Raw genomic sequence first — 61,467 nt, 5'->3', positions numbered from 1 at the left:
CGAAAGGAGAGAGAGAGAGAGAGAAATAGAACTCAGAGAAGTTATGAAACTTATGAATTTCTTAAAGAATTCAACGATATATATAGGCGTACAAAGGGAACTATGCAAGTTACTATGCAGTACTATGCTAGCACTGTGCATATTTACTATGCAGTACTATGCTGGCACTATGCACTGTGCATTTGACGGCTAGCTCAAGGTGGTCATATAATTTTACAATATGTTATTTTACAACACATACTAGTTTATAAATTTATTTATATTTTTTACTGTTTAAATGTTTTCATCCAAATTTGTATTGTTCAGTTAATTTGTACGGATGTGCACATTAATATCTATTCTTTGCAAATTGTACAAAAATGGTCAAGAAGTCAATTGAATTATTGGAACCCATCCAAATCAATAATTGGATTGATACTGCATCAATTAACCAAACCAGTTATTACGTGTTTTAAATTCAAGGGCAAAGACTAGACAAACTACAAACAATAACGTCAAAAATAGTTTAATCTCGTCCTCTTCCCCACTCCTAGCGGACGAGCAATCGCCCACCCCGCAGCTGCATATGAACTCTAGGCTCTAGCACCTAATCCCATCCCGCATGGGCGAGATGACTTCGTTTGGCTGTCGGGCAGACAGATGGCTCTGCAAAGTGCAAACCATTCAGAATCTACCAAATATGTGATACCTCATTTTTATATATATTTTTATTAAATATTATTTTTTTTATTTTAAATTTATCAAATTTTAATTAGATTTATTTAATTATAAAATTTATTTTGAAGTATATTTTTAACATTAATTTTATTTGTGTTTAAATTATTCTTTAATTTGATTTAGTTTATTTTTAGATTTAAAATTTATTTTATTAGTTTTTACTAGTTATTTATTTTATTTTAATTAGATATTGTGTTTAAATTATTTTATTCAATTTTTTTTGTTTTTAAAATTATTTTCGTTGAATCAATTTCTTGATCCTAGATGTGAGAATTAAATCTCATTTCTTTTTCCTATTTTTTTTTTCTCTTTTCCTTTTTTCTTTTTCCTATTTTTTTTTTTTTTCTTCTTTCTTCTCTCTTTCTTTTTTCTCCTGGTTTCTCTCTCCCCGTGCGACACACACACACTCTCTCTCCCTCTTCTGTCTTTTTTTTTGTCCCACCTAGGCTACCGCCTTGCACTGCACCGCTCTCACTGTTCGACTCTTCTCTAGCCGGTGAACACCCCCACCAAATCTCAGCCCCATGCGAGTCACCGTTAAGCAGCACACGCCTCTCCAAGCCGTGGCGTTCAAGTGCTCCAGCGCCGCCGTCGTTTCACCTCCGGCTACCACTTCTTTACCAATTCATCACCAACCCCTTTCCGATCTAACCCACCCATTTCCAACTCCGATCCATCGCCAGAGCAATCACCACGAGCTCAACTTCTTTTTGGTCATTTTTCACTTTCACCGCCATTTTTGACCGTTTTCACTTCTTTTTGGCCATTTTAAATCCAAAAAAAGAAATTTTGGATTTAAAATTTCTTTTATTAGTTTTTACTAGTTATTTATTTTATTTTAATTAGATATTGTGTTTGAATTATTTTATTCAATTTTTTTATTTTTAAAATTATTTTCGTTAGATCAATTTCTTGATCCTAGATGTGAGAATTAAGCCTCATTTCTTTTTTCCATCTTTTTTTTTTCTCTTTTCCTTTTTTCTTTTTCTTCTTTCTTTTTTTTTTCTTCTTTCTTCTCTCTTTCTTTTTTCTCCTAGTTTCTCTCTCCCTGCGCGACACACACACTCACACACTCTCTCTCTCTCCCTCTTCTGTCTTTTTTTTTGTCCTACCTAGGCTACCGCCTTTGTAACAGCCCGCTAGAAATTCAATTGTGAAATTTCTATTAACTTAGGAACCTCGTGAAAACCCCATAAGTTTTCACGAATCCATTAATCGTATAGGTTTTTGTCTAACTACATAGTTAGTGTTATTATTTACTATGGTATCAGAAGTGTATTTTTGATTATTGGAGATAGTTAGAAGTGTCAAAATGTATTATGGTTTGTGCCATTAGACTCGGAGGGTTATTTAAAGTCTTATGGCGCAATAACATTTTTTCATATTTTCGGACAAAACGTCTGTTCAAAACTGTAGATATTATTGGATAAAAGAAATATCTTGAGGTAATTTTCATGAATATTATTGGGTAAAAATATTTTGAGTTGATTTTTATAGATATTATTAGATAAAAATATCTTAAGTTGATTTTTTTGTAGATACTATTGGATATAATATTATAAGATAATCTTTTATAGATATTTTGGGTAGGAGAAAACTACACTCAACTCTCAACTCCAGCCTCATCTCTTCCATATCTCATCCATAATTATCTCCAGCCACCTCTCTCCACGAAATTATCTTCATTTACACTTTCCATTGAAAGAATATCAAACACTCTCTCTCGGACAGCTTTTAGGAGGTATTTTGCATGCCAATTTCGAAGCTGTTGTAAGTGTTTTATCATAAAGTCTCCTTCATATAAGTTGTTCCTTTTTGAGTCTAGTTTACATGGATATCTTATTTGCCCCATTTGAAGATCATTTGGTCAGTCAAATATTATATAAACTATAGAAAGGTCATTCTGGAAGGTAAACTGGAGAATATGTTATAGTTTGGAGTTTTTGACCAAGCTAATGGATAGATATTGGTCCGAAATTTTTATGGAGTATTTTTAACATGTATATATGACTATTGGTTGAGGATTTTTGCATGATTAAAGGTTTTGATGAAAGATATTCTTAGATTTAGAAACTTAGAAACTGGAAGAGGAAAAACAGTTTCTGTTTTGAGAAAATTTAATTCTTTGGTGGTCTAAACCTATTCTAATGACTTTGATAATTTTATTGGAGGATCCTAAACATCTTATATACATGTTATATTATTATTTTGAAGATATTTGATATTAGTTTCAAAGATATGAAATTTTATGCAAAGAGATATTCAGATAAGCCGAAGTGTGGATATTCTTGCCTAAATTTATGTTTTGGTTAATTTCTAACCATGTGATCTTGAATTAGAAGCTTGTATATGTTTTAGGACATCTTTTTAAACCATGTAATGGTTTGGTTTGAAGATCATATATTTATAAGTCATAGATCAAGAGATTTATCAAAACTAGTTGAGGAAAAAATTTCTGTTTTTGGACTAAGTGTAAAACCAAAAACTCCAAATGTTATTTTGTGATTTTGGTGACTTTAGTTTGATAATTTAAAGCATGGTTGATGTTAGGATGATATTATGAATATGTTAGAAGTAAGATTTGATTTTTGAAATTCTTGGAGATGTTTTGATTTAAGGTCAAAACTTGTGATTCAAGTGGTTGGATCTTTTTACAAAAAAGTTTGGTATTGATTATTAGCTTTTTCTAAATGGATGTTTTAAGTATGGTTTTGAACTTAGGATTGGAAGATGTTTGTTGCAAAATTTTGGTTTAAGCATTAGTTTTGAAGTTGGAAGGAATTGCAACAAAAATAAAGGGAAATGGCCTATGAATGTTTCGACCATAGTGTGTTCTTCATAGTTGTGTTTTGTTTTAAATTTTTCTGAGTTGATATTTAAGTTTAGGACAAGATTTACATGAGGAATGTAAATTTTGGAAACTTTTGGAATTAGTATGCAAAATCCTTAAGTTATGAGTAAAACGGTCATTTTCCCACATGTAGAGAGTAAAATGAAAATTTTACTCTTTAAGTTAGTATTTTCCATATTTCAAATTATTAGTGATTTAGTTCTAACTTTTAGAATCACTAATTACAGTTTCTCGTTATCGCACTTGAAGTTTTATAAGAAACGCGGAGATCGAGGTAAGTTAGCTTTTAACTTACTAGCAATCTACTGTGTATGTGTGCTAAGTAAAAGAATTACAATGTATGTATGTATGTTATCATATATGTCATGCCATGCCAAGTTATCATGTAATTGTCTATTATACAAAATTTATTCTGTCATCAATTTTTATCTGTTACACAATATATTCTGTCATGTATTACTATACATTACAAATATGTCATGCTAAATATGTTGTTTGTTATATGTTATGCCATGTTACGAAATGTTACTATCTCAAGTTGGTTATGTATTTCAAATTATGTTCAAGTCACGTTATGTTACATCAGGGCTTCAGTCCTTTCATATTCCAGTCACGTTTCATCTTGAGTATATTCAGTTTATGTAGAATACATGGGGCCACAACAACTGTGGAGTATGTATTTAACTGCATAGTGATGTATAGAATACATGGGGCCACAACAACTGTAGAGTATGTATTTACACATAGAATACATGGGGCCACAACAACTGTGGAGTATGTATTTTTAATGTTAAGTCAAGTTTGTGTAGAATACATGGGGCCACAACAACTGTGGAGTATGTATTTACACGTAGAATACATGGGGCCACAACAACTGTGGAGTATGTATTTTTCATGTTAATTCAAGTTTCAGAGCAAGTTCATGCTAAGTCAAGTTTCAGATCAAGTTCATGTCAAATCAAGTTCAGTTCATGATTCAATTTAAGCTATGTCAATTATGCTATGTTGTACGCTAAGTTATGCTTTAATTACTTATAAATTTGATTATGCATTTATGCTTTTACTGTCATACATGCATCATTAGTCTGTATGGAAGTTTTTGTTAACTTGCTGAGATTTGTAATCAAATCTCACTGTGGTAGTCCCAACTACCGTTCCCCCCAAATGGTAGATCTTGTTACAGGACCTGAAGGAGGATCAGGAGCTGACCAACTAGACACAGTCGACTGAACGACGGTGCGTCGTTAATGTTAATATAGTAGTTAAATTACTACTTGTACGATGGAGTTGCATCTCCAGTACTTTTGGATCATAACTATTTTGGAATAGTACTGTGATCTTAGTTATTCAATGGATCTTTATGTATGAAATATGTTTTAAGTATTGGGATATTTTCAGTTTGGTGCATAGTATTGCTAAAGAAAAAAATTATCCGCTGCGAATATTGCATAATGTTAGATGCATGTTAGGATTATTGCATCTTATATGTCATGAACGGGGGCAGGTAACCTTGTGTTGCATGTCTCGACGCTTCAAATGTCCGTCCGATCCCAAACGGAATTTGGGGGCGTCACAGCCTTGCACTGCACCGCTCTCACTATTCGACTCTTCTCTGGCCGGTGAACACCCCCACCAAATCTCAGCCCCATGTGAGCCACCGTTAAGCAGCACACGCCTCTCCAAGCCGCAACGTTCAAGTGTTCCAGCACCACCGTCATTTCACCTCCGGCTACCACTTCTTTACCAATTCATCACCAACCCCTTTCCGATCTAACCCACCTATTTCCAACTCCGATCCATCGCCAGAGCAACCACCACGAGCTCAACTTATTTTTGGCCATTTTTCACTTCCACCACCGTTTTCACCGCCACCCACGGCCAACCACCACTTCCACTAACTTCACTATTACCTATAAGTCATTTCCTACCAATTCCAAGTCTTGATTCGTCCTTATTCGAAAGTGGGTATTTTATAACCCACAACCACAGTGTATTTTACACTGTTACGTTGCTTTTGAACTACCTTTTGCAGCCCCTTGATCATTTGAAAAATATTATATAGCGCTGCAAGTATTTTCCAAACTTCCTTTAAGATTTAAATATATTTTTACTTTTTTAATAATTTATGATTAGTTATTTTATGCTGGACTGAATCCAAGAAGTCAGGGATCGGTTGGATTGGAGGATGAGGTTGTCTATATAATTGTTTGATACTGATTGATGTTGGAAATTGTTGTTGTTGGTTATTTTTGGTATCTTGTCCTAAGCATTGCATAGTGCATGCATGCTCATATTTGAAAATGAAAATTGGGTTTTCATGTGATTACATGCATGTACATGTGTTGGAAATTGAGAACTGGATTTTCAAGCGATAAATGATTTTGAGTATATTTGAACGATTGGATTGATTGGTTTGAGTTAGAGGTACTGTAAGAATGGTGGTAAGCAATAATGCTTGTAGAGTCTCGTCTGTTATTCCCTCCCACCTACAGTGCTCTGATTGTTTGGTTAATGGGTCATTTTCTAGAAAAATGGCGAGATTGGATTTTTGGGCCATTATCTGGGATAATGGTGAGGAAATGTTTTGAAATAAATGTTTTGGAACAAAATGAGATTTTGGCGTGTGTGAAAAAATGTAAATTTTTGGGACATATGCATATGACATCATGTTCACGCATTTGGTTATTGTATGAATATATTTTTATCTTGAGATTTGTTTAGATTATTACTTACCTGCGGTATCGTCTTTGGTACCGTAAATTTGGATGCAGAGAATGATGAGGTTGAGCCTAAGGAGGTGGCTCTGCCAGAGGAGTGATCGGGGATTACTCGTAGATTGTGGTTTATTTTTCTATTTTTTATTTGTATTTTATTTTTATTAGTTATTTGTAATATTTTTAGCACGCTTATTTTTAAAAGCTTGTATTTAAACAAAATCTAGTACTTAGTTGAAAAAATTTTATTACTCGTTACGTTATTTTGTTATACACGTGTTGCTTGTTCACACACTTGACACTTGGTGATAGGATGCGTAATCTGTGTTGTCATCATCTTGACGCCTTGATTTCCACGTGTTCATACATTGAAGTTGGGGGCATCACAAAACAACTAAGATTTTACAAATTCTTCCATCAAATCGATGAATCTTAGAAATCAATCCTTTAAGTCCACGGATAAATCATGAAGACACAAATATATACCATATAAATCCAAAAAACATCATCTAAAAAAAAAAAAAATTGCAATGATAGAAGCGGCAAGACTATGGCCATGTCATAGCCTGTGGCTCGGGTAGAGAATTATGGCCAATCGTGGTCGTGGGCCTAAGCAAAAGATCATGGCCACGAATGGCAGAATCTTTTCACAAATCCATGGTCATTAGTGGCCTCAGAATCACGACCATGATGTGGCCCGTGGGTGCCTCACAACTTTGAACAACAAAAAATAGAGGAGGAGAATAGAAGAGGAAGAAGGAGGAAGAAGAACAATAGGAGGAGTAAGTATGCTGGTTGTTGTAGGGTTGGGTGCGGCAATAGAGAAAAAGAAGAAGAGAGAAGAGATTGAGAGATAGAGGAAGGGGTCGAAGTAGAATGATGGAGGGAGAGATATAAGAGATAAAAGAGAATAAAATCAGAGTTTTGAGTTTTCCATTTTATACTAGGGTATGCAGAATGGATGGGTGAAACCCAATTGCATCCACATTTCCTTTATATAAAAAAGCTCACCTATTCCCTTGGATTTGGGTGAGCAGGATTTGGCGGATTGCTCACCCAAACCATGCCAAGGGATTGGGGACAGATGCAGGCTTGCCCAACAACTCTAATTCAATTTATGAAATCTATAATAGTCTGTGAACGCGGCTCTCAATCATTTGACATACTAACATAAATAAAACATCACTTTAAAAAGATTAATAAAGAAAACAAATTCCTTTCTCCAACCAAATGATTTTTTTGTTTTTCTTTCACCCTCACTCTTAACCTCTCTCGTTTTCTCACAGCCATTGTAGTTGGGGATTGTCGTCAAATTTACACCATCTCCTCACGCATACACACTCACTCAGCCCCTCTTCTCCCATGTTGAAACTTTCTTCCTTGTTGGTCGTTGCCTATGTTTCATTCTCTAATAGGCCAATCTCAAACAAAATTTGAGACTGAGAATTCTACTTGGCTATTAAGAATTTTTAGATAAGAATTTTGAGTTTTAAGATTAAATATTAAAATATTATATTTTAATATTATTATTATTTTAGAATTTGAAAAAGTTAAAAAAAAGTTGAATTGTTTATTATATTTTGTATGAGAATTTAGAAAAGTTATAATAATGAGATAAAAATTTTATATTTGAGATGAAAAATTCCAATGACCAAACAATTTAATGATTTTAAGTTACCACGATTAGGCCATCAATTAAGTTGGCTTTGTGCTCCGATCTTGAGTGATTGCATATCCACAACAAAATCTCACAATTATTGTCTCTCTCTCTCTCTCTTTTGCGTCAAACCTTTAATTTTTTGTTTTTAATTTGGTCTGATTATGGTTTTCGTTTTCTGAAATTCCTTTAGATTTGCTATTTTGCTTAGAGCTATTTGTCATCTTGAAAGTTTATTGAAATGGACCAATCCTTTCTGAATTCTGTTTTCAGCCTTTGATCTTTCATTTTTTGAAGGGTTCTTCCAACGCCAATCAAATTGACTAGATGTTATTGAGAGAGAGAGATCTTTATCAATGTTCAGTCCGCATTTCGGTTTACACTGTCAACAAAGATAACGGGGTTAAATATATAAAAATATTATATAAAAGTAAATTTATAAATTGATATAATTTTATGTCATATTTACAATAAAAATAATTTTATAATCTAACGTATATGCATTTATTTACATATAATCCTTTATATTTAAATATTTTCTATTGACAAATTGTCATTGTCAACAAACCATTTTAAAATAGCCCTTTAAAGGCTAAAGCAAAAGCTTTAGTGTATGGCACTCATGGTGTAAATAAAAGATGGACCTTATGCAAGTTCTTAGGACAAAAGTATAGAAAATTGGAAGGGCTTTTTATCTCCAACACCGACCAAGCTAAATAACCCTTTTTACCCTTTAATAATGCCCTTTTGTCTTAATAATCTTCCAAATGTAGTCAGCAGTTACGTTTATTTATTTCATATATATATATTATATAATATCAACGTGAAGAATACCGCAATTATTAGTCCTAATAACAAAGAAAATATTTATCCAGGAAAATTTAATCAATAAAAACAAAGGTGTCGGAACGGAACACACTCGCTTTTCGTTTCCTTTCCTCGTCCCTTCTGTTCTGTGCCTTTTCCTCCCTTCCTCCTTTAGCTCCACCGACGCCTCATTCCCCAAAGAACACCCCTGATTTTCTCCTTATTTACGATATTAATCCCGTAAATGTGAAGTTCTTTTTTTGATGACAACCAGACCTTCCATCTCCAGATCCTGAAGCTCTTTTGTTCGATTCCCCATTTCTTGTTTTGTCTGAATCGGTCGCGTTGCCGCCGGTTCAACTCGGCAACTCGAATCCGGAAAATGCTGGAGCGGTGCTTGGGAGTCCGCCGAGTCCGCCAGATCCAGCGCGCGGTTCGGCACAGCACCGTCACGTTCCTCTGCCTCTTCCTCACCGTGGTCGTCCTACGTGGGACCATCGGCGCCGGCAAGTTCGGCACCCCTGAGCAGGACTTCAACGAGATCCGAGGCCACCTCTACTCGCGCGGCCGCCGGGTCGAGCCACACCGCGTGCTCGAGGAGGCACAGCCCGACTCCGAGTCCGACCAATCCAACAACTACGCGACGTTCGATATTTCAAAAATCCTCGTGGACGAAGAGCCTGAGGAAAAGCCCGACCCTAACAAGCCATACAGTCTTGGCCCGAAGATTTCTGACTGGGACGAACGGAGAGCCGAGTGGTTGAAAAACAACCCGGATTTCCCGAACTTTATCAGGCCCAATAAGCCCCGGGTCCTCCTGGTCACTGGGTCTTCCCCAAAACCTTGCGAAAACCCGGTCGGCGACCATTACCTATTGAAGTCCATCAAGAACAAAATCGACTACTGCAGGCTACATGGGATCGAGGTTTTCTACAACATGGCCCTTCTTGATGCCGAGATGGCAGGTTTCTGGGCTAAACTTCCACTGATTCGGAAGCTCCTGCTGTCGCACCCCGAAATCGAGTTCCTCTGGTGGATGGACAGTGACGCAATGTTCACCGACATGGCGTTCGAGGTCCCCTGGGAGCGCTACAAAGACCACAACTTCGTTATGCACGGTTGGAACGAGATGGTGTACGACGAGAAAAACTGGATCGGTCTGAACACTGGTAGCTTTCTGTTAAGGAACTGTCAGTGGTCATTGGATCTTCTCGACGCGTGGGCCCCGATGGGTCCCAAGGGAAAAATAAGAGACGAGGCCGGTAAGATACTGACCAGAGAGCTCAAAGGTAGGCCGGTCTTCGAGGCCGACGATCAGTCCGCAATGGTGTATTTGTTAATGAAGGGGAGGAGTACATGGGGAGATAAAGTTTATCTAGAAAACGCGTATTATCTCCACGGTTATTGGGGGATTCTGGTCGATAGGTACGAGGAGATGATCGAGAACTACCACCCGGGACTCGGCGACCACCGGTGGCCGCTGGTGACCCATTTTGTTGGTTGCAAGCCTTGCGGGAAGTTTGGGGATTATCCAGTGGAGAGATGCTTGAGACAAATGGACCGAGCGTACAACTTCGGTGACAATCAGATTCTTCAGATTTATGGGTTCACGCACAAGTCCCTTGCTAGTAGGAGAGTGAAGAGGGTGAGGAACGAGACCAGCAATCCGCTTGAAGTGAAGGACGAGCTCGGCTTGCTTCACCCCGCGTTCAAGGCTGTCAAGGTATCTACGGCTTCTTGAATCTGATTTGCACTGCCACGTTATTCTCTCTCTGTTCCACATTTTGTTAAGTTATTGATACGAGTCAATGTTGTATGTTATTCCGATTATTGATATCTTTTTTCTTTTGTTCTTTCTTTTACTCGTGTCTGTAGCGATCAAGAACATAAAAATTATATTGATTTTTGGAAGAAATCACAGTCTTTCTTACTTGTGTATTAGTCTGTTGGAGTGTGCGTCTGATATATGAATGCGAGGGTTCAACTCTCATGTCTGGTGTGAGTCATCAAATTGGTGTCCAACGTACCCTCACCTAAAATTCTTAGGTCATGGTGACCTAATTAGGACAAATTCCTTAGTGCTGGTTCCTAGTGTATTGTACTGATGCTTCTTCCTTCAAGGGACAGTTTGATAGCCTAAAGACTTGTGGGCATCGAAAAGTTCAAGCTTGCTATGAATTGACACATATGAAAGTCTTGTTGAGTTCTGATATAAAAGGAGGAAAGTGATTGAAAAGTGCCATTATTTATCTCATATATATATATATGTTACAAAAGTGAGAAATTATTGCCCACTATAGTGGCCCACTAGGACACTTGAGTTGGCATTATCACAGGATGATGGATGGTGAGCAGATTTGTGACTTTTGCTCTCTTTCCCTTGTTTTACTTTGAAAATGTTGAATTTGTTTTCTGATTGCAGCTAGTTATTAGTTTTACCATTTTCATTGATTCAAGTTCCACTTTTGCAAATAGTTTCTAGATAGTAAAAGGCAATTGCAAAATCTTAAGAGATGTTATTTTGAAATTCATAACCACTGCATTTGATCTGATGGGAAATGACAGTCTTCGAGTCTTTGTATGCCTAGACACAAAGATGCATACTAAATTTAGCTGCACATTCTAGTTCATTGAATGGAATTGCAACATGAATAAATAAGTAGAGTTCAGCACTGCTACTTACAATTCTCATTAGATCACATCCATGCTCATTTGACAAAATTGAAACATTAAGACATTTGTAGAGCCCAGTGTTGATTTGCGCCTTTATGGTAGAGTCTGTGACTGATATAGTTTCTTTGCAACTGATGTTATAACATACGAACAACGAATTAAAGAATTAAAAGCTCACAAAGTCATTTTTGTTCAATTTTTTCCTTTTCTGAATTATGTTGATGACTGATGGTTGGGATTTGGCAGTAAAGCCAGATCATAATTAGCTTTCTGTATCTTTAGCTAGCTTTGAAGAATCTGGGAAAAGTTGAGCTCCAGTTTATAACTTTTTTTTTTTTTTTCGCATCTCCCGATTGGATTTAAACAGTTAGCAAGCAGAGTAATCTCGATGGCCGCTTTATTCTCGTCATCTCATCTCTTGATGCATGCTTATTTGGTTATTTGCATGCAGATAAATAGTAAATATAAACAAAAATTTTATGTGCAGTCATTTTTGCGCACTCTTTTGCACAGTCTATTGATGTGATTGGTTGTGTATTAAAAAAAATTGATACAGCTAATTACATAAGTGGAATGTGTAAAAAGAGTATGTAAAAGTGATTATATGAAGCATTACTCTTAATCAGGGATTGTTTCTTTACATCATTCGGTACAATATTACTGTTAAGCTTCTACAGGCAGTAGACATCATCATCAGAGAAACATGAGAATAATGTCGAGAAACCCGGAAAGAAGCATGGAAAAATTTGCACGTCTCTTTATTGGCACACTAAACATCATCGTGGGTGTGAAAGATTGTCACATTATTTGTATATGCAAACTGAGATGAGGAAAGGGATGTTGTGTAGATAGAACAATGAAGATGAATTATGGGTGAGTGGAAGCGTAATGTAAGTTGAGTGAGAGATTTTGAGTTGGGCTAGTGGCAATTGATAAGAAGGAAATTTGGAGAATGGTCTGATCAATGTTGATATGAGTGGTTTCTTGGTTTGGCGGATACAACTACCACTATGTTAGTGTCTGCGGATGAGATTTGAGCAACTTCCTTTCAAGTCTCAAAGGCAAGATTCTTTTATTATAAAGATACGAAAGGAATGGTTTTTTTTTTTTTTTTTTAATATATATATAAAGCTGTTAATGAGTTGATATTTGATGGCTTTTATTCTCAAAATATTTTTAAAAACTCAAAATTGATCAAAGTAAAAATATTCAGATAGATAACAAAATTAACAAAATAGAGAGGGATAATAAATAACAAGAAGGTCATAATATATACAGAGTAATATCATCCCTCATTTAATATTTGAATGAAAGCATCGCAGTTTCGAGACTCTCTGTGATAATTACTATTTATCCTTGATTTATAGTCATGCTCAGAGAATTAAAAAAAAAAAATTAGCCACAAAATATTATATGAAAATATATTCACAAATTGATATGATTTAATATGATACATTAAATTATAAAATTATTTTTATAATAAAATAATTCTAATGAATTTCATGAAATTACGTAAATTTATAATTTTATTTTTATGTAATTTTTTTATATAAAGTCTCGTAAAAAAAAAATAATGTTACTATGTCCCTAATTCATATCACTTAGTTTGCCTCATTGAGATTGTGGTGTTAAGTGACTTATTACAAAAAATTAAAAAAAAAATATTTAAAATAAAAAGACGTTAAAAAATATAAAAAAATGAAAACTAAAATCTTAATTTCTCTCCTTTTTTTTATTATATTTTTAATTTTCTTAATATTTCGTGTGCCAATCATCATGTCAAAGAATAAAATAAAGGGCATAAATTAAGTACATAATAATATTATAAAAAAAGACTATTTCATAATAGTATCAATGTTTTTTTTTCGTACATTCTTTTTATATCTTTAAATATATATTTTTGAAAAAAATCTTATAATATCATTTAAAAATACTTTTTCAACCACTAAATAAAATACGTGGGATAAGCATTATCCTTCGTAATAATGGGCGGGATAAGGTAGATCTCAGCATAAGCACTATACAATTACAGTATACAGAAATGTGCACAAAACCCTCAAAAACCCAAACCCACGTGTCAGCCAATGGTGGTGAATAAATTCTGACTCCCACTTCAAGCAACAATCCACCACCCGTTTGGGTCCACACTCTACTTTATCATTGCTCTCCAGAAATTCACAGGCCGCAACGTAATCGACGATACCAGAACTTATATGTGAGCGACATACACCCAAAATGCTATTCTAACAACAAGAAGGGCGCGTGGGTGATTAAGCACACGTCTTTTCACTCTAAGCATACTCAGCTTGACAGATCGCACCGCTACCTTTGAAAATCAAGATTCAAAACAAAACCCAGACACACTATAAATAAAACCCGAAAGCTGTTGTCCATTTGCTCTCTCGCTTTGGCGGCTCTCGAGAATTTCGAAGATTTTGCTCCTTACAGAAACCCTAATTCTCTCGCACAGCTCACACAAACATACATAAAATACATCTTTTTTCGCATTTGTAGAAATTTTGGACCTGAACTTGGTGAGGACGACAATGGAGGGTCCGATGGGGCAGAAGCTTAAGCAACAAGAGTTCGCTTTGGTCTCGGTCTCTGAGCTTTCTCCGTCGTCTTCAACGTCTCCGTCTAAGCCGGTGGTTGCTCGGTTCTGTGCCGATTCTGGAATCTCCAAGCTTCGATTTCACAAGGAACCTGAATCGATTGCTACCACGAATGTTGATCTTCGAACTGCTCGGGTTAGCTTTCGTGCTTTTTGATTGTTTTTTGTTTCATTGTCGTTCGGTTGTTGAGAAAGTGGAGGAAAAGAAATGAAAGAACAACAAAATAAACTAAACATGTAGAGCATTATTACTGTTGTCGTTCTATTTTTGGAGACTGATTTTATTTTTTTGTTCCCTTTTTGTATAAAGTAGAGACGGAGTGAATAAATTAACTTATCTGCGCCTAATAAATCCAAGTGCCGTATTAGTCAATATGGTTTTCTTCTGTTCCCTTAGATTCAAAATTCAACATTTTTTTTTTTCTTTTACTACACTTCCTCGGTGATCAGAAGGAGACCGTATCGGGGAATATGTTCATTGGATGTGAAATGCGCGAAAATTTCGACTCATAGACTAATTTATGATTGGCGGTTTATGTTGTTGATGTTTTCAGCTATTCAAATTGGGTCCTGTTCAATCAGTTTGCATATCTGAAGGTTCTGAAGCCAGCGAGGAGGTAAGGCGCGCACACATGCATATAAAGTTATCGGGCGTGTGAGTTTTTTTTGGGGTTTGTGGGGGTGGGGGCGTGTGTCTCCTTATTCATTTCTATTTTTGAGATCATTCTACTATAAATGCTGTGCACTAGGAATCCCTGGATGAAGAAAAGTATTTTAACTCTATTTGGTATTTCACTCCGCAATTACAATATAATGAGAGGAGGAGCGAAATGAGAGGACCTTTGAGGACCAAGAAAGATCAGTAGAGGAGCTTAAACTTTTATTTTTTAGAACACTTTGTAACTGGGCTATTGCTGTGGATTTTAATGGCATGGCCATGCATGATTTTCTTGTATCTAATGTGCCTACCTAGTTAGGGCGTTAGAGTTGTAATACTGGCTTTGCCATTGATCAATACAATTTGTTTATTTATAAAAAAAAAAATTACAATATAATCAGTACATTTCTGCTGCATGTTACTTTTGAAAATATTTCAAGTTGACGATTATGGTCATGATTAATATTAATGTAAGATTGTAGAAGCAGTGTGAAATGCCTGTTTATTTTAACAGTATTACTTTTGAAGCAGACATCATACTCAAGGGGAATCACTGTCCAATTCAGAAATGAGAAAGAGAGCAGAACCTTCCATTCTGCCTTTGAGCAATGGAAAAAGGAAGTTTCTCAAGGTACTACATTGGAAATTTTTTTTCTCTCTCCCCCAACCACCCCTCTTGATTTTGGTTTGATATACATGAATAAATAGATGAATGGTTAAGTCAATAAATTCAATAATAAATTTGTGCAGTCAGATTGGATATAATAATGTTATTTAGGCTGATCTTTTGGTTGAGCATCTGATGAGCTATGACCTTGGTGGTCATGAGTTGTAAAAGTGTTACCATCTGAAACCTCACAGGTTATATATAATGATTTCAGAACAAATGAAAATCAATGCCTATCTTCTAATTGTTTGTTTGATTGTTGTGTCTTTTACTGTTTCAGGAAAACAATTACCAAATGGAACAGTTTTGGACACTAGAAGCAAATTTGATGATAAAATAGAGCCATCTTCTGCTAAAATGTATTTCCATTATTATGGACAGCTGTTGCATCAGCAAAATATGTTACAGGATTATGTGAGAACAGGTTATATCACCAATCTATGATCTGGTCTATCTTTGATCTAACGTTACATTCATGCTTGAATTTCTAGTTGATAAAGTTCTTTTCTTTTGATAAGTATATGATAAAGTTCTTATGCCTTAAGCTCACATTATACATTGAGATAATTGATCTTATGTTCTATTCACGCTTGAATTTCTATTCGATGAAGTTTTTATGCTTTAAACTCACATTATACAATGAGATAATCTGCCAGTACTTCATATTTGATGTTTCAATTTGGTATCAATAATCATTGTCTCAGGAACCTATTATGCTGCTGTTATGGAGAACCGAACAGATTTTATCGGTCGTGTAGTGGTTGATGTTGGTGCTGGTAGTGGTATCTTATCATTATTTGCTGCTCAGGTACGCCTAGCTTTTTAGTTTATTTTACCATGTATAATAATGCCTGCATCCTTTTGTCTTGTGTGGTTACATGTTTATGCTGAGTTTCTTTTCTTTTGGTCGATCTCATATGATGGGCCCCGGTTCACATCATCATATTTCTTTATTATCCCTACAAGGCTGGTGCAAAGCATGTTTATGCTGTGGAAGCATCTGAAATGGCCGAATATGCACAAAAACTTATTGCTGGGAACCCATCACTGGGTCAACGGATCACAGTTAAGATTTTTTCTTGTCACCTCTAATTTTCTGCTAGCGTCTTTATGGGCCAGTTATCTCATTGAATTCAGGGCACAATGCCGTTCTAAAATGTAGGTAGTCAAAGGTAAAGTTGAGGAAGTTGAATTGCCCGAGAAAGCAGATATTCTGATATCAGAGCCAATGGGTAAGCTTGTAAAAGCACTTGCTTTACTAAGATTTAGCATAAAATATTCAGATTCTATTTCTTAAAGTGTGTCTGATTTAGAATTTTCATTTGTACGCTTAAAGGAACGTTGTTGGTTAATGAAAGAATGCTGGAGTCCTATGTGATTGCAAGAGATCGGTTCCTTGTCCCAAATGGGAAAATGTTTCCTACAGCTGGAAGGTAAATGTGACCCTTGAAATGCCTTCTCCCCCCTGTTGTCTGGACATCTTGCTGCAAGTGCGATTCTGGCTGCCAAAGTTGTCTTAGTTATTCTCAAATTAGTAAATGACTTATTCAGAAATAAAATAGTGGATATATAGCATCTCCATGAGTGTTTTATCTACTTAATACTATATGAATGGTTAGCGATTTGATTTATCTATATTTATGTAATGATGAAATTATCCACTGAAAGCTATTATAGATGGAGTCGTAACAGCATTCCATGGCTCCTCTTTGTGGCTTTCTCAATTTAATTCTAGACTTTGACATGTGATTTCTTTTACTCATTGCAGCATTATGTGGCACACTCAAAACCCAGTCTCATATTCTCGTCCTTTATATTTTTATATGTTTGTTATTAACATTTTTGAATGCTAGGTTATTCATAATTATGTTGGTTTATACTTATCAAAGAAATAATTTTGTTGGTTTATGTGAACGTAGGATCCTTAGGCTTGCATTTCTTGTCTTGCTAGTGTTTCATGAATTGAAATATTTATAATTTGTTTCATATATCGTGTATCTGGGGTTTACTCCCTAAGGGTGGGTCTGAAGGACCCTGCCTCAGTGAGGGTCCATGATATAAAAAAAAAAAAAATTCTTACATTTGTTACTTTTTGGTCCTCACAATTTTGAGTTGATTATCCTTGTAGGATACATATGGCACCTTTCAGCGATGAATATTTATTTATTGAAATTGCAAATAAGGTGCGTATTTGTAGTGAATTATCCTAACGTACCTTTTATTATTATCTCGAGATCCCGTGTCTAAATATTCAGAATTGGTAGCCTGAAAATATGTAAGTGATTTAGGCTTTTCTACTAGGGTCTCTTTCAGGAATATGAGGACTCACCAACGTAGTATTACTGCTCCATTCTGCTCCCAATTACTTGGGGCACCCCCCCAACCCCCCCACCCAAAAAGAAAGAAAATAAGAATTCCAAGTAGGGGTAGACACATTTGGTCAGGATAAAGTAGTGAGCATTCTGGCTTCTTACCGCAGAGAGACATTCAATTGCAACATCTATTGTATGCATGCTATTGCTGCTGTGGTCAAGTTTTCGTTTTCATCAACTATTAGTTTATATTGCCTTATGTTGTTTCTGGATCTTGCTATCATTCTTCATATGGGCAATCTAATTTACTGATGTTATTCTTTTTCTGGTACAGGCCCTCTTTTGGCAGCAACAGAATTATTATGGTGTTGATTTGACACCCCTACATGGATCTGCATTCCAGGGATACTTTTCTCAGGTCCAAAATCTTGTTTTCTCAATATATATAATTTCTATTTCTTGTCTTTCGTGCCTTTAATAAGTGCTGCTAATCTTTGAGCATTTTTTGACTGAGCAAAAAAAAAACTCTTTTTAATGGCACCGGGTGTCTGGAACAAAGTCCTGACTAAGCCTAAGGGTCATTTTTTATAAGCAGGATAACTTCTATTCATGACCCAAAAAGGTACTAGCCAAGTACACAAGGAGTATACATCACTGTTCATCTTTAGATGAGGAACTGCATTCTGATTGGTTGCGGGATTATATGATATATATTCCATCATATGCCTGTGATAGTTTGGGCACAACTAAAAAGTTTTTTTTTTTTTTTGGGGACCTTTTGGAGCTTAAAGCATGGTTGTTCTCACTGACTATTTCGGATATCTACTTTAGATTAAATTTTAGTAATTAATTGTATGCCTCATCTCTACTGCCCGAACTGGTTGACAGCTGGCTTCTTTGTTCAGTCTGTGGGATCTTACAAAATTTTGGGGCTCCAAATTTAGTTTCAGTGTCTACTCTAGAAAACTTGATAGGCTCAGTGGGATTCAAAATTTCAAAGTTTAGATGACTGTCTGACGTCATGTTTGGGTGTTTACATACATGCTTCTTATTTCACTGTTTGCTGTGATGATTATATTCATTTATGATGTAATTACCATTTACTACTATTTGATGGCTTCTGTTTTACACTTCACGCAGCCCGTGGTAGATGCTTTTGATCCCAGATTATTGGTGGCCCCTCCAATATTTCACGGTATAGACTTTATGAAAATTAAGGTACGAATTACTTGTTGGAGAAGTTTTTTGCTTTTAGTAGCTATATATGTGTCTCATTTAGCATGTGGGAACCCTTTTGGACCCTCATTGAGTTCTATATTTCAAAGAAAGAATGCATTGAAAGCATTTAGAAATATTTCTGAATAGAAAGAAGATCTTATATTATCCTGCTCGAAATTTATTACTTGCAGCTGTATCTTCTTGCTGTTTGATTGAATTTATCAGTTCAAAATGGTTGATTTTTTATGCTTATTGGTAAATCAGCATACATGACATCGAAACTTTCTTTTAATTTTATTCTATAGGAAGAGGAGTTATACGAAATTGATATTCCGTTGAGATTTACCTCCTCTGTGGGTGCTAGAGTGCATGGGTTGGCTTGCTGGTTTGATGTATTGTTTAATGGGAGGTAATCTGTTGATTTTTGTTAGTTTTTCTGTTTTTTCATTTGTCAGGCCTGCATACTTCCAAATTTCTTTACCATGTAAACATGTGAGTTCTATACGTTTAATCTCTCCCTCTCTGTTTTTAAACTGTTTTGATCCACAGTACCGTACAAAGGTGGCTTAGCACTGCCCCTGGCGCACCAACAACGCACTGGTACCAATTACGTTGTGTTCTCTCTCAGCCAATTTATGTCATGGCAGGACAAGAAATTACTGGAAGACTCCATATGATTGCCCACAATGCTCAGAGTTATACGATATATCTGACATTGTCAGGTTGGTTTCCATCTTTTCTCTTGTTTTTGTCTCTCAAATTTGTATCTTGCAAATTTGTTTATTTGGTTTTCTAAATTCTAACAAGCTATAATTCACTCCAACAGCTAAAATGTGGGGACCTGGTGCTGAACAAGGAGGAATACTTCAGACATCATCATGCAAACTTGATCTCAAGGAGCCCTACTACAGAATGTCTCAACCACAAGCATATCCGATGGTCCAGGATCAACAATCACATCAACTAATAAGCACACAGGTATTGACAATCCTATCATCACATTACTGTCCTGATATGCAATATTAGTTAGGAACCTTCAACTGGAAACTTCGGACCTGGGGAAGTGGTTGTCAGTAATTGAGAAATGTTGCTCCTAGTTTTTTTATTTGTTGGCACCGGGTGTCCAAGAGCAAAGTGCAGAATAATCCCGTGGTGCACAGGCTCTCGGCAAGAAGTCTTTCCAAGTGCACCTCGTGTAATTTAAGGGGAAGTTTCCCCCAGTCTGATGACCCCTAGAAATTATTTGCACTCAAGAGGACTCGAACCTTAGACCTGGGAGAGCATACCACCAAGAACAAGGTCTTTACCTCTTAGGCCAATTTGGCTTCCAAACCTATCTCAACTCGTCTCATCTAATCATTACAACTTTCTCAAATTTCAACACAAAATATAATAAATAATTTAAAATTTTCAAATTTCAAAATAATAATAATATTAAAAAATAATATTCTAACAATATTTTATTCAACTTTTAACTTTCATCTCAACTCAACTCAACATCCAAATGTAGCCTAAGCCAATCTATAGGGGTTAATCTTTGCTCCTAGTGATTTTATTCCTCTTCTCGACTTTATTTTACCATCTTATTCAACCTATATATTCACTCCAAGGTTTGTATACTAGTTTGAGAATCTACTTGTCAAATCAAAAAATACTAGACTAAGGCTCCGTATGGGTGGTGGAGTGTTTTCAAGTGTTTTGAGAACATTCCACTACTATTCATTATTTTATCATTACTTTTTACTACTATTCACTAGTATTCAATATTTTATCATTACTTTTTCACTATTTTTCACAGAATATCTGAGATCACCTTACTACCCAAACACAACCTAAGAATCTATTAAGGAAACTAAGCAATTGAATTTGAAAGGTAACTTGGACAATTACTGGTTCCTGTTATTCCACTAATTTTGCAAGGGAAATACCGTGGGTGAGGTGGACACAGCAAGCAATGCCACCTCTTTCTTGGGCTAGGTATAATAGTGCGAAGATCTTTTTTCTTATTGGTAAGTTAGACTCGCATCAAGTGGGTTTTGAGCCCACACCATCACTTTCCATCTTGTTATTTCTACAAAGAGGAGGTGCAGTTTAAGCTAGAGCCCATCATAGTCGGTGACTTCATTCTGAACCCCGCTCTATTTATAGAGTTCTCTCCATGGTTTCCCTGCATCTGCTTAGTCTCATGGGGCTAGGTATCATCATGCAAAATTATTTTATACTGGTAATTTAGACTTGCACCAAGTCAGTTTTAAACCCACACCATTGGGTTTTGAACCCACAGTCACTTTCCATCCTATTCAGTCCATGAGAGAGCTCATCGGCATGACTGGTAACAATCCATTCTGAACTCAGATCTCTCTAGATAGTTTTTTGCGGTGGTTTCCCTGCTTCCACCCCACTGCAGTTGATGAAGACATCCAAAGTTCTTTTGTACTATATTGTTTTTGCATCAAGGACAACCATTGAGATAGGAGAAACTAATAAAAACTCGTGAACTCGTCTTTGGCATTTGAATTTTGGCAGATTTCATATGCCTAGTTTGTTTTCACAAATGAAATGAGATCAATTGAGATAAAAGTTGAAAGTTGAATAAAATATTATTAGAATATGTTTTTTTAATATTAATTTTGTTTTAAGAGTTGATAAAGTCGAATTGTTTATTTTATTTTGTGTGGGAATTTGGAAAAATTGTAATGATTAGATGAGATGAGATGAAATTTTTTGTGAAAGTGAACGAGGCTAAGTTACTAATTTAACACCTCAAGCACATAGAGCAAAACCTATATGCATGGGACTTTCCATTGCACTTTTTTTTGGGCATAACTGTGCAGTATTAGTACTGATTTTGTAGTTGTCAGTCTTGGAAAAAGAGTGACTTGGTTTATTCTTGGCAGGATATACCTATTCAAACGCACGATTTAGATGACCCTGAGTTAATGCAGCAACCATCGCCAAATTCAGGAACTCATCTAAATATGATGGAAAATGTTTAAATCCAGAGGTTTCCTGGAAACGTTGCTAACATGGGCATTGTTTGTAACATAAACCTGATTTCCCTAGCATTGCAAGGGATAGGCATCGGCCAACAAGTCTCTCTCTCTTCTCTCTATATGATGCCTGTAAATTATGGTGACATGTTTTCCCCATTCATTATTTGAGTGGTTGTGCAGAAGATCCTGTACAATTCATCATGATTTAATAGCCATCCAGGGGTACAAGGTCGTAAATTTGTGTTTTTGATTGGGCCTGTTAAGGTATTTTACTATCTGTTCCCCAAATATTAGGAAATTTGAGACAAATTTGTAGAACCAGTGCCCCATGGAAGTGGTTTCGACTAGTTTGGGTTGCTCTACAATCCACTTCCCTGGTGACTTTGGTTAATCTTCAGGTGGTTTAATAATGGACATTGCTACCATGTGACCAAAATCGAGACATGGCGTAAGGTCTCGTGGGCGAGACACTATATTGGTGAATTAACTGTTCCTTGGTGTTTATCTAGCTGCTGATATTGTGTTCCTTATGTGCGTTAGTACGCACGATACTGAGCGATCTGACTGGAAATGTTGTCACGCTTACCGTGAATGTCTTCATCTAGGTGTTGTTATGGATGCAAAAAACGTGCTCTTTCTTGTCAGATAGCATTATTCCAGAAGGTTAACCCCCTTTTAATTCCATAATAGCCGAAGGAAAAAGCTAGGAAAAAAGAAGGTAATTGTGCATCCTAAACTTTTGTTTGCAATCCGTAATCAATTATATCATTAAGGTGGTTGAATTTTTGATTAAGTTCAAATAGTTTGTAAATTATTTCTGTTCATAGATAAAGTTAATTTAATTTAACACCCTTTATAAAGGTTGGAAACTGATCAACTTATCGTTATTTATAGCTCTTTTTACAACTCTATGAAATGGAAAGTAGTTTCCTAAAATTGGATTTTTTTTTTTTTTTTAAAATAAAGTGGTACAACGTATTGTTTGATTGTAAAATAGATTTTAAAGGATTATATCATCCATAATGGATTCTTCGTCTCTTTCTGAAGTTTGTGAAGGGCCTAGATCTGCTCAACGAAATTTTGGGGATTCAAGTGTGGCCCTTTGAAGGGTCTTATTTGTTGTACAATGGCTCAAAAGAGTATATTTATTTAGGATTTTGATTCTTCTTACGCATTGCATAGGTCGACTAATCCAAATGATAGATATGGAATTTGAATAATTGAACCTTTTTTATTTGTCTAATGGGTGATATAATGTCATTATCATGTCTTGAAATGCATGAATCCTTATGAATAAGTGTTAAAGTGCTTCAGAAGCTCCATACGCAATCAAAATTTTGAATACTGGCTGAACGAATTAAATAAATAAATCTATAGGCGAGACTGAATTATTAGCCAGCTCTAATTTTTGAATTGGCCAGATCAAATACAGTGTTTCTGCAACTCTTCAAAATATCAGCTCGTCACTGCTACAGCTGAAAGTGGTTGAACGCCAACAACATTATAACAGCGGCTACAAAGGGTGGGGTGCTCTGGAAAAGAACCAACTTGAGGTGAAAAATTCCAGCATCTTTCACATTTTGAGCCCTCGGCACGAGAAACGCCAATCCAAACCTTGCTCTGCCCTTGAATGAGACACTCTCCTTTGAATGGTATGTGAGAAATAAGCTCATCCTCTAAGGAGGGAAGAACCTCTGCCTGCATATTGCAGGTAAGAACAAAATATTATATTCTCAAGTGCTTCAAGCAACTAAATACAATACAACACATTCCTACTTCTCGGTGGTGTTAGGTCTTTTTAATGATGGAGTTCATGAGTTTCAAGTACTAATTTTAAGCCCAAGAAGCACAGTCAATCAATTAAAGGTGTATCGTGCTACAACAAAGATAAACTACAGACATCCGAGCTGTCCTTTACTCAGGTGTTAGTTCAGCCAGAGGATTCAAATCTCAGCAGGGAGATAATATCCAGGGAGATGATATTTAGTAGTCTGAGGCAGCCCCATGGGGTAAATTTTCAAAGTACTTGTTCTCCATACAGGAGTGCTGAACTACCATGTTAGACACAATTACCAGTATGTATGCCCTTTGCATAAGCGCTTTTATTTGGTGGGATAAAAGAGGTGCTTGTTGCATCAATTCAGTCTGTTCCCCACTAAATAGAGTTGATGGGGTATAACCGGTATATGCAGAAGCAACACCAAAACTCAACATACCTGAGATGTTATGAATATGCGCTGCAATGTGTCTGCATCGTCTTTTGCTGAACACATCTCACACAATCTCGATGCCAGGCTAGCATCAGAAGCCTGGAGATAAACTTTTGCATCTAAACTGGAACCAATCAATTTCTCGGTACGAGCAACTTCCAGGACTCTATTCACCTCAGTTCTCAGCTGGTCAAATTTCTAATATTAGATTGCTGAAAGATATCATAGCATTACCACTTCACTAGTTTTTACGAAATAAACCCCCAGCATTGCTTTTCTGAAAAGGAAATATTACTGTTGGAAAGTGTTTACCCAGCATGGCTAATGTGATATCAGAGACCACATAAATTCAAGCTCCATATAATTGTCAGATTGCATTAAAAGTGTCTTGGGCATGTAAAAGAAAACATTTTACGAACTGTTCTTTTTTCAAAACAATTATCAGGCGGTTATTTATGAGCTAAAAAACTTCCTAGATGTCTTTCAAAATCTGCAAGAAAAGCTGTTCAGTTGTTTCCTGGCAACAATGCAAGAAAAGCTGGTTTAAAGTCACTTTAAGATTTTATTTTAAAGTGATATAACCTACATTCAGAATACAAAAACCCTCAATTATGTCAGTTTATCATTATTAATTGAAAACAGTAATTACCTCGAGAACTTTTGCCCAGAAGTCAATTTCTTTGGTAGGAAAAGCAAGCCATGTTTCATTCGGGGTTGGCCATCTTGATTCAAAAACAAATTCAGCAACAGAACCATCTTCCATGTTATACTGAAAGGGAAGGTTTTGCCATACATCCTCCGCCAAATGGGGCAATATGGGAGCAAGTACTCTCACAATGGAAAGCAGATGTGCTGCAAGAACTGTTTGACAACTTCTTCTAGTAAAACTTGCAGTGCCCCTAAATTTACCAACTTAGGATGAGAGAGGGAGAAGGAGAGAGATTTTCACATGCCAACATCAAAAATTTATATTTTGAAAATTAAGTATTGCATATCAAGTGTTGAATGCATGAGCAGGACTCTTGTACAAGGATAGAAAAAGAAGAAATTTGATGTGCAAACTCAGACAATTGAGGCGCAAGTATCAAATGTATAAAGCATCAATCCCCTAAGATTGCTGTATTTTACTTGGTTATAGTTTAGTCAGACAATTCAACAGGATTAGGTTTAATAAATCTACAAAATTTGCACTAGTGCAAAGAAACTTGTTCAGATCATGTGTATCTGCATGTTCATAGGGAGCACAGCACCAAAAGCGAGTCTGCTTGGAACTTCTTGAAAGGACATTTCCAGTTTCTAGAGGTTCAATAATTGTTAGAAGAAAAAGAATCTAACAGAGCTCTCTCCTACCAAGTAAAGCAAAGACTTTGGGACAATTTATCTCGATGCTGGAGTAAAACAGTGAAGTTTTTGCACGTGATAAAGGAGAAATTGTGCCAATACAACATGTGGTGTCGGACCAAATAATAAGCAAGATTCATTGCAAGATGATCAATCGTCTCACTCCATAAGGCAATATGAAAAAAGCAGTGTTATTCTCCAGAATTTTGAGTTTTTCATATAAGAATTTTGAGTTTTAATATTAAATATTAAAATATTATATTTTAATATTATTATTATTTTGAGATTTGAAAAAGTAGGGAAAAAGTTGAATTGTTTATTATATTTTGTATGGGGATTTGGGAAAGTTGTAATGATGAGATGAGAATTTTGTGTTTGAGATGAGAATTTTGGATGGCCAAACAGTAGTGTCTGAAACTATTTTGGGGAATAATACATCAGGTCAAACTATAGTGCAATGGCTCCAAGATGAGAGCTTTCTGAAATCTGTGATATACATATTTTATTTTAATTTATTCTTTTAAGAAAGAGGCTTTGACATCCATATCGGGTAAATAAGAATGGCATTGTATTAGTTTTCAATTCCACACATGTTGACTTTCTAGATTCAGTATCAGCAGAAAAAATGCCATATCATGCCTGACTTTATATTTTTTTGATCTGTAAATCATGCGTCATCTTACATTATGAAGAATAGCAAAGACTTACCCAACATAAAGCCGATCTTTTGCCACATCAAAATAGAAATTTGATAGGTCAACAATGACAAACCGTTGCATGATCTGAAAATTAAAAAACAAACACATTTTATGTGGAATTCCAGATAATAAGTAAATCATACAGTATATAGAGGAGTTTTATACTAAAATAAGGGAAGTAGACATGAAAGATCGAACTTAAGTATCAACTATCAGTGAAAACTAAAAATCCTCTAATGGACTTTTCTGATGTCTTACAAATTGAACCTGCCTATTATGGTTTCTAAAATCAAGCAGGATAAAATTTGCAGTCTGCCTCTCTATTAAGAGGAGTTGATCCCTGCCATACTTGCTGCATTCTTTTCTTCAACAAGTTATGTTATATACTCTATAAATGTACCATCAAAATGCTGCTTTTGCACTTGGTTGGTCACTTATCTTAAATGAAAATGCAGTTTTGTAAGGGTTAATTTCAGCTATCTACTCTACACTATAAGGCTATTTTATTTTTAACATCCTAATTCAAGATTACTTTGTAACATCTACCCCACTGTTCAAATTAGTATACATCCAAGGGCAGGTCGGGCATACTAATCTTAAACTGGAAACTCCCTTTCAAGTAAATCAGGATGTTAATTACTTTTTTTACAAGTACATTTGGATGTTGATTGCAAAAATTTAAAGCTTAAGGGACAAATTGCGATTTAGACTGGAAAGCTACAACCCAAAAATTTTCGGCAAAACTAGAAGAAATATAAATAAAAAGTGAAAACTTTGTAACCCCCTGTGCTTTGGCCAGGTTCAGATCTGCCACTTGTATATTTTCTTTAGGAATTACACCCCATGCTATGACAAATTTTGGATTCGAACCCTTCCATTAGAAATTTTGTCCACTCTACTTAACGAAAAACACATGGCAACCTGTGGAACTGCCACATGATTTTTTTTTTCTTAATAAAAAAAAATGAAATTAAAATGAGGAAAAAGAGAGAGAGAGAGAGAGAGAGAGAGAGACGGGGCTGGGATGGTTCCCATTCAAACCAGCAAGTAGCAGCCGCCGCCACCAGGTGACCATGGCCTTGGCCACCATGGGGTGGCCAAATTCAGCTCAAGCCACCAAGTTAACAAGCGTCTATACAGTCAAATCAATTTTTGATGGAATGGAAAGACACACAGGGCAACTGGATTCAGTCACCCCTGGTGGCCCAGGGTGGCTAGACCTCAACCACCCCGTGGGGTCCAGAGACATGGCCACCACCACTTGGTGGTCCATCAAGGAGGAAAGACCTCCCCTCCCAGCCATGGTCTTTTTTCTTCTCTGTTCCACGTAGCAGCTCGTGAGCCTACCACATGTTTTCCGTTAACTAGGGTGGACAGAATTTCTATTGGAGGGGCCAGATCCAAAATTTGTCATAGCATAGGGTATTATTCCTAAAAACACAATGAGTGAATCTCAACCTGACCAAAACATTTTTTTGATCAGTCTCAAGCTGATCAAAATTTTCATAAAAAAATGCCTTCCCTGCTTTCAAATGGCAAATGAATTTATTTTCTTCTTTTCCTTCGCTTAAATTAGGATCATTGTGGAGCATTGTAAAACCATATGTATACATCGAAATTTTGTACTCCTGAGCTGTGACTTGGATAATTGAACAACTTTAAGAAATAACTCCATATGTGAATGCTACCCACCTCAAAAAGCATGAAATCCAAAATCCAAGCAGTAATTTTTTTTTGAGAAAACAATCCAAGCAGTAACTTAAATCAAATAAATCAACAACATAGGAGAATATGTACCTGGAATATTTTAAAGAACTGATATTTTTCATAGCTCTCCTTAATGTTCATTTGAAAATTTTCAAGCTGAAATAGCGCGTGCCGATCAATGATAGGAAGATTGTGGTATGAAACAGCATAATCAGCCTGGCAATAACATGGCTTGAGATTAAAAAATGATCGACATTTACGCTACCAATTAAAGAGCAAGACAAATTACTAATAAAAAATCAAGACAAATTAACTTGAGCATATAATACATCACAAATTAACTTGATAGAAAGAACATCAGGGCCAAAGTTTTTTTTTTCCCTCAGAGAGCATATCATAAATAGTGAAAGGCTTTAGAAATGTGGTAACAAAATTTTTTTTAGTGAAAGGATGAACTCGAAAGCTCTGATTGTCCAGGTTGGTCATACTCTCCAGTCATGCAGATTCGCCAAAAGGTATCTCAATGTTCCACGCAGCTTCCTATAAATATCAGACATTTGACGGAGGACTTGAGGGCCGATCATAGCATCACCTGTATAATCAATACTAGAAACCCAAAGTCGCAAGACATCAGCTCCATAACTAGGTGCTTCCTGCCAATAGAAAGAAAACCATGAAACATCTAAATGCCCTCGCACGTTGGCTCAAGAAATCAAGGAAAGGGATCATGTTGGACTAATGCATTTGATTTGAATCTATAAATCTCTCACCTTTGGGTTTTTTCCTCCTTCAATCACAGTATGTGGATCCACAACATTACCCAAAGATTTGCTCATCTTTAAACCTTTCTCATCCAGTACAAACCCATGCGTTATGACACTGGTGTATGGAGCCCTTCCTGTAGATTGGTGACAGCATCATATTGTCTCTTAGCTTAAAAGACAACAAGCGGAAGGGTCATTTGAACTCACAATATAATCTAATTGTACTTCCATAGCAATAAATAATCATTCAGTGTTTGTCATTGTGCAACAAAATCACATCAATTAACCTTGTGGTTCTTTGAAAGTATGATACAAGCATTTGGCATTAAGCCAAAAATTGCACTGTTTTGGGCATAAGAACCAAACTTATAAAAGTGAAAAAGTTAAGAATCTTACAAATTTTATTCTCTTAGAAGAAGCATAGAATTTTAAATCAGAAATAAGTTTCTTAGAATCATATCAGGAAATGCTTTCTGGATAGGATAGCAATTGATCAGGAATTCATTACTAAGGTTAAGACAACAATGCACATAAAATTTTAATTTTTGAGATTAAGAATTCTAAGTTCTTATACAATGCAGGCAGAATGAAAGGATGTTCTGTTTTAAACAAAAATCACATAACATTTTGAAAACCATTCAGTTGCTCATTACCTTTTGTGGCAACACTTGTTAACAGGGAACTTTGGAACCACCCACGATGCTGATCAGTACCTTCAAGGTACAAGTCTGCAGGAAAACGAAGCCCATCTTTTTTACCCAAGGCTGCAGCCCAAGAAGAGCCTGAAAGATTAACAAAACAGCAAAGAAAAACCAGAGCCCTTGTAAAGCAACATTTGAGAAAAAAATCATGGAGCATTTTCAAACAGAATAAAGATTTTGTTTGCTAGACTGCACGCTTTCTATATTGTACATCATTGGTGTAGTTTTCCATGGTGAGGTCCATGAGGATCTTCCCTAAGGAGACTGTAGGGTTTATACTAAGCCAGTTTTTCAACCAACAATGAGATCTTTCATAACACTAGGTTTAATCCTGTAGGGACCATATATTACGATATTTCCTGCTCACAAGATTCCATATAATTTAAAAGTAATAAGTTCTAATCAAAATTTTTAAGTGGAAGGTGCTTACTGCATACTCGTTATTGATGTAAATGAAGAAAAGTGACTCCAATACTATGAAACTTATCAAAAACATATTGTCAAATTAAGAAACGGTAAATTCTCCATAATTGAACATTACACTTTCCAAATAAACGCAAATCCAGCAGAAACCAACCTCAAAATAGGCAAATGAACTTTGCCTATTTGTTACAATAAACTAGCCTCTGGCTTAGCAAGAAGCATTTAAAAACTACCCAATATGGATCAATTAACTTTACCTATCCAGTACAACCTCAGATCTTACTAACAAGGACCAGAGAGATATTAATGTATTATGTGAGATACTATTGAATTTAAAATCATCTTATATAGATAAGTAAGGCCAAATATACTTTTTCATTGAGATCAAAAATAAAAAGGAAACAAACAAAAGGTTTCAGATATTTTTTACACTTTCATATTATGATACCTGAGTCAAACCAGACATCCATAGTGTCAGTCCCCTTTTCATAATCTGACGCTTTTTCCCGATATTTTTCAGGAAGAAGATCCTCTACCTTCATGTACCACCATGCATCACTACCTTTTTGGGCTATTATAGCTGCCATAAAAATGATAAACACAGCAGTAAATTCGTTAGTGGGACATGAACCTTAAATAGGTCTAACATATTGAGGTCAGCTAAATTCGTACATTGATGCAGAAATATTATTAATTGATTCTTTGACTCTAAAGAGAATAACACTTAAGAATGCAAAGATTATTTAATAAAGAATAAAGAAAGCAATCAATGTTCTAAGAGCTCTTACTCTTGATGTGGTTAATAGTCTCTTCATTCATAAGAGGTTCCTTTGACTGAATATGATAAAAGACTGGAATGGGCACTCCCCATGTCCTCTGTCGTGATATACACCAGTCAGACCGGCTAGAAGTCATTGCAGAAATTCTGTTTTCTGACTGAACAATTGTCATGCATGCACACAAGACACCATTGGTAAGATAAATCATACCATTTGCGAATGCAAAAGATGCAAGTATATCCAAACACATACAACTGCAATTTAAAGCCCCAACTTAAAACCTTATTCCAGCACTGCCTAAGTCAATAAAGGAGTTAAAATTGTTAAAACTCCACAGAAATCATTCAATTAATCCTTAAAGAAACAGGAAAAAAAAACATGCAACATTCAAGGTCACAGTTGCTCCAAATGCCATGGAATAAACCAATATTCATTTGACAGCAGAGAAACAGTTCTCTGTCTAAGTCATGTACTATATGACAAAGAAATTAACATTTTTGAGCGTCAAATTAATTAATAAAAACTTAAAAAAGTTACTATCATGCAATGAAAAGACAAACATGAATTGGAATAACATCATCTTGTAGAAGATCAGGATACAGATGGCAAAACATGAATTAGATAAGAACAAGGCTTGATCTAGCATTGGAAACAATATACCGTATGATCCCTATAATCAGAGTAATAGAAAAAGACAGACAGTCAAGCTTAGAATGGCTCTTACTATAACACCATTACCTGAGGGGGAATCCATTTTACATCACCAATTGCACTCATAGCAGCCTGGCGAAATCCTTCAACTGATGCAAACCACTGCTCTGTTGCCCTAAATATTGTAGGCTTCTTTGTTCGCCAGTCATAAGGATACTTGTGCTCTGCAGAAGGTAATTAATGTGCTATTTAATTAATACAATGATAGTTCCACTGTCAGGTGAAAACAGTGATGAGTTTCCCTCGATGTTTGGCAACATACCATATGATTCTTCCATAATAATTGACAAACGTTCATCCAAGTATTTCGCAACGGCAACATTACCATCACCAAGTACATCAAGCCCACTAAACCGTCCAGCTTCTTCAGTAAACTTTCCATCATCATCTACGGGAGAAAGTACAGGCAGTCCATACTTCAGGCCAGTCACATAATCCTCCTGACCATGTCCAGGAGCAGTATGGACCAGTCCAGTTCCTGCTTCCGTTGTAATATAATCTCCTCCAACAACTACCGGACATTCTCTGTTATCTATTGGATGGATATACCTGAAGCCAAAATTGAAACCATATCTCAGGAGATATATTGTACTTTATATTTACCCAGACAATGTAGTTTAGTAACACAAAATACAAAACAAGTTAATGTGTGCAATAGGCTATTTTGTTTTGATAAATGAACAAATGTACTAAGAAAATATTGGGATCTTTCAATTTTATAGTTCCCAATTTCATTCAAACCTGCAGTTCTCGAGATCTGAACCTAATAGTGTTTTCTTAATGACAAGTTTCATTCCCCATTTTGCTTCTAATGGCAGCACAAGATCTGATGCAACAATAAGAAAAGGCTTCTTTGATTCCTTAAGAAGACTCCCAAGCCTTTGTTTTTTGTTTCCAGCAGAAACAGAAACATCTTCTGAATGTGACTGTAGTTCAACTATGGCATATTGAAGCTTGGCATTCACTGCAACCGCTGATCATAGGATAACAGGGAAAAAGTCAGTGCATATCCTGTTGCAGAGGTCCATACAATGAAATGTTGCAAGAGAAGGATAAATGTCAAGGTGGCATAAGTTAACCAGATGAGGGTAGCATCTAAACATATGATTATAGAGTTGATATAACTTCTGCATTAGACAGGAGAAAGATGGAGAAGGCATCCACAGATAAACATTCAGCAGCATTATATAGACAGAGAAGAACAAACATGATAAAAAAACATGACAAGTGTCTCACTCGTATACATCCTGTGTAATTGGGTTGTACCTTTTGCACTTTTTAATAAAAATTTCACACTACGAAAGAAAATAAACATTTTATACTATGGCATGCGTATTTCTCATGCTGCTAACCTTCTGATATGACCAACAGGGAATAAGTTTAAGTCGTTGGATTTGGACGCAAATATTAGATATTACAACCAGAAGACACTCAAAACTTTTTTTTCATTGAATGTCATGGTGGTAGCTTCAAATATATCATATACTAATTCTCACCAGCATTACTAAAATTTCAACTAACAATAGGCCAAATGCAAGATGATGGCAAACTCACCAGCATTGGCCGGAATAGTCCAGGGAGTTGTAGTCCATATTGCCAAGCACAAATTGGGGAAAAACTCTTTTAATAAGCCACTTGAAGTTAGAGGTGCATCCACTATTCTGAAAATGGCATATATGCTTCTAGAAACATGCCCTTCAGGATACTGCATATAAATTACTAGTGGATTAATACTTAAAAAAAAAATTATTTGTAAATTAACATATAGGAATCATTTAAGTCTTGCAATATAGAGCACGGGGCCCACTATTATAAGCTTCAAGTCATAGATCAGGCAAATGGTAACAACATGGACCAATGAAAAAAATGTGATTTGAAGTTACTGAATGGTTGTAGAGAATGTCAACCGAACAAAACCAAAACTTAATGTAAACTTTATAATATTCCATTTTTTACAAACCTGATAGTGATATATGTTCCCAATGAGGTTTTTCAAAAGTAAAAAAGACATTAAAATACCTCCAACTCCGCCTCTGCAAGAGCAGTTCGCGATGAGGGGCTCCAGTGAACTGGTTTCCTGCCTCTGTAGATATACCCATGAATGGCCATCTGGCCAAACACTTCAATCTAACAGATGAAACAGCATAGAAGGAAGAATTCTTAGTGACTAAGCACAAATATGGTCAACATAATTAAAAAAAGTGCAACTAACATGAAACAGACAGGCTTCTTCTTTTTTTTTTTTTTTTTTTTGGGGGGGGGGGGGGGGGGGGGGGGGGGTGCTTGTAACCACTGTCATCCATCTCCTTAATAGTGCTAACGCATGGATGCACCACCTGCACTTAGCTTTAATCTTACACTAATTTGTGGACTTATAGATGTATGTCTAGCCATTTAGATATCCTCCAAGTTAATGTCAGCAACAATCACCACATAAAAAGTAACACAACTATACTGACTGTGAAGGCAGCTTTATTACTATTATTATTATTATTTTTTTATAAGTCTGAAGACAGCTTTCTATTCTGAATAAAGATGAGTAACTTAGTTAAGGAATAGATGCATGGTTTGTGCCAAGTGCCAATTATGTATATTACTGATAAATCTCTATAAGACTTTAAAAAAAAAAAAAAATTCTCTATAAGCAGCCATGGTCATATCATAGATGGTTTACTGTAATAATAATTTGTAAACTCCACTGTGGAAACAGGACTTTGAAAGATTTGTATCCTTTGCTCTTCCAGTTGGCAAGGGCCAAGGATGTCTCAGTAGCAGAAGTTATGGAGATATCGGAGGGACGACTTCTTTGGAATATTAATTTTAGTAGGATGGCACAGGACTGGGAAATAAACAGCTTCGCAGATTTTTATAGCCTCATATACTCCATTAGACCTAACAGGCAACAAGAGGATGCTCTGTGATGGATCCCAGCAAGCAAAGGTATCTTTTCTGTGCGATCATTCTATAAGGCCCTCACTCAAGAGTCTAATACTCAGTTTCCTTGGAGAAAGATATGGAGTCACAAGGCACCTCCCAAAGTGTCTTTCTTTGTTTAGACTACCTCTTTAGGTAAGATACTTACTACCGACAATTTGAGGAAAATGAGGATTATTATTGCAGACTGGTGTTACATGTACAAAGGAGCAGGAGAGTTGGTAGATCACCTCCTATTGCATTGTGATATAGCAAGGATTCTCTAGAATGAGGTATTCGCTCGACTAGATATGGCCTAGGTTATGCCAAAAACTGTAGAGGCAGTTTTGGCTAGATGGGTAAACTTGAGAGGTCGGCAACCTATTAAAGCTATTTGGAAGATGATCCCTCTTTGCATTATGTGGTACTTGTGACAGGAGCGCAATGAACAAGCGTTCAAAGATCAGGAGAGATCGTTGGAGGAGCTCAAAGTTTTATTTTTTAGAACTCTCTGTAGTTAGGCTATTGCTGTGGACTTTAATGGCATAGCCCTTCATGATTTTCTCGTCTCTAATGTGCCTACCTAGTTTGGACATCAGAGTTGTAATACTAGCTTTTGCCATCCGTTTTGATCAATAGAGTTTGTTTATTTATCAAAAAATAATAATAATAATTTGTACATGAAGAGACAGAACATAAGGAAAAAGCCCCTCTCCTTTGTAGTCATAAAGGGCTTCTCCAGAAAGTATGGAAAGAGGCATTCAATGGGTGCCTAAAGTTAATTCAGTTGAAAGCAACATAAAATCAAAATGAGAAAAGCGAACCGGCTACCTGGCCAGCTTCATATTCTGGATCAAGAGTTAGATAGGGATTATTCCAGTCTGCCCATACTCCAAACCGCTGCAAACATCAATAATAGAATTGAAGTTCAAGTATATCCCTAGTAGAGGGTCCCCATCTAATTGAACTAAATATTGCCAACAATCAATTAAAATAGTTCTTAAAGATCGGTGACATCCTCTAGCAAAGCAATCACTTTCACATGACAATGTGAACCAAAATACAAGCAAGGAAGTGAGGGACAATGAAGTTGGTATGACCTTAAACGATGCCATCTGTTTTTGAACGGTTTGTTTGGCAAATTTGGCGGCCTTTGCTCTCAACTTTAATGGTGTGAGATCTTTTCGGGCATCTTGATCCAGTGACTGTAGAACTGAAAGACTTGAAAGTGACAGTAAAATTCTCAGGTTGTTTCACACTTTAAACTGAAAAAACGTTAGTGTTAGGTTTTTCTTTACCCCAAATGAAAGCTCACCCATGTTTGGTGTTCTGTTCCTAGACATACACAAGCTAAAGCCACTTTTCGGAGCAACCACAGTCAAAGTTTACAGCTCAATAGAATTTCAAGGGTCAAAGTTTTTATACAGTTTGTTTGCAACCTTTAAGTTGCACAATCGACTACAAACCAATAAAATAATATCTTAAGGTATTAATAATAACATTCTCAACTGAAACTGAAATTTTAATGGGAAAAGAAAAAGATAACTGATGAGATTCAAAGGCATGGGTTCTGACATAGTGACATGTTGCAGCCTTATCTCAAACTAACAAACCAACCATACCAAATTGAGGAAGTCCCAAGCTGATGACATCATGCCGAAACTAACAAAATCAGCAATCGTAAACTTGCCTTTCAACTCAATAGGTAGCCCATGACAATCCCAGCCAGGCACATAATGAGCTTTGTAGTTTTGAAGGAGCTGCTCAAAGAAGAAGAATAAAATGAGAAGAATGAACTTAAGTTTATTTTCTTAACACATATAGCTTCGCAGTTTTATAAAAACAAAACTAAATCCACGAGCTTAATGTGCCAAATAATGGTCATTTTGTCCTGTTTCTAAGGAGCATTCAATGCTGCTGTAACACTGGTATGAACAAAAAATATAAAAACAAACAAGAACTCTCATCGTAGAGGAAAAAAAAAAAAAATTCTAACTTAAAAATCGTAATATTTGGTTTCTAATAATGAATGAGCATATGTAGGCCTAGATTGATATCTTATAGGACAAAAGCAATGAACAAAGTTCATAATTTCCTATTTTCTCAAGCTGTTACAAGGATGCTGATGATGGCGAAGGAAACCCATGTATATACAATTAATGTGTTTCATAAGATTTAGAGAGAGCAAAAATAACATCATGAAGTATCGTGCAACAACAAAGCCAAAATGACTAAACTACACTCCTGCATAACTACATATATTAAACTCTTGAATCATCAAGGGGAGAGAGAGAGAGAGAGAGAGAGAGAGAGAGAGAGAGAGAGAGAGAGAAGAGGGGAGAGAACATTGGGAAACTTGAGTTTCCCATCCCATTTTCCCTTCTTAAACCTTTTTTTGTGAGACGGACGGAGGCGGAAGAGTTTGTTTCTTTCTATACCATTTCAACTTACACCTAGTAGGACCAGAAACCAAAAAAAAAAAAAAAACAGTGCAAGTGCATTACAGCAGAAAATGCATGTTTCGAGTTTCAATGTGCTTGTTGAGAATTAATATCATCAAATTGAATGTCAAATAGATTTACCAGAAACATTTTGGATGTTCAAATCAAGGAGATGTACCTTGTAACGGTTGATTATATCTTTCAAAATCTTATTTAGAGCATGCCCCATGTGAAGATCGCCATTTGCATATGGAGGACCATCATGCAGAATAAATTTTTCCTGTTCAGAGTAATTAAAATTCAGCTAATACATCCAATGAACTACACGAACCCTAGGAAGACTGCAAAACTCACCCCATTATTTCTATCCATAATTCTCTTGTACACCTGCCTGTCAACCCATATTTTCTGAATTTCAGGCTCCCTGACCAACGAATTTGCTCTCATGCCAAATGTTGTCTTCGGAAGATCAACTGTGTGTTTGTATTTTCCATCTTCCTGTTTTGCCCCTAAATACTCAAGCACACCAAAAATCTAGAAAATGAAGTTGCTTGTTTGTCCTTCAGAAGAAGATTAATAGTATTATACCAAGAAACTCCTTATAGAAGAAAGTAATCATATCAATACATTATCACCTTCAGATGCTTTCTTTGCTGCCATAACCGGTCCTCGAGATCTCCTCTTCGAGGAAGAACAGAATTCACCACTGGAACAAGTATGATGGCGTGTAACATTTAAGAGAGACAAGACTTTGACCGAAGTGCTTCCTCTGAAATTAGATAAGCCAACAGAAGTGGTTTTCCTAAGAGATGTGCAAGTGCTTCGTGATAAAACCTGAACATATACAACAGAGGTAATCAGCTGCAACTTAATTCACGCTATATTAGATGGATTTAACTGTAATAGACCAAAAATTCAGTCATTGGTTAATTAAATTACATAAGCTTGTTAATAAATTTTTGATAAGTAAGCTTATTAATAAATAGTTCCTGTTTTTTATTACGTTTGTAGTTTATTTTATTCAAGCATAGGTGTTCCAAAGCAATACGCAAAAAAGGTTCCAGATAAGAAATTAAGACCTATTTGCCATCATTTTAAATGAATTGCATGCATTGTAAAGAACAGAATTAAGTTTTCTTATATATATAGGACTGACATCGAGAGTTGTACTGAACAGGACATAACGTCCTTTCAATGAAACAACCGATTTAAGATCAACAATTTGATAGCAAACCAAAAAGAAAATAAGAGGTAAAATTCTGAAGCTCTAACAAAAGTGAATTCCATTCAAGTCTTTCTATAACATTTTGTCGAGCGATTAGAGCGCAACAAGCAACGTCCAATTACGCCATTCCAATAGCGTGAAAAACGATTTGAATGCCTTTGAAAGGTGATGCAAATTCACCTAACATTCTATAAATACCAAATCTTAGCTCAAGTCGCGGCATTGCCAAGTTCATCCGCCATTTCACAACAAGCGCACCACTTTCACAAATTACTGACGTTCTCGATGTGTGAAAATGCAAGCATAGCCGCATTTTGAGTTCAAAAGCTCTTAACTCCTCGTCTCCTCCGTTTGCTGGCCGAGAAACCGTACAGACAAATAAAACATAACGCATAGCTATCTCAACAGCAACCACTCGAATTTTAACCTTTTTACTAGCCATCCAAATGTCACTCCTAGTTCCCCCCGAAACAATACTAGCAAACCCAAAGTAAAGCAACTCGACGCCTGACGCGAACTACGAACTGTGCAAAAGGCTCAGAGAAAGCTAATAATAAGAGGCGAGAGACGGTGCGCGAATATATATTACCATATACGGAGAGGTTTGCATCAAAGACATGGTGGCTTCCCCGTGTTTCAGTGCAGAGGAGTTTGTGGCGAAGGATTTGAAGAGGGACATGTTGGCTTCGTTCATTTGTGAGCGAGCTTCTCCACTCGCAGACACACTTAACAGATAAAAGATAACATGGTTACGAACCAAAAACGAAAACCGAATGGGAATACTTCCATTTCACTCTCCATTTAAATCATACTATAACTTCGTTTTCAGTATTTCGTTTATAAATTAGTCAATGGTAACGAATAATTCAATTAAAAAATAAATTAATATCGAATACTTAATAGATCATTTTAAAATATGCATGCCATAATTATATTATTAAAAATTCAATTGCAACTTAATAATTAATTATGATATAAAAAATTAATTAATATACAACTCTTTTACAACTACATATTAAATAATCAATATCAAATACCAAAACTCTTAAATATCAAATATTTAAGAATATAGGTAAATAATAGTAAAATATTTGAATTAAGATGTTTTATTGAATTTTTAAGAATGAGAGAGAAAAAAAATTAATAAGAATATTATAAAGTTAAAAATTATTTGAATATAATATTTTTAATATAATTTTTATTTTAAAATTTAAAAAGAGTTGTATTACTTTTGTGTTTTATTTAGAAGTTAAAAAAATTATAACGATTAAATAAAATAGTTAAAGATTTGACATTATATTATTTTTTATGTTTTGTTTAGAAGTTTGAAAAAATTTTAATAATTTTAAAAAAAAGGTTAAAATTTTGAAATTGAAAAATATTTTATATTTAAGTCATGTTTAGAAAAAAAAAATTTGAAAATACCTGATATACCTTGTAACATATACAAGGCCTAAGCGAATGTTTTCATGGCTTCATACGCCTAAAGTGATTGAAGAATATCTTTATTCCATTCAAAGAAGTAACAATAAATAGCGATTCAAATTTTACATGAATACATCATCATAACTAAGGCTATGTTTGAATTTAAGATGAGATCGTGAGAACATACGTAACTAAACTAAGAAACAATCCAAAGACCTAAGTGGGTTTCTTGTCTCTAATGTTACACTTCATAACACGTGCCAAAATAAGCTAAAAGAACTGCATACCGAAACGTTAGCATGAAGGGTAATGGCTTGGTTTATTATGAGCGCTCGCCCCATTCGAAAAATCAACAATTGAGGAAAAGAACACCTAGACATCCTCTGAATTTTTCAAATCAAACCTAGGACAGATGTGCCTAAAGATGAAGCCTGCAATCGTTGGAAGGATGCTAAAGAGTACAATTTGGAGTTGCTCGGAGCTGCTTGTCCTGAAAGTGATCTGCCCACTTCGTTTTTCATTCAAACCAACATGAATAGCCATTTTAGAACTCCGTCCGATTGAGAATTCAGACCGTAGATTGGCCATGAGAGACATGTCACCCATCACTTGCACCAGAGAAAGACCAAATGTGGAGTGGTCAACACACGTTGTTTTACCTCGAGATCTGACGACTCCAATACTTCCTGCCAAAACCAAGCGCTTTCCAACAGCGATTTGATCCTCAATTTTGAGTCTAGCCGCCACATTTTCAACCGTCGCCCCAGCAATTGTTTTGTATCTTTCACGCATAACAACATCATAACCAAGATCATGGTCCCAGTAGTGAGTGCCTGGAATTGATCTCACATGAAGCTGAGATGCGGGCTCCAAACAATGATATCTAAATGTGGGATAATCTACATCAAAGGAAGGTGAGAGGGTCACGTCAGGTAAAGGGGGAGCTGGCACATCCACTGGACTTTCATCCTCCTGTTTGTCATCTTCCTCCACATAAGCGTAATTTTTGCCACCATCTTTGCGTTTCTTCTTTATCTCCCTCGACCTTTTCAACTGCTTCTTTTGAAAGAGTTTTACCAGATAATCATACTCCTCCAAGTAAGCTTTTCTTTGCTTCTTGCTGAGCTCAGCAACCTGAGATTTCCTCAGAGGCATGAATGGTGGAAGCTGGTCATACTCATTTTCTTCCTCGGAGGCCAATAAATTCACCAACTTGATATCTGAGTACATTTCGTCCCCTCCTAGATCACCAGAGAGTTTTGGATGAGCATATGGCTGCAAAAGGGAAGCCAACAAGTATGTTGGAGATGGGATTGATATAGGATTTGCTTCAGATAAGATCTTTATCGAGTAGAACATCAATAATAAATTTGGTCTCCAAATAAGTCCATTAGGAAGCACACTTTGTCCAGACCTGTTCTCTTGACATGGTGGATGGTTCTCAACTAGGCATACGGGATGTATGCGACCTGGATTCATTGGACCCAGATCACCAACTGCCTGATTGATGGATTGCTGAATAGCCTTGGATTGTTCAAAAACAAATTTATCATAGTCTAGGGGCAACCCAGATTGTCCATCTGAGGAAGCAGAAGCAGCGTGAGTTAGAGTGACAACAGCATTTAGCCATATTGATGAACCAAGAGAGAGAGTAATTGACTTCAACAAAGGAAAATCAATAAGATCTCCAATCTGGCTGGTGTCCAAACGATCAACATAGAGGACAATGTCTGGAGGGAATTTCCTCAAAAATTTCTTGATCGATGCTAATATTTTTAAATTAATAGATTGTTCCCTTGAAGAAGACCTAAGACCTGGTGTGTCAAGCAATCTTATCCTGACACCATCTATTGTTCCGACTATCTCTTTCACAGTTGTTGTGGCAGGTTCAAATGCACCAACTATAGCCTTTTCCTCATCAAAAATGGAATTAATGGTTGCACTTTTCCCCACACCACATTTGCCCATAACCATAATATTTAACGAGAAGTCTAAATCATCTTTACCCTCTGCTTCAAGTTGCATAGCCAGCCTCTTTGCTGCTGATTCGAGACTAGATATTTGACTAGAGTGCCTCCCTGTATCCAGGGCCAACCTGTATAGAACTCTTGAAACTCGGGAATCTTCAAGAGAAATGCCAAGCCTCTGTACTAGCCTCAAGAATTTCACTCTTATCAGTTGTATTTTCTCTTTCTTCTTCATTTCTTCTTCACTGAGGTTGTCCTCAAAATCATCTCTGGATCTAAGGTCTGAATAAAAAAAATTGGGGCGATTCAATCTTGAGGAAGGTCTCATAGAATGGAATGAGGAACCTAAACCAGTGGGACGCTCCTCTGAGTTAGCAACAGTTACTACTTTCAGAAAAGCCTCTAATTCTGCATAATCAAATAATTGCTTGCATTCACCATCCCAATCTCCACCTACTTCCTTGTCTGAGTCAATGCCAATCTGTCCACCAACTCTCTGTGAATGATCCCGAGAACCCTCTGCATCAAAAAGTAAGGAGGAATTTTGCCTCTTCTCATATTCATGCATCAAACTCTTGACTATTTCAAAGCTTCCCAAAATCAAACCTTGAGGATCTTCGACAGACAGTGAACCTTCATTCCCTTCTGCTGCTCCTTGTATTGTGCATGCATCAAAATTTGCTTCATCTTTGTTAGATCGTTTTACATTATTGGCCACACTGGAACTCATTGGCATGGATGAATGAGAATCACCGAACTCATTTCCCTTGGGTGCATCGCTAAGTTCAACTTGGGTACAAGTTATGAAATCACTGAAAGTCGACCCCAGGAGACTAGGTTTTATGGTCTTAGCAAAACCATTTGTTGCAGCACTCTGCTTCTCGAGCCAAGTGAGACTACCATTCCCATCAAATAAATCCAAATCAATACATTCTTCAGTATCTGAACTAACAACATCAGTTTCATTAACCGTAATAAAAGTTTCGTCCCTCGCTTCAGTGGCCTCATCAGCATCTGCCAATGGTTCTCTTTGGGTTGACGATTTCATGGTTACAGCACCATTCTCACTATATTCCACGGTCTCTCGTTGCCCTTCATTCATTCCCAATTCAATCCCTTCCTTGTCTACTCCTTTTTCTTCGCCAGAATGCACAACATCCCCATTGAACTTCTGACTTTCCTCCATTTCACATTCCCCAATTGCTATCAAAGACTCAACAACATTAGACATCTCGGCAACATCAGGACCCATGTCTTGAATCACCTCGGCCCATACAGAATCCTCACCAGACTCCTTCAATGCCCTCTCTTCTCTCACACCCAAAATTCCAAATTGGGCTCCAACTAATTCATCTGACACCTCAGCTTCCACAACCTTGATGCTTATTGCAGGCTCATATTGTTTAACAATTAAAGAATCCCTCCACTCCACTAACTCATCCTCGTCAACACCTAATGCCTTGACTGTAGGAGCACCACCAATCTTCCCCAACACATCAATACCCGGAACCCTCACTGTACCTGAAAACTCACTATGTTCATCATCTGCACTCACCATTTCCTCCTCCTCATCATCGTCCACAGACAACCGGGCTTTGGGCATGACCCGGTTCAAGTTCAGATTATCCACCAAAATTGGTTCAACAACAGGGCCATATTCACGCACAACATCACCGTTCTCGTCCTCATTCTCAATAGAATTCCCCAAGCTTTTCCTATCTGGGTCTGCCACAAAAGGTCTGGAAAGTTCGAAACTTTCACTGTCTATGGCTTCCTCATCTGGGTCCGCCACCCATGGCCTCTCCGACGCCATCTCGAACTCCTCCCCAATCAGAAAGGCTTCATCCGACTCACACCCGTTGTAATCACCATCACCACTACTAGTGGTACTGGAAGTTTTGTCACCAATAGATTCAGAATCAGAATCAATTGTAGGAGGAGCTCGGATAGGGAGAGAACCTGTCGACGCGGACGATGAACTGGAAAGCTCGCGCTTACGTGGGTTAGCTTTTGTTGTGAAAAGAGGGACGTAAGCCTTTGCATACATGGCTTTTGAGTTCGAGTACGCTACTCCTCGAAACCAAGAAAAAACACAGAAGACAAAGCAAAAATGTTCCAAGACCCTTGTTTTTTCAACTTCCCCATTTTAGTAACTTGTGGTTTTGTTGAAGAGAGAGAGAAAAAATCCAAAGCAACAATGTTAACAGTTGTTCATATTGCTCAATGCTTTGTCTTTATAAAAGGAATTTCCCTTTTTCTGAGTTATTACAAGTTTGTGTGTCGGTGTAGGGTTACAAGACAGGTTGGACTGTTCAGCTGGGGTTTGAGTTTGGTGAAAGAGGGCAAGGAGAGAGCCACGCATGAGCGTCGTGGACCATCGTGGTTCAGGCTATAAGCCAAAACTAACTTTGTAACTCATCACCACAAACTAAGTACTATATTTATTTTATTTAATTCTTTCTAAATTAATTAAATTTTTTTAATCATTATTCATATATTACGTATTTAATAAAAATAAATCAATAATATTATATATAATATAAAGATGGCGAGTAAAATTTTTAAACCTATAATTCGTTCCTACCAAAAACCTTCTTGTTGTACTCAGCTGATTTTGAAAATAGTTTAGCTGATTTTGAAAATAGTTTTACTACATACAAGCGTAGTTGCGCACTAATTTGTGTATCAATACTGATTTATTCATACTTAAAATTTAAATTAATACTGTTTTTAATAAAATCTACTTTTTGACCAATCACATCATATTAGTACACAGATTAATGAACAATTATGCTTACAACTATATTTTTTCTTTTGAAAAAGGTCAAAAAAAAATAATTGTGGGACTGCAGAGTGCAGATTTATCTCCTTTTCTTGGCTGAGAAAAAATTCCTTTATAGTTCTTTCAAGCGATCAATAATCGGTGTAGTCTGCAAAGATAAGGGTATGCAGTCTTTTTATTTAATAATAATTGTTATTCCCAAACAATTAATCGGTGTAGCAGTTCGCTGGTAAATGAATTAGGAAAAATTTATTTGTCATCCTCACACTTCACACATCATATTTATTTTAATTTTTTTTTTTTATAATAAATATATAGTGTGTGGATGATAAATCAAATAATTTAATTAGTTTAATAAGAATAAAAAAAATAAAAAATAATATTTTAATATATAAAATATGTGATGTAAGATGATGTATAATATTTCTCAATGAATTAACTGATTAAATTTGAACCTAATATGGATAGGGACTCACTAATCGTAAAATCTCTCGATAAATAAATCTTTGAACCAGAAGCGTTACAGGAATTTGATGGTACATAATCCATTGATCACAAGTCCAAAACTCATGGGTGGAATTACTAACCAGAAAAGTGGGCACATCGAGAATCGTTCAACTTGAATTGGGTGGGGTGCGCCGGGCCCGTGCAGTAGTGCAACGCATGGGCGACGCTCGAAGGCCCCAGCAGCAAGCTGCTGTAGCGGGCCTTCCCCCTAAAAAAATTAATTTAATATCGTGTGGTCCATTGGACCACGTATCAGATATTAAACTGATAAGAACAGATACTACACTTGATCTTAGCCAAAAGGCCGAGAAAGGTATGAATTGTTTAGCTGCGCCTCTCTCAATTTATAGCTGCATGTTCGGCCTCGGCTCTCCTTATTCGCCCAGTGTGGGACTCCAAGTTTCTAAGCTTCCATGGTTAGAATAAACGCGTGCCAGGTGGCCCGCTTCTTTATGAGTAATTTTCGTTTAGCATGGTTCGGCTGCCTTGTATTGGCTTTGCGCTTCTAAACATTAATAATTACCCTATTGAAAATGGTTATGTCATTATTTTTAGGAAAAGAGTAAAGACCAGAAAAATTCAATTCTGCAAAATAGGAAATAACTTAGTGCATGTTTGATATTGTAATGAAAAATATAACTTATAACTTTAAGATTTATAATTTTTAACTTTTAACTTAAATAACAAGCTTTATTATTAAAAATTCATTTTATTGTTTGGTAACCATATCTCTAAAATATTTTTAAAATTAGTTATATTAATTTTTTTAAAATATATGGAATTTTTCAATAAAAACTTCAATTTGGTGCCTTTTTAAAAAGTAAATTTTTAATTTTTTTAAGTGATTAAAGTATTTTTTATAAATTTATTAAATATATTTTTTTTCTTTAAAAGAGCTTTTAAATAAGTAAAAGTACTTTTTATTTTTTCAAATTCAATTTCAAACAAGTTCTTAATTAATTTTTTAAAAGTAGTCGGGATATCATGAAGGTGTATCCACTGAGGCATTGTGTAGAACAGGAAGGTTGCTAACCTTTGTTTTTTTTTTTTTTTTTTAAAGAAATATGATGCCGTCAAGAAGGCTTCCGAATCTGGAAAAATGATTTATCCAAAGCTTTGCATCACTCCAACAATTTAATAGATTTTAAAGGACACGTGGCAGACTACTTACTGGCAAGATTGCAGACTACCCGTTATCCAACCCTACCAGGCAATGGTTAGAGCATTCACATTGGTCTATGCATATGCATATGCAAAGTCATATTTGCATAATATGAGCCTAAATTCATCTACATTAGATTATGCATCTTCAAATATTTACATAGCTATGAACAGTACCTTTACATGTTTAAAGATCTACTATTCACTCTCCAAAACATATTTTATTCATTCTTTTTCTCTCCTCCCACTCTCTTTCTACATATTTTACCTTTAAATATTTTACTACATATTTTACTCATTCACTCCCCAAAAAATATTTTACTTAAATATTTTACATATTTGAATATCAAATCCTATTAAAAAAAAAGCAAAAAAAATAAAATAAAATGATAATATTTTATTATTATTTTGTCTCAAATTTGCATAAGCCAATGTGGAAATTTTGCTTGTGTGGCAAATTGGATCTTCAAAAGATGTGATTTTACATATGCATATGCCTAAACCAATGTGAATGCTCTTATTCTTTCGAATCTTTTTCACTCTTAAATCTATTAAAATAAAATCGAAAATAATTATCATCAAAAGAATTATTTTGATTTTCATAACCAAAAAATAAAAACATAATAATTTTTACAAAAATCTTCTTACTAAACATATTTTTAATGGATTTGCTATTTTTTTAAGTCCATTAAATTTTTTTTTATGAAACTTTCTCAAGTCAGGACATATTTTTAGTGCATATTTAAAATTACGATGAAAAATATACCATATAGTTTTAGGATTTATAATTTAAGTAACAAGTTTTATTACTAAAATTTTGTTTATTGTAGTAACCATATACTTAAACAAAAATTTTATATGTAGTAACTTTTATGTACTCATTTGTGTACTTCACTAATATGATTAGTAGCGTTATTTTTTTAATATAAAATAATTATTTTTTGCCAATCACATCAGTGAAGTGCATAAGAGTTATGCAAAAATATATGTAAGTAGCAGAATTCTTATTTAAAACATTTTTAAACATATTACGTTTATTTTGAAACAAATCTAAAAAATGCTTTATGAGGTATAAATGACGATTATTTAAATTTTCAAATATTATAACCATATACTTGAAAGTTTAAAAATTATAATTATCTTAAAATTATATGAGTATTTTTGTCTATTGATAGTTTTTTAAAATTCGAATTACATTCTGACATTTTGTATTTTCTGGAAAAAATATGTTTGAAGAAAATCATCATTTGGAGGCCTGAGGCTTGTTTGGGGTTGCAGTATGTATGAGTCTTAAAAAATGCTTAAATAATATTAAAAACTCTTTGATATAAAAATTAGGTTGTTTGAATATTACATATTAAAGTAATTTTAATTTCAAATAAGCTAAAAAATGCATTTTAATACTTTTCCTCGAATGTGATTTTTAGATAATGTGGAACGTAATTTAAATTTTAAAAAGACTATTAATTGATGAAAATACCCATACAACTTTAAAATAATTACAACTTTTAAATTTTTAAAAATATGGTAACGTTCTTTAAAATTTCAAATAATCTTCATTTCTATCTCAAAAAGCACTTTTTAATTTGTTTCCAAACAAAGAAACGTAACGTGTTTTGAAGTATTTTAAATATATGATTTATAAATAGTAAATAACTTTTTAATAGTAGAATTTATTACTTAGGTTATAAATTACAAGCTCTAAAGTTATAAGGTATATTTCTCACCATAATCTCAAACATGCAATTGATTTTTTCCTTAAATATACTTTTTAACTTATTTAAAATTAAAAGTACTTTAATATGTAATATTCAAATAATCTAATTTTTTTTTCATTAAATAATTTTTAAGACTATTTAAATACTTTTTAAGACTACTACCACAACTTCAAATAAACCCTTAGTGAAACTCACTTATTTGGCAATATTTTTTTAAAAACTCCATCTCTGAAAGTTTTATCTGAAAATCGATATTCAAACTATTCTTAAATATATGAAGTCTTCTTAAAAAGTAAGTACTCATATCCTACACTTCTTTTAAAATTTTGTATTATTTGAATTCTATATTAATATAAATAATTTTAATTTTAGTAATAATCAAATGGACTAATGAAGTATCATAAAATCTATAATTTGAAAAGACTTCATAATTTTTCAAATAATAATTACCATCAAGTCAGAACCTCATGGGCCGGGCTTTCACTGGGCTTTTCGGGGATGACTCAATCAAGTCAAAACTCTAAGCGCCCTCGTCGCCCGTTACCATGAAGCAGTGTGTTTTCGCCCAGTCCAGTTCTCTTAGCTGAATTCTTCTTTCCACATGAGCAATGGCAGCTCCGGGTTGCGCCACCTTCTCGTCCCTCTCACCCTCTGTTAACTCTACCGCTGCCACACGAACAAAGCCATTAGTAGCGGCATCTCTTCGAAAACCCACGAGGAGAAAAAACTCTCTCCGCCCCAAGATTCTCAAAACCCTAACTAAACCCTCGCTAAACCCCGTAATTCCCATCATATCTCCCGAAACCAAAACCGAGACTCACCTAGATTTTGAGTCCCTAACCGAACAAGTCTCTGGCGACACAAAGGCAGCTGCCGACCCCGGAGAGGGCGATAAAGTTGAGGAATTTCGAGTGTCCGAGACATCTGCTAAATACGATGGCATTTTCGGTAAACTTTCGGCTGGGTCCGTCCTAAAATACGGTGCGTATTTTGTTGGGATCTTCGTGTTACAAACAGTATGTTCGGTTTGGATAATGGGAAGTGGCAATTCTGATAGAAAAGAAAGGAATTTGGATTCGAGCAGTACCGAAAGCAACAAAGGGAAACTCTTTGCGAATAAAAATGGAATCATATCTGGTGCAAGCAACGCGGTTTTTGCGCATGACTCTGAATTGGAAAGGAAAATTGAAGAAATAAGAGCAATGGCTAGGGAAGCGCGGAAGAGTGAGGCAAAGGTGGAGGAGGAAGATGATGAAGACGAGGATGAAATTGACGAAGAGACTGCGATATCTAGGCAGAGAGCGGGCATTGAGAAAGAAATGAGTGCAACATTGAATAACTTGCAGAAGAGGTTGGATTCGCTTCCAGAGAAGTTACCGGGATCTTATGTTAATTATCTTGGGAAGTCTGGGAAGATTGAAAATGGGGCAAATAGGGATAAATTGGATTCGAAAGGTTCGAATGGGGCCTTGATGTTTAAGAAAAAGTTAAAATTTAGAAGCCCTTCAACGAAGTCAATTAATGGTCCTAACGGTTTTCAAGGTACTGGAGATCGTAAAGTGCCTAACAAGAAAAAGAGAAGCTCGGATCGTGCAGGTAGAATACGCGGAGATGGAACTGTCAGTGATGACGGTGTAGAATTATTGGACCTTGAACAGCAGCTAGAGCGACGGCATAGTGATAATCCTGAAAGCACTTACGGGACTGTAAAGGAAGATGATGAAATGATATCACTAACTCAAGATTCAACATCATCGAAAAAAGATGGGAAGGTGTTGAAGGAAGAAAGGCAGGGATCGAATTTGGGAATGGAAATTGGAGTTGGAAATGCTGAACGGAGAACTGGTAATGTTACCAGAATTCCCAAGGATTAAAAAGTTTTGCTTATATCGTGGTTTAACAAATGGAAATATATGCTTTTTTGTTTCTCAACTCTATCATTAATCGGAGATCATAGGGACATCCCATTGCAGTTAATGGCCATTAATGGTATGGTTTAAAGTTTACTAAAATTCTCAACTATATGTAATCAGTAAAAAATTGGTGGTGGCTATCTTCTGCTTCCTGGATTATCTGTAACAAACGAAGCTCATGTAGACATTATTTTACATTTGATACATTCACTCAATTAATTGTTAAGTTTTTAGGTGTTGTCCAGGAATCTAGCCTAGAGAGGCCTTCAGTTGAAGTAGAAAATTTGCAACAATCAGCAATGCTGGGGAGTCAACATTCTCCAAGACTCAGAAGAAGAAACCGGGAAACTCCCATGAAATCTGATAAGCGTGCTGTGTTGAACAGAAATGACAGTTCAAAACACAGAGAAGTTGGGGATCGGATGCTGGCCAACAAGTTCAAAGACAAGCAATCAAACATTGAGACAGATTTCTGGTGGTTGAATCTTCCTTATGTTCTAGTGCGTGACCAAAACTCTCTTCACTCTACTTCTCTCTATATAGTAATGTTAGAAAGTGGTTGTGCTATCATTGCAGATGTGAGATCCATATTGTTTAGTTTTTACATGTTTTGACTTTATGACTTGACCGAACCATCTTGGCCAGTTTCTTCTCCCCACTTGCTGAATTACTGCCTTTCATTCATAATCATCATTTAAGTTGAGCTCATTTTATAGACAATCTTTTCATGGATTGCCTAACTTCATAATTTTCTGTTTGTGACACAAGGCTCTAGAATATCATCTTCTTCAAGTTTCTCTTTGATATGAATGGGCGCGAGATGTATGATTTTCACTGTTCATTTTAACTTCCTGTCATTTGCATTTCTACATTTGCCAACACTTTTCATATGATTTTTAATACTGATTTTTGTAAAAGTTTTGATCATACTCTTTCTCATAGGATAAAGCCTGATTCTAGTGCTGTTAAGTAAAATGTTACCATTAGCATAGAACGTAGACTGGAAACCAATTGGTTTAACTCACAAGCAATGCAAATATAGGCTTAAATACTGACCCTTGATGTTAACTTATTATGAAATGAGAAATACTTGTTCCTTAGATGTTAGTTAATGTTCTGTTACAACTTACAAAAAAAAAAATTAATGTTCTGTTACATATATCCTACACGATTTTGGTGTTTTATTACAAACTTTCATTTGCAGTATGTTAAGCAATAATATGCATTTTCAATCTCCAAGACTCCAACTAATCATCAAGTTGATATTTATCCAATTCTAGGTTATATTTATGCGTAGAGGTTCTGACCGTGAAGGACAGGCAGGATTTTACAACTTAAAGTTTGGTTCCCAGGCCGAGGAACAAAGTAACTCTTCCTATACTGTTGCATTTGAGGATCGTGCTGATGCCAGTAACTTCTGTTTTCTACTGGAAGATTTTTTTAAGGATCTGGATGATTTTAGTGCTGACATTCTTCCTTTATCAATAAAGGTAAACCACCATATTTGGGTACCCTTATAACTTTACATTTGCATATAGCATGCACATCCCCCGACATGCAAAGGCCATATTTATGCAAGCTGTGCCAAACAAGTGGGAAGATGAAACTCGCTGTTCAAAAGGTTTACACTTGCATACTGTATTTTTAGTCTCTATGTTTAACACAATTTGTGGGGTTTTGCTTCATTCTGGAGTAGGTCATGATAATCCATCCCTATATTCCATTTATTTTAGTTCTAGAAACCTCAGTGACAACAATGAAATAAAAATTGTTCAGGAACTTCATGAAGCAGTAAAAGCAAATGCCATGAAGGTAGTTGTTGTGAAGAAGAGACAGCTTCAGCTCTATGCAGGCCAACCATTTGCTGATGTGGAGATGGCTTTGCACTCTTTGGTTAAAGGAGATCAAAATGCCCCTATGCGCAATTCATGATAGAATGCAGACATTGTTTCTCATCTTTGCACACTCTATGGTGTCCAGGCCGCTTCCCTCTATTTTTGGCAATGGTTGGTGTAAACAACCACTTCCCTCCATCTTTGCGTTATTTCTACCTTTGCTGGTGAAGTTTTGATAGTGGCAATTCTGCTACGGAATTAAGCGGGAAAAAATAGCCTGGCTGCGTTCTGATTACCCTCGGAAACCAATGTTTCGTGAAGAACGTTAGATTTTTGTGCTGTAGTGTCACTGTAGGTGGCTGATGGAAGAGATCTGTCAAGGTTTCAATATTGAAATTATGTACGTATTATTGGAGTAGCTCTAATCATCGAGTGTTCGTTTTCACCAACCCAGAGGAAAGACCTTTCAAGAAATGAAAGTTACGTAAGCATCTTCTATTTTTTTTTGGTTCCAAATTTACATGTTGCAATTCTTTCATGTCGAAGGGGAAGAATAACGGTAGTTTTACATTCATAAAAGATCCGATATTTTATTTTTCTTACATTTTTCCAGCATTACGTTAAAAATCAAGTGGGCTCAACAAGAATCAACTTATGGCTAACTACGTAAAAATGTCCCAACCGTTGGGTTCTTTAGATTACTGCAACATTCTAAAACGTTGATGATATTTAGGGCTAGATTGGTAACATAAAAACAAACTATCTTATTTCATTTCATATAATTATTATAATTTTTTTTAAAAATTTTACATAAAATATAATAAATAATTTAATTTTTTCAAATTTTAAAATAAAATTAGTATTAAAAAATTATATTATAATAATATTTTATTTAATTCTTGACAAAATATCTCACCCCATATCTTCTTAATATTATAATATTTTATTTAACTCAATAAAATATCTTACCTCATTTCTTCTTAACTATAATTTTATTTAAACTCTCAAAAAAATATCTTACCTCCGACCTAAATGTTGTGAAGTACATGCATGATCAACCCCGCTTCTTTTTTCAAGTAATACAGGTCAAAGGTCCTTGATTTTTAAAAGCTATAGTCAAAATAAAAGCATTCAATGTTGTATCTATATCTTTTCAATTGATCATCCAATTCAGCTAGATGGTTGGAAATGGTCTCGTTCGCATGCATGCTGATTTTTTTTTATTTTTTATTTTTTTTAGGTTTGAATTCACAGATAAATTGGACCAAAAATGGAAAAATATGAAAAAAAAAAAAAAAAAAAAGACACTTGAACTTGAATGGAACATTCACCCTAAAGTCTTAGTTTTTAGTTTCCCAATCCAGACATTCCACAGTCTACGAGTCTTAATTCCTTTCCAATCCAGAAAGGGTGAGGCCTCTCGTGTTGGTGAGAAAGCACTTGCCACAGTATACGTTGTGCAAAATGATAGGGCAAAAGAAGATGGTCAAAACATAAGACTATACTAGATCCAAATAGTTCACAACAGAGAAGAAAAATGACGCTTTATCCAATCTTACAACAAGCCCATGCTCAAACTTCCACATGAACTTTATAGCAGTATGCTATCTATAGGTCCTGACGGTGTTCATTGGCATATACACCCATGTTTGACATGCAACTCTTATGCTTGGAAGCCATAACGCATCAATAAAAGGTCAGGGGCAATCCATTAGATAAGTTCCTTCTGACTAATTGATAGAAGAATTTAAGCATCTCTGAGAGAGCCATTAAGGACTATCATCAGTAAGTAGAATCATGGGCATAAGACTCAACAATTAGGTATTTCGACCTTTGTGGCTAAGGTTCATTCACGAACGTTTCTGCTCTGCCCCTCCCTTCTTTTTCCTCACAAAGCCCAAAAGAATCCGCTTCCTTCTAACAATAATATTAGGGTGCACACTCATGCAGGGTATTTTTTTCTTTTTTTTAGGTGGTGTTTTTTTTTTTTTTGGTTGTGGGGGGGGGGGGGGTGGTGGTGTTGGTGTGAATGATCTGGGTTAAATGGAGAATCAGACAAACAAAAACCAAGCTCCCATAGAAGTTAGGAGTAGGAGCTCCACTTATGCATGCGGCTTCCTGACTTGACCATTTTATGTTTTGAGCTCCTGAAAGAATAAAACAGTTAGGGCGTTGTATTTGAAATGTATAAATTTGGACAGCTGGAAAGGATGCCAACGTCCCTCGGGTGTAAGCCTCATTCGTTTATGCATCTTGTAACTTCAATCTCTACTAATTAGATAAGAGTGTACCTCTGAAGGGAGCAGCTTCAGCCCCATGAAGTAATTCATGTGAAGAACCATCATCAAGAACAAAGCTCTCCGTATACTCGCCATTACCAGGGTTTTGAAGTGTGTTGAGACTTTGCTGTTTCTCTCAACACTGCACCCACAAATGCTGCCTGCTCAAGGCATTCAGCCTTATGCAGTGCATCTAAGAGAACAACACACGTTTTGGTATGAATATTACAACCTTTCAACCTAGTTTCCTCAAAAAGTGCATATGAATCCATTGCTCTATTAAGCAATGCTAACCCTTCTATCATAGCATTATAACAAGCAGAATCTGGTATACCCCCACTCGCCTTAAACCTCTCAAAAAGCTTATTTGCATCTTCTATGTTTCCAGCCTTTGCAAGCCCTGAGATCATGGTGGTATAGGTGATTGTGTTGGGCTTCAACCCTTGCTTCTGCATCTCTTGCCAGAACACAAATGCCTTATTAAATTTTCTAACCCTACAAAGACCATTGATGAGAATGCTGTAAGTTATGTGGTTGGGAGTACATTTCAAGTCTTTCATTGACTGAAAGCACACAAGGGCTTCATTAATTTCCTCAGCTTTCACTAGTGCATCAAGCAAGCAATTCCATGTGTACACATTAGGGGTCAAACCTTTTTGCATTAACTCTTCCATGATCAAGTACGCTTCATCAATTCTACCCACCTTACCAAACCCATCAATAAGACTACTATATATCACCTCATTTAACTCTATTCCTTTAAATTTTGCTTCTTCAAAGAGCATGTATGCTTCATCAAGCCTGTCAATCTTAGCAAGCCCATCGATGACAGAACCATAGGTAACAACAGTTGGTTGATGGCCCTTTGTTGTCATTTCCTCCAACAGTTGATATGCTTTATTAACCTTACCAGACTTGCAGAAGCCATCAATAACAGTATTGTAAGCACGGGTGTCCATGACACAGCCTTGCTCCTTCATTGTGTAGAACAGCTCGTAAGTTTCATTTGCAAAACCTGCTTTCACAAGGCCATGAATCAGGATTGAGTAGCTCCTGACATCCGGAATAAATCCTTGAGCCTTTATTTCCTCAAACAAAGCCCTACCTTTCTGAATTTCGCCAGCTTTGAAAACACAATCCATATAGGTATTAAGCAACATCAAGTCAGGAGAACAGCCCCTGTGTACCATTTCTTTGTATATCTTGTGACCATCCTCCTTCCTGCCACACTTAAAGAAATTCCTAATAAGGGAGGTATATACAAAAGCATCCGGAATCTTATTAGAATCTAACATTTTTTCATATAGCTTGTAGGCATCATCCACTCTGCCATGTTTGCCCAAACCATCAATAAGAGAACCAAATGTAACTCCATCAGGGGTGCAAACTTTATGATCAATTCCTTCAAATATAGAACAAGCTTCATCCAGTTTTTGAGCTTTGCAAAGTCGATCTATCATTATATTGACAGTCCTAACATTAGGAAACAATCCAGCTACTTCCATGGAATCCCGAATGCCTAGAGCATCCTCAAGTTTTCCTGCCTTGCAAAGCATGTCTATTAGAATATTGTAGGTGAAAAGGTTGGGCGCAGCATCTTTCTTCATCTCCTTGAAGATTCTTAATGCCTCGTCCACTCTCCCCTTTTTTCCTAGGCATGTAAGAATGCAATTATATGCAATCACACTCGGAATGCACCCCTTTTGTTTTTGCCTCTCAAGCAAATTATATGCTTCGTCAAACTTTCCAGCTGAACCATAGCCCATGATCATGGTGCTATAAGCATACACACAAGGAACTGTCCTGCCGCTATCCATCTCTTCGAATAGCTCCACAGCTTCATCCAGTCTATCAGCTTTCCAAAGAACCCCTATCATGCTTGTATATGTCACATCGTCAGGCCTCAAGCCATGTGCTTTCATCTCGTGAAAGAATTTCCAGGCCATATCAACCTTCCCAATCTTTCCAAAAGAATCTATGCAGACATTATAAAGAACAACATCAGCATCACAAGAGCAATTCTTCATCTCATCCAACAGGGAGAGAGCAGCATCAACTCTGTCCTGCATAGCGAATTCACGAATAAGAGTTGTAAATAGATGAACGCTTACTTCATAACCTAGCTCCTGCATTTGATGAAAAAGAGTGAGCATGAGGTCTGATTCATGAGCAGCAGCAAGAGCACCAATAAGGTTTGTATAAGCCGAAAATGCAGGGCGGAACTTAAACTTTCTCATGGTTTGTATTAGATCAAAAGCTTCTCTAAACTTCCGCAACTTGATATAGCTTACAACCAACTCAACACATGTGTTATTAGACGGGCCAAATCCTGCAATACTCATTTCTTCCAGAATCTCCACCAAGCCATCAAACTTTCTACTCCTAGCCATAATCATTAGAAGTGAATTGTATGCTTCAGGACAATGTGCTTGGTCAGTTTTTCTCTCTGCCCACCGAAAATAATTTACTGCAATATTGATATCCTTCAGCCTCCTCAAGACTCCAATTACTAATTCGGGTTTAGGTTTTTCATCTAGCACACACAGAGCATTCTCAAGGGCAGGCCCCCATGTACCACCCTCCAAGATATTGCACGCATCATCCACTACTTGTCTCACACCCTGAACTATTCTTGAATGTCCTCGATTGGCCCCATCCATAAAGGGAATGGCTTTACCATTTAGCTCAGAAGAAAACCCATTAGATGAGAACGAAAACTTCTTAGAAAAGGTGTAAAATTCCAAATCAATTTGATATACTAATCCTGCACCCACCACAAATAAGCAGATATATGTCAACCTATATGAAGATAGACGACAACAGACAGAAAACATATGCGATAAAACTAGAACCAAGGTCTCTCAATGGCAGCTTGGACATGCAATGGTAAGGGGACAAGAAATCATTACGAATTGCCCAATGCGCCCCCCCCCCCCCCCCCCCCCCCCCCCCAACAAAAAAAAAAAAAAACTAAAATAAAACAGCACCTACAAAATATCCAAATAATACCTGTGAAAAAATAATTTTTTTTTATAGGTAAAATAGTCAAATAATAATAAACTCCGTCTTGCTTAGCCATGCCTGGATACCGACCACTGGGGCTGGCTACATGGATCTTTTTAATCATTTAGCCCAATGATAGTTCATAAAACACAACCAAAAGAAACAAATGTTCAGCTTCATGGAAGACCCAAAAAAACAAAAAAAACGTGGGAAATTTTGTAAAAAATCCCTAAAAACATCCAACTACTCTATAAAGAACCTACATAAGTCAATCTTACCTATGTTCCTTAAGATCGTCTTCATATCTGCATGTCCAGCCTTCTATGGTACTCTTTATAGTCAGGATCTATAATAAGAAATAAACAATATAAGCAACGTTAAGGAAAATCCACCAGACGGAGAATATCCAGCAAGTGATATAGTGAAATATCGTGTATATACTTCAACAAACATACACGTAAACACATGCATTCGCGTTATCTAAATGCAAAAATGTGCCAAGCAATAATGATTATTACTACAATAAAAGTTGGTGACAAGACATAACATATCACCGAGGATACTAGTAGCGAACTGAGATCTCCGTAGACATCAAAAGAGTACAAGCAAACGATGGTTACCAAAATCTTGTGAAGAAGTGTGAATTGAAAAATTACCAATAAATCCCACAAATCACCCAAAAAGAGGAGACCTTTATGCATAAGAAACGATTACCGTTGCGTGAAAATTAACAAAAAAGGAATATAACGGCCTCGAATGGAGCTTCCTCCACAGTTTTGAACATACATTGATTTAGCATCGACAGAGAAACAGGCATAGGTGCCCACAGTCACACCCACACAGAGAATTCAGGGATTATGTAAATAATCAAACTGAGCACAAATAGCTTAATTTTATCGAATAAAGATTAAAGACTGTAAAGAATACCATTCAAGCAGCAAATAATGCGAAAAACTCCTTCACCGTACGAATTTCATAGAGTTTCGATTCGGTTAACAAATTTGATCTTAGAAATGGAAACGTCCGAAAGAATTTAGAGTGCAGCGATACATGAATGCCAACGCTTACTTACCCGGACTGCCTTGTGAAGCAAAATCGGAGAGAAGGCGCTTGAGATACAGCTCAGAAGTCGGCGTGCGCGAGCGTCGGAGTGAAACTAGCCTATTTTCCCATCAAGGAGCAACGACGCCGTTTCAGAATTTAAGATTGTGGACTATTTGGGCCGAAAAAAAATTAACTTGACTTTTAGACGAATAAGTAAAATCGCGTATTAATTTATATATTAATATTAATTTTTTTATATTTAAAATTTAATTTAATATTATTTTTAATAAAATTTATTTTTTTATCAATCACATTACGTTAATATATATATTAGAGTGCAGTTATGATTGTAACTAGATTTTTTTTTTAGAGGCACAACGGACAGCACAGCCTTTCATGAGCGTTTGGTGCATAGGAGTGATTGTTTAGAGCATTCAAGTTGAATTGGACAAAGTAAAACTTAAAAAATTTAACTGAAATTACATCTTTTATCTTTTATTTATTATATTTATACATTGAATTATTAATTTATTAATCAAAATAATAATAAGATATTATTAATTTATTTTTTATAACTTTTTTATAATTTATTTTTTTCATATTTTATAATTTAAATTTATTGTAAATTGTATGAATCCAAACACCATATATATGTAAAAAAAAATAATTAGTGGTACAACAGTTGAAGCAATAAAATGAGAGATAAATTAATATAAATTATTCAATAGAGGGTGAACATTAACCATGCAAATATAGAGAATTACTATAGCTAGCAACCAAAATATTTATTTTTTGCCTCTTTCTAAACAATTTTAAGGATCGTTAACCAAATTTTGATTTGTATTTATTTTTGAGTAAGCGAGAATGCTCTTAGGAGGCAAATTGGCACGACCACAACTTTGAATGGTGTAGGTTAAAATCTCCACTCTGCAAGATATTTTATCGTTAGTATCATCGGATAATTATTCGACACGTGGGAAACAAGATTGTACTTTGTTTCTTAAGGTTGATTAGTCAAGGTTAAAAGCCCCTACATCCGGTTCTTAATTGAACACCTTTCCAATGTCGCCCTAACTCATGCGATAGTTACAAACTCTTTTGACGTATGAGTTTTGGAAAAATCTATTTGTCATTCTCACACTTCACACATCACATTTATTTTAATTTTTTTTCATTTTTTTTATAATAAATATGTAGTGTGTGGATGATAAATAAAATTATTTAATTAGTTTAATAAGAATAAAATAAAATAAAAAATAAAAAAAATAAAAAATAATATTTTAATATATAAAGTGTGTGGTGTAGGATGATGTGTAGCATTTCTCATGAGTTTTACTATGTATGACTAAAATTAGATGTTAATCTTTATATTAATATTAATTCTTTTAGATTTAAAACTTAAATTAATACTATTTTTAATAAAATTTACTTTTTATCTAATCAAATTGATACACATATTAGTACTCGATTATGCTTGTAACTAAATTTTTCTTTGATATAAACACTGACTTGAGATCTATAAAATTTATTATGAGTATTTTAAACATTTGTTTATTCTTCCTCGTTCCCTGGTTTTTGTTTTCATTTTTGTTGCCCACATATACCCCATCCATGGCACTGCCCTTTCCCACATTCCACCATTTCTAGCCCTTGGAGACCTCATACTGGCCTCCTGCCGATGGGATCTATGCCCCCCTCGACTTGGTTTACCATTCCTTGCCAGCATGTTTTCATACTTTATTTTCTTTGGGTTTTTTATGTCCCTAGACAGATTATTTTGTAGAAGAATGGATTAACATAGTAACTTTAGAAGGAAGAAGAAGATGAAAATGAAATAGTCATACATTCATTCAAATTGTTAGGGTTTTCGAGACAACTCAACTGGTCTCTAAAGGTTTTCAGGAATGAGTTTTGCTACATATAAACAAAGTCGCGTATTAATCTGGATATCAATATTGATTCTTTTATATTCAAAATTTAAATTAGCATTATTTTCAATAAAATCTATTTTTTAACCAATTACATTAAATTAATGCACATATTAATACGTAATTATACTTTCAACTAAATTTTTCCTTCAAAAATACAATTGTCTAGACTATTATGATTCTTTTCCCCCCCTCCCCTTAGCTATTCTGACATTGTAATTAACTCATGAGAGCATTGGCAATAGCCTAGCCATTTGCCAATGCAAGTCTAAGTTAAACGTAAAAATGAAATAAAACAACTGCATTGGCCTTGGTATAATTGTGAAAGTTTGAGATTTATATATAGTAAATGTTAAGTCCTCGCCAGACTTGGCGAGGTACTGTTACGGTGTCATCTAATATTTTATATTATTTTTCTTTCGGTTAAATTCACTCATTTTATTCTCTTTCTTCATCCCGAACCATTCCCTCCGCACTTCCTCTTTCTCTTCTTCCTTTTTCCAGAAACCATTTTTGCAGAAACCATTTTTCCAGAAATTGTTTCTTCCTCCCGAAACAGCATTCCCTTCTTCAACCCAAGCTTCTCCCGTCTCTCCGTCGTCTATGTCGTCCAAACTGTCCCGAAGTGTTTTCGTTTTCAGTAATTGGTCAACCTCAAAACAGAGTGCTTTCATTTTTGTTTTCGTTCTCCCATCTCTCGTCTCCCATCTCTTCGTTTTCATTTTCTTCTGGCGCAACCGACCTCCGTCCAGCCGCCCAGCTCCATCGCACATCAGTGCTTTCGTTTTCAGTTTTGGAGAACCTCACTGTCATTGACCAATGACCTCTATTTTTAGGAAATAAAAACAGGGCTGCCAACCGGAGCCTCGCTTACACCGTTGCACCTCCACATCGCCTCAGAAGATGCCGCCGAGTACTGCACGTCAGCAGCACTAACGGCCGCGTCTCACAGTGAGGTTCTTCCCCTCAACGCCGTGCTCACTGTTTTCCAAATTCATCTCCGTTCTCTCTCTGATGATCACTCTATCTCTCTCTCAGTCACGGGGCCATGCAGATCGACGGCGTTTTCTTTTGGCGCAGCTGACCTCCGTCCAGCCACTTGTGGGCCTCCCAGCTCCGTCGCCACTTGTGGGCCACCCAGCTCCATCGCATGCCTCTCATGCAAGTCTTTGTTTTCATTTTTGTTTTATAGTAATTCATGCAAGTCTGCCACTCGGTCTAGTGTTTTGTGTTTGTGTATTTAAAACTGTTATTTAAATATATAAATATTATATTATTATTTTTATTTCAAAATGGCTAGTTCAATGTGATCAGACTTATCTAAAAGTTTTAGTTCTAGCTAAAATTTGCAATTCTAGCCAAAATTTAGACTTGGAAATGGCTAGACCATTGCGAATGCCCTGACAGACGAGAAAATAAACAAAAGAAACAGTAAATGACATGCAATAGGTCATAGACTACAATGCAGTGTTTTTAGCTACTCAAACGTACGCACTGTTCCATTTTATGGTCCTAATGCATTGTTTACATAGGAATCACTAAACGTAGCATTTTGATTGGAATCAAAACACACGCATAGACTTGATTCTAGAAGACACCATTTTGAGTTATTATACAGAGCCTAGATTGGTTACTAAAAACTAAACAATCTCATCCCATCTCATCTCATATAATAATTATAATTTTTTCAAATTTCTATACAAAATATAATAAATAATTTAACATTTTTAAATCTCAATACAAAATTAATATTAAAAACTTATATTATAACAATATTTTATTCATTACTATTTAAAATATCTCATTTTATCTCATATGTGTAATACCCCATATAATAAAAATAATAATAGATGGTATATGAGATTTTACATTATTTGGGAATAAGAAGTTTTTATTCTTTATAAGATTCCAATGAAGGTCAAATTATATCATTGACTAGTTATTTGAGAATATAAATCATGTAGTTTAAATCTTCCATTGAGGCATTACAAATGGTATCAGAGCCTATCCAACCATATATGTGGGATTTGAGTCATGTTACTTATGACGGGCTGGCTCAAAAATGACATCAGAAATGTAAGAGGGTAGATTGTGATACCTTATACGATAAGAAT

The 61,467-nt window shown here is 35.7% G+C and overlaps 6 protein-coding genes and 1 non-coding gene across 10 annotated transcripts; 3 read left to right on the top strand and 4 right to left on the bottom strand.

The window, feature by feature from the left end:
- The first annotated feature begins 8,829 nt into the window (after positions 1-8,829).
- LOC122318823 (xyloglucan 6-xylosyltransferase 2-like) lies at positions 8,830-12,526 on the top strand. The gene is made up of 2 exons (XM_043136481.1): positions 8,830-10,469; positions 12,097-12,526. Exons 1-2 carry the CDS (start codon positions 9,129-9,131, stop codon positions 12,124-12,126), a joined length of 1,371 nt encoding a protein of 456 aa, XP_042992415.1. The 5' UTR covers positions 8,830-9,128; the 3' UTR covers positions 12,127-12,526.
- Positions 12,527-13,713: 1,187 nt separating this feature from the next.
- LOC122318818 (probable histone-arginine methyltransferase 1.3) lies at positions 13,714-22,115 on the top strand. The gene is made up of 15 exons (XM_043136466.1): positions 13,714-14,166; positions 14,585-14,647; positions 15,220-15,319; positions 15,636-15,779; positions 16,060-16,163; positions 16,322-16,420; positions 16,518-16,587; positions 16,692-16,788; positions 17,484-17,538; positions 18,002-18,085; positions 18,808-18,885; positions 19,191-19,294; positions 19,435-19,607; positions 19,712-19,863; positions 21,783-22,115. The coding sequence occupies exons 1-15, from the start codon at positions 13,966-13,968 to the stop codon at positions 21,879-21,881; spliced, it is 1,623 nt and encodes a 540-aa protein (XP_042992400.1). The 5' UTR covers positions 13,714-13,965; the 3' UTR covers positions 21,882-22,115.
- A 974-nt stretch (positions 22,116-23,089) lies between these two features.
- Positions 23,090-38,592, bottom strand: LOC122318813 (isoleucine--tRNA ligase, chloroplastic/mitochondrial). Of its 2 annotated transcripts, XM_043136456.1 has the most exons (22): positions 38,381-38,591; positions 37,202-37,400; positions 36,921-37,075; positions 36,745-36,846; positions 35,816-35,885; positions 35,226-35,338; positions 34,957-35,025; positions 33,232-33,339; positions 32,767-32,917; positions 31,954-32,185; positions 31,475-31,761; positions 31,240-31,376; positions 30,511-30,658; positions 30,171-30,302; positions 29,252-29,380; positions 28,605-28,732; positions 28,323-28,487; positions 27,925-28,050; positions 26,138-26,211; positions 24,738-24,987; positions 24,095-24,274; positions 23,090-23,576 (listed from the first exon to the last, which is right to left on the bottom strand). In XM_043136456.1, the coding sequence occupies exons 1-22, from the start codon at positions 38,483-38,485 to the stop codon at positions 23,334-23,336; spliced, it is 3,303 nt and encodes a 1,100-aa protein (XP_042992390.1). In that variant the 5' UTR covers positions 38,486-38,591; the 3' UTR covers positions 23,090-23,333. The 2 variants fall into 2 exon arrangements, 1 of the variants encoding a protein (XP_042992390.1); XR_006244911.1 differs by lacking the exon at positions 23,090-23,576 and having other exon boundaries at positions 24,108-24,274; positions 24,738-24,949; positions 38,381-38,592.
- A 688-nt stretch (positions 38,593-39,280) lies between these two features.
- Positions 39,281-43,537, bottom strand: LOC122318807 (translocase of chloroplast 159, chloroplastic). Its single transcript, XM_043136450.1, has 2 exons — positions 41,790-43,537; positions 39,281-41,702 (listed from the first exon to the last, which is right to left on the bottom strand). Exons 1-2 carry the CDS (start codon positions 43,228-43,230, stop codon positions 39,589-39,591), a joined length of 3,555 nt encoding a protein of 1,184 aa, XP_042992384.1. The 5' UTR covers positions 43,231-43,537; the 3' UTR covers positions 39,281-39,588.
- A 1,056-nt stretch (positions 43,538-44,593) lies between these two features.
- On the bottom strand, positions 44,594-44,789 carry LOC122294186. The gene has a single exon (XR_006237549.1). It is a non-coding gene; the product is annotated as a U2 spliceosomal RNA (small nuclear RNA).
- A 3,096-nt stretch (positions 44,790-47,885) lies between these two features.
- Positions 47,886-51,602, top strand: LOC122318801. The gene is made up of 4 exons (XM_043136439.1): positions 47,886-49,196; positions 49,499-49,764; positions 50,545-50,754; positions 51,041-51,602. The coding sequence occupies exons 1-4, from the start codon at positions 47,960-47,962 to the stop codon at positions 51,194-51,196; spliced, it is 1,869 nt and encodes a 622-aa protein (XP_042992373.1). The 5' UTR covers positions 47,886-47,959; the 3' UTR covers positions 51,197-51,602.
- A 980-nt stretch (positions 51,603-52,582) lies between these two features.
- LOC122318790 (pentatricopeptide repeat-containing protein At3g06920) lies at positions 52,583-57,593 on the bottom strand. 3 transcript variants are annotated; one of them, XR_006244908.1, is made up of 4 exons: positions 57,454-57,593; positions 56,660-56,727; positions 53,391-56,142; positions 52,583-53,246 (listed from the first exon to the last, which is right to left on the bottom strand). XR_006244908.1 is itself a non-coding variant. In XM_043136423.1 (3 exons), the coding sequence occupies exons 2-3, from the start codon at positions 56,682-56,684 to the stop codon at positions 53,474-53,476; spliced, it is 2,694 nt and encodes an 897-aa protein (XP_042992357.1). In that variant the 5' UTR covers positions 56,685-56,727; positions 57,454-57,593; the 3' UTR covers positions 52,583-53,473. The 3 variants fall into 3 exon arrangements, 1 of the variants encoding a protein (XP_042992357.1); XR_006244909.1 differs by lacking the exon at positions 57,454-57,593 and adding an exon at positions 57,309-57,447; XM_043136423.1 differs by having other exon boundaries at positions 52,583-56,142.
- Positions 57,594-61,467: the final 3,874 nt, after the last annotated feature.

The sequence above is a fragment of the Carya illinoinensis genome, chromosome 1 (assembly GCF_018687715.1).
Source record: "Carya illinoinensis cultivar Pawnee chromosome 1, C.illinoinensisPawnee_v1, whole genome shotgun sequence".
Classification (NCBI taxonomy): Eukaryota; Viridiplantae; Streptophyta; class Magnoliopsida; order Fagales; family Juglandaceae; genus Carya; species Carya illinoinensis.
This window is presented reverse-complemented; position numbering and strand designations above follow the sequence as displayed.

Coding starts and splice junctions, on each gene's coding strand:
- LOC122318823 (XM_043136481.1), top strand. CDS start 9,129: ATGCTGGAGCGGTGCTTGGGAGTCCGCCGAGTCCGCCAGATCCAGCGC. Junction 10,470..12,096: donor CCGCGTTCAAGGCTGTCAAG/GTATCTACGGCT, acceptor AAGCTTCTACAG/GCAGTAGACATCATCATCAG.
- LOC122318818 (XM_043136466.1), top strand. CDS start 13,966: ATGGAGGGTCCGATGGGGCAGAAGCTTAAGCAACAAGAGTTCGCTTTG. Junction 14,648..15,219: donor GTTCTGAAGCCAGCGAGGAG/GTAAGGCGCGCA, acceptor CTTTTGAAGCAG/ACATCATACTCAAGGGGAAT. Junction 18,086..18,807: donor TCCAGGGATACTTTTCTCAG/GTCCAAAATCTT, acceptor CACTTCACGCAG/CCCGTGGTAGATGCTTTTGA.
- LOC122318813 (XM_043136456.1), bottom strand. CDS start 38,485: ATGAACGAAGCCAACATGTCCCTCTTCAAATCCTTCGCCACAAACTCC. Junction 37,076..37,201: donor AGCAAAGAAAGCATCTGAAG/GTGATAATGTAT, acceptor TTGAGTATTTAG/GGGCAAAACAGGAAGATGGA. Junction 24,988..26,137: donor AAAGATCGGCTTTATGTTGG/GTAAGTCTTTGC, acceptor TGGTAAATTTAG/GGGCACTGCAAGTTTTACTA.
- LOC122318807 (XM_043136450.1), bottom strand. CDS start 43,230: ATGTATGCAAAGGCTTACGTCCCTCTTTTCACAACAAAAGCTAACCCA. Junction 41,703..41,789: donor GTCTGTCGAAGATCCTCAAG/GTTTGATTTTGG, acceptor TTTTTGATGCAG/AGGGTTCTCGGGATCATTCA.
- LOC122318801 (XM_043136439.1), top strand. CDS start 47,960: ATGGCAGCTCCGGGTTGCGCCACCTTCTCGTCCCTCTCACCCTCTGTT. Junction 49,197..49,498: donor AAATGCTGAACGGAGAACTG/GTAATGTTACCA, acceptor TTAAGTTTTTAG/GTGTTGTCCAGGAATCTAGC. Junction 50,755..51,040: donor TTCTTCCTTTATCAATAAAG/GTAAACCACCAT, acceptor AAAATTGTTCAG/GAACTTCATGAAGCAGTAAA.
- LOC122318790 (XM_043136423.1), bottom strand. CDS start 56,684: ATGAAGACGATCTTAAGGAACATAG. Junction 56,143..56,659: donor GACGATCTTAAGGAACATAG/GTAAGATTGACT, acceptor TGGTGGGTGCAG/GATTAGTATATCAAATTGAT.